Raw genomic sequence first — 54760 nt, 5'->3', positions numbered from 1 at the left:
GGGAGGTTTCAACGGTAGTCATTTTCCTACCCACATTTTCCTGTCGTGCGGCCCACTTTAGTTTTGGATCTACCTCGGTTTTCTCTTCATACACTAGAATGATCTTAAAAGACGGATGGACGGGATTGATTTCTCAAAAACATCACGGTGGGCCCTATATAGCTTCTGACACCAAGAATTCCTGCCACGTGGTGTAGCAGGCAATACGCGCCGGTCGTTATATGATACTCGTGCAGTGGACGACGATTGATACACAGGCACTCAGAAATTGTACACGTTCATATATTGACTCAAATATCTAAGTCGAAGTCCGTAAGTCGATTGTTTGAAAGATCCTAATCTCTGATTCGTGGACAATTTTTTGTTGAAATAGGACCATTGGATGGTTTTTATTTCTAACCGTCCATTATTTTCCTCCGACGGTTGAGATGATCATTGCTTTTTATTTTTTATTATTCCTGAATTCATAATTTTAAACAGGCCCTGAGCATAATTTCTGGTGACCGATGCATCTAAAGTGGAACCATTATTTAGATAATTTAATTTTACTTTTATGCCACGTGTTCAGCTTCCAAGTAAAATCTAAGTGCCTGCGTATCATCCATCACATTCTTCCAGAGTATCAAAATTACCACTGTGAATGCTACCTTTTATCCAGCGTCTTTTATGAAGAGTCCAAAACTTACTTTCCCAACTTATACCTTGCACGTACGGACAGAGCATTTCAGGACGAAAATACCGCTGCTGTTCCAAGCAATGCATGTACGGACAGGGGTATTTTCGTCCTCAAATGCTCTGTCCGTACCTACAAGGTCTAAGTTGGGAAGGTGACTTTTTCACTGTTCATAAAAGACGCTGGATAAAAGGTGACATTTACAGTGATAATTTTCCCGCTTTTTGCTTTGAGAAATTTTTTATGCTCTGGCAGAGCATGATAAATGATACACAGGCAATTTAGAAATTGCACACGTGTAATAAAAATGATCTAAATTAAACTGTCCAAATTATGGATCCTAATTATATATATATAAGGATCCAAAAACTTTAGCTATTTGATCATCTGATCATGCAAAAGGAGGACATTAATTGATGGTCCTATTTAAAGGAACAAGTGTACACAAATTAGACATTAGGATTGTTGAATAATTTTTTCTAATTATTGTTGGTAAAATTGAGATCCATAATTTCATCGGCTTGAATGGATTTATTATGTGCCACGTGTACAATTTGTGAGTGCCTGCGTATCAAGAACCATAAGGTAGCGGAGTTTCATATAACTCGCTTTTGCTTTTTGGGGGTGGAGGGTGATGGTTGGTACAGAGGCACTCGGAATTTATACATGCGTCATGTGTTAACTCAAACCAAACGTTCCAAGATGTGGGATCCATTGTAGATGAGTAGGGACCCTACTTCTGATTCGTGTAACGTATGTTTGATGAATTAGGACCCTTTGGGGATGACTTCATTTCAACCGTTCACTAGGTGCACACTAATCGGATAGCTAGGTTTAAAAATTAGTGTAAATTTCATCTGGTCGTCCATCTAAATTCTTATTGTTCAGTTTCTGGTAAGCTTATTCCACTTGTAAATATTTTAATTGCTTTAGTATCATCTATCACCTCAACCAGGGCACGGTCAATTTTAATGCTTTTGTATCATCTATCACCTCAACCAGGGCACGGTCAATTTTAATGAGTTCGCGGTCAATTTCATAGGTTCTGGGTCAATTTCATCTGGTTCTCGATTAGTTTACTTGAGTTATTTCATCAAGTTCTCAATCAATTTCAGTAAAGTTTTGGTGAATTTATATAAGTTCTCGGTTAATTTTAATGACTTCTCAGTGAATTTCAGAATTTGCTCGAGTTCTTGATCAATTTAGTTGAGTTCTCTCAAGCTCTCAATCAATTTTTGTGAGAGTTCTCGGTGAATTTCAATGAGTTCTCGATTAATTTGCTCGAGTTCTCGGTCAATATAGCCGAGTTCTCTCGAGTTCGTCAATTTCAACGTCTTCTCGATCAATTTCACCGTCTTCTCGATCAATTTCAACGAGTTCTCGATGAATTTCTACGAGATCTCGGTGAATTTCAACGACTTCTTGGTGAATTTCAGCAAATTATCGGTCAATTTCACCAAGTTCCCGGTTAATTTTAGCAAGTTATTGGTCATCTCATGAATTTTTTTTTATTTTTTTTGGTTGCTTGCTAAAGAGTTTGAGCACATATTTTAATGTAATCAAAACTTAAGTTCAATGTCATCGAATTGGGTTCGATGTTATCATAAAAATTGTGATTTTCTTTGGTTGCTTATTAGAGAGTTTGGATATATCGTCGATGTCATCGAACCTATTTTTGATGTTATTGTAAGTTAAGTTCAATGTCATCATTAAAATTTTGATTTTCTTTGATTACTTGTTGGAGAGTTTGAGCACATTTTCGATGTCATCGAATATAGATTTGATGACATCGAATTGGGTTTGATGTCATCGAGAAAATATTAATTTTCTTTGGTTGCTTGTTGTAGAGTTTAAGCACATCTTCGATGTCATTGAGAAAATATTGATTTTCTTTAGTTGCTTGCTGGAGAGTTTGAACACATCTTCGATGTCATCGAGAAGATCCTAATTTTCCTTGTTTAGTTGTTTGACTATTTTATACTCAAGCTCGATGTCATCAACCTGACTTTGATGTCATCGAAGGTAGTTCGATGCCATCGAACATAGCTTTTTTTAATGTTTAACTTTTAACTCAAACATCAATTCTCTTAACTTTTTAGCATATTTAAATAAGATTTTTCCTATTTGATGTTGGTTAAGTATGAGTTATGTTAGAAATGTTTTGGTATAGGGTTTAGCGAGGTGATGTGGTTTTCTTACCCTGCTGATTTGACCGAGAACTCTATGAAATTGATCAAAAACTCAATGAATTTAACCATTAACTTCATGAAATTGACCGAGAATTTGGTAAAATTGACAGAGAATTAACTGAATTTGACCGAGAACTTGGGAAAATTGAATAGCAACTCGCTGAAATTAGCTGAGAACTTCATGAAATTGACTGAGAGCTCACTGAAATTGACCGAGAACTCGATGACTCGATGAAATTGACTAATAACTCGCTGAAATTGACTAAGAACTTGATTAAATTGACCGAGAAACCAGTGAAATGATAAAATCTCAGGAAGAAATAAGAAGAGATGAGGAGATTTTAGGTAAATGGGTTTTTGAAGATAGGAGAAAATTTTAGAAAATGAGTTTTTGATGAAAAGATATTCTGGTAACAAGACAGAGAAGAATTTAGAAAATGGATTCGTAGCTGTAGGGGTTTTTTCATTAAAAAAAAAAAACCCCCTAAAGTGTAGAACTAAAAAGTAAAATATTGGAAAATTAAAAATGCTAGTAAATTAAAAGTGAAATTTATAATTTTTAAAAAACTTAGATGCTCTGGTAGAGTGCTTTGGTTGACAATCAGGCACTTGAAAACCATACATGTGGCCTAAGTTACTCAATATAGAACGTCCATACTTAGACTTGGAACTTTAATCGCTTGTACAATTTCAGAGTACCTGCCTATTGGGAGCGAATTAGCGGCCACCGAGGTGACATATTAGTGGGTGTTACCCCTACCATGTGGCGCCCACCTTGATGAATATTATGTATATGCACCCCCTGGATCCATTTTTCCAGCTCATTTTAGGACTTGATCCTAAGACTTAAGAAGATCAAAATCTGGAATCTATACCAAGACCTCACTGTTGAAACTAGGTATCTTTCACCCGGTCTACCACTTTGAGCTGTGGATCATGGTGTACTCTCAAGTGGACTTTACCATTGGAATCAGTGGTGAATGACCATTAAAAACTTTCCGTGGACAACAATTTTAGATCAAGCCGATCTTCGTATTTTCACTCCACCCATGTCCGGTTGACCTTATTAACCGGTTGGATGGCAAATAAGCATTATGGTGGGCCCTAAGAAGTTATTGATGGTAGGTATAGAATCACCACTGTTTCCTATGGTGTGGTCTACCTGAGATCTAAATCTTCCTAATTTTGGAGACCACATGGCTGAAAAAACGGATGGACGGTATGGATATCTACAAAATCATCAAGGTGGGCCCCATGGTAAGGATAGCACCCACTAAGGCATTACCCACGGTAACATCAAATCCACTTAGTACATGTGTTCTGCACCTGAGGTCGTAGAGTTCTTAATTGAAGTGAATGCTGTCTGAAGATCCGTACCAGACAGTGGTGGAAATTTTCATTCGGAATCATATGGTACAGTGCAGTGTACGTGATGTCTTTATTAGAGGAACCTTTTGCACTTTCTTAAGGGTATTGTCTTTATTTTCTATTATTGCTTTGCTTTCACACGAAGTCTTATTGGACATGTGTACTTCATGTGTACTTCATGTGTATTTAAGGTTTCTAGTCTGATTGGATTTAGGATAAGTGAGAGTCGTTAACAATGTAATGAGATTGGGAATTACCAGCTAATGATTTTATTATTGTAAAATCAAACACTAATAATTAGTCAAATATAAATGCTTTCTGGGTATGGATAAAGATGTAGATAAAGTACTTTTTAGTAATTATACTTTTCAATTACAATATCGTAGAGATCTTAAATCCAATCAGACAAATTAGAATATATATATATATACACACACACACTATTAGCTCCCGTGAGGTCGATGTGTGGGCCCCACCATGATGCGTGTTGACCATCATCACCGTGCATTTGATGGGTCCCCTTTAAATTATGGGATATCCCAAAATTCAGCCGTATACGGAACTTAGGTGGGCCATACCATCTAAAATCATGTGAAGACACCGTTAAAACATATAAAAGCACTTGGTGGGGCCCACCTGAAATTTGCATGCATCTGAAACTTGGTCTGAACCCTCATGCAAGTGGGACACACATAATGGATGGGCTGGATTTGCAAACCACATCTCGGTGGGCCCAAAAAATGATTATGAATGTTTTAATGGTGCACGGCCCCTCTCCACTTCTGCATGTGGTGTGGCCCACACAAGTCATGGATTGACTTGATTTTTAAGACCTAGGCCCACAATGGAATGGTGCATCTGATTGATGGGGTAGATGTTCGAAACGCATCACGGTGGGGCCCACACAACTTCACCTCATGGGATGGATTCGTGAGGTTGAGCGCATAGTACCTTTTCCTATATATATGTGTGTGTGTGTGTGTTTGATATTTTGATATTAAAGGTTGTTGGTTTCAATATAATTATTTGTATTTTTTTGAATTTAATATTTATTTACTATAATGATAAATGTCAATTGTAATTAATGTATGATGCTGACATTTGCACTTTAAAAAAAAAATAAAATCTTAACTCATAAAATGAGAACGGCCATGTGGGCGCCACCATAATGTATGTGTTATATCTACTGTGTGCGTTCTTATTTATTTTTTTTTCAAATCATTATAAGGTATGAGCTAAAAAATGAGGCAAATCCAATGCTTAAGTGGACCACTTCATAGGAAGTAGTGGGAATAATGATGTCGCCATTGAACCCACTTTTTTTTTTTTTGGTGTGATCCACTTGAGCTTTAGATTTGCCCCATTTTAGGCTTATATGCTAAAATGATTTGAAAAAAATGAATGAACGCCGTCGATACGACTCATACATTATGGTAGAGCCTTAAGAGTTTTGATGACAAAATTACATTGAGTTTTACTAGAGTAATACCTTACTTTTCAAACATAGAATTAATGTAATTATGATGCTTCTACTATATAATTATATGTACTTACATTGAAACAAGTAAATCAAAGTACTAGAAAAATGTCATCTTTATGATGTTAGAGCAATTCCTCGCTTTTCAAACATGGAACCTGATCCGTTTATCTTGCTTATTACTATCGTATATACTTAACATCATGTCGTCGAGATCATCACGATATGACCTTACTCCTGTATACTTAGACATGTACACGCATATGTACATTCTGAGCTTCTATTTCTTAGCATGCGTGATCAATCATTAATACAACTGTCAAAGAGACTTTCCATAAACCGATTAATCTATTCAACCATTTGATTTCAATCTGTACCCCTACATCATCATTAAATAGTCAAAGAGTTCATTTAAGCCGTTCACATTTTATCTTCTTCTTTTTTCTTTTTCTTTTTCTAACCCTTAAATCATAATTCTAATACACTTAAAGAGTGTTTTACATCATTAAAGTCCAATTCCAATAGTTATATTCGCATCATTTATCATCTTTAGTTTTCTATAATGTATGTGTATATACCATATACTACTCTAGAAAACCTATTTTCGAAAAGTCTAATCGTGATAGAAATTTAGACAATGCATAATCAACTCGATTAAATCATGTATCTTTAATTTCAGGACCTAACTTTATTGTTAGGTATGAATTTCTTGTTAAGTTGCTCATTTGTAATAATTATATACATCATGATCATGGTATGCTTTAAATTAAATTTAGGTTGCATTATGAGCGCCTGAGAAGTAATTTGATTGCATTCATCATTTAATACATGACAAACTGTAATTTGATTTGGATATTTGAAATTAGATTGTGAGTTGAATGACATATCAAGTGAGCATGTAAAGGTTGCTCATTTATGTGCATATCAGGATTGCAACTTCGTTGGACCAATTAGGTGAGCACGTAAGGATTGCAAAAGGCACCTACTGTCTAGAGCTGTGTGAGATCTAGTCACTCCATTGATCGGTGGACATGTCAGGATTGTTGCATCTCCATATCGATTAGGGATCATGTAAGGATGGTAAAAGATATCTAATACCAGAGTCTGTGAGATCTTGAAAGTTACATGTCTTGCCGAACTCGTTGGGTGAGCATGTTAGGATTGCAAAATGTAGCTAACATCTAGAGTCATGCACGGTTATGGAAATGTGAATTTAAGGACGAGCCTTATTGAACAAATTAGGTGAGCATGTCAGAATTGCGAAAGGCATCTAACATCTAAAACCATATGAGTTCATAAAAAACTTGTATTTTGAATTTAATTATGATGGAATATGCAGTGTATGCAGTATTACATTCGTAACTTTATATCTTCATAGATCATTTATGACATTTTAGCGTGAGTTACATCCGTGACGTTATTATGTTGATATTCGTTCGGTTGATACTTCTTTTGGAATTTAACTGTGATAGATATGATCTCTTTACGCTTCTGGTTCACCAAATTTTTTAACATCTTACAAATTTTTAGGAAAAAATAGGAGAAGAAGATGAAAAAATACTTAAATAACTATTTTATTTCTTTGGATATTTTCAAAATTTGAGATTTTTCTCATGATATTATCAGAAAATCTCACATTTTTTAAAAAATATTAAAAAAATACGTATTACAAATCAACTAGTTTTAAAAATCTAAATATAATTATTCCGAGATGCTCTCCTACGAGTAAACCAGGGGTCAGCTCAGGTGGGCCCCACTGTGATTTATGTGAAATCCACTTGTGCGTCACCCCATGTCAGGCCCAACTAAAATTCGGGCAGATCCGTGATTAACGTAGGCCGCACCAATGGAAACAATTGGGAGGGGTATGCCTGCCCTTGATTCTATGCATGGGGCCCAGTGAAATCAATAGTCGGCATCCATGCCTCCTTCTCTTGGAGTGGCCCACATGAATCTCGGAGCAGCCTAATTTTTTTGCCCGAGCCCCGACGTAAGGCGAACTATCAAATGGTTGACATGGATTTTTATAGTCAGAAAATAATTCAGTTAGGAAATAATCAAACAATGGCTTCGTAAGTAGAGGGACTGAATTTCGGAAGTGACAATTGGGAAATTCTAAGGGCTACTTCCTCATTGTGGATACTACTAAGGGACATTCTCCGGAGCTCCTAGTTGCATCGGTTCACTTGGAACGTCCAATGGACCAATCTCAACCGTTCATCAAGTTCATAGCACATTTCATGGGCTACCGTAAAAGAAGCATGCTGATCGGATGATCTAATCCATCATAAATTTGGATTTATTCTGCAGCCATCCATTTTCCAAGCCATGGATGAGATAGTTTGCATTGCCTACGAAAGCCATTTTGTAGAATCACAAGCAATCAATGACACCTAACAAATAGATGGTTCAAATTATTGATTGGACCTAGTTGTGTAAATGATCTTGACCGTCCATGTTTACGTCCATTGATCAAATGGCTAATATTTGTTAGATTAGTGTGATGTTTTCACAGTAGCCCATGAAATGTGTGTTGTATCTAGCGAATAGTCTAGATCAAAGGATGACTACGTGTGCAAATGCAATTAGGAGCCCTGTAACTTACAGAACTCTGAGAGAACAGGACCCTCTCTCTCTCTCTCTCTCTCTCTCTCTCTACACACACAAAAAAAATTCTAGCAAGGTAATAAGGTTTCTTAAGCCACGTGCATGTGAAGAGGGACCATTGCCACATCACGTGTTAAAGTCGGATGTGATGATCTAATCCATTCATCGGGTGGCCCGACCAAGTAAATGCTCTTATTTCACCTGAACCCAACTAGAACCCTAGATTTAAAGACCCGATGGGTACCCAACAGGTACCAGAACCTGATTAGATCCTGGTCTGGGTCTTCCAGAACGAGGCCTGGACCTGAAAGGAATCAGACCCGACAACACCCAAACCAGGTTAGCCAAGTACGGGTACTATATAACCCAACCCATTGCCAGCCCTAACCAAAGGTTCTCTGGCAGTTCTCCAACCATAACCTCTTCCGAATCTCTAGTCCCAAACTTCAGCTCTATATGATTAAAATCGGAAGACTGTTAATTAAACTAGCTGCAACAGACACATTACCGAAAAGCTACATTCAAGTAAATTGCCCAACAGGAGCTCATTAAAATGAACTTCAAGTTCCGCAGGTGGTGTAAAGGGATTCACAAGATTATGTCGTCACTGCGTTCAAACCAACACATTATGGAAATTCAACAAACTTCGACTAGCAGTCATCAACAATAACATGAAGAATCATTATCATTGTTGTTATTACAGCAGAACGGATCAGTGAATGGATTGTGATTAATTAGTTAAATTGAAGAAACTACCCATTCATGAAATATAAATCATTTTATTTATTTAGTATGAGATGCCAATTTTCCTGTCAACAGATCAACAGGAAATTAATTGCAGATTTATTTTACTAATATAAGCACTTTGAAAAGTAGGAGGTATGCTTTGGCTTTTGCTAGCCAAAAGACTATTTATACGGGGTTTCTGAACAAATCACTATCTCCACCAAATGAGTTTTGCCTAGAACATGGACTCAGCGATCTTTTTACATGGATGGAGAAGGATATGCTATATGAGAAGCCCGGATTTCTTTCATTCACATCAGGGTAAAGTCAATCAAACTCCAGGAGACAAAACTTACACATGCAATGCACAAAAAGAATCCAATGACAAGATGCCCCCTCAGCTTTCAAAAATTGAATACCTTCTGATTCTTTTCTTGCTTTTGCTAATCACTGAGAATACACCTTGCCGAGCATCAACAAACAGTCCGGCCATAGCAAATTGAAGCAATGTAGAGATTTTTGGACCATTTTTCCTGCAGAAATCGATCATTAATTTAAGGAAAGACAGTTTATTTAATTGTAGTATGATAAAATTCATCCAAATAGAAAATAGAAAAACAAACACTATCAGGTTCTGCTAAAAGTATGAAAAATGAGATAGAACTTGCTAGTCTGTGGGGGGAAAAAAATCCAAAGGCACACATTGTATGACCATTGCCAAAAAAAAACTGTAGGAGTTCATACAAGGAGAACGTGACAAACTAAGATATCTCAATAATAGGGGCTGAGTCACCACATGTCTCGAAGTATAATTAGTGTTTGATGATATCTTCGTTGTAATCATCATCTAAGCCTTATCCCAACTAATTGGGGTCAGCTACATGAATCTCTTTCTGCCACTCCACTCTATTGAGGATCATATCCTCAGTTATATCATAAATCATCAACTCCTCTTACTACCTCTGCCTGTGTCCTTTTGAGCCTTCCCTTATACCCTGTTTAGAGCCTTCAACTTGAACCAGCTCACTTGTAAGTTGTAACAGGTGCAGTTCTTGGTATCCGTTGCACATGGCCAAACAATTTATATCTATTTCCCCTCATCTTATACCTATTGATGCTATTCTAAGCTCCCTTGAATGCATTCATTTGTAATTCTATCCTTCATTGTCTGCGCATGGCTGGTCTTATAAGTTATAACTATCCTATAAAATTTCCCCTTCAGTTTCATTGGCATGTGGCAATCACATAAACCTCTAGAGGCACATCTCCACTTCATCCACCCAACTCTAATTCTATGAGCAACATTCTTCTCAATCTCTTTGCTCTGCTGAATTATCAATCCATGATATTGAAAATGGTCAATTAGGGTACTTCATTTTTAATTGATTCCTTGTTACCAATCCTATTCTCGCTAAGATTGCATTCCATAATACTCTATTTTAGTCCTACCAATTTTAAAACCTTTATATGCTAAAACATCCCTCCATGGTTCTAGCCAGTGTTCAAAAAATCGGTATCGCACTATGTATCGCACCCTTGGGATACAGATACATATTGGTTATCGCACGGGATATATCGTTTGTATCGCATAATTTATCGCACTTTTTGGGAAACATTGGGAAATTGATTGAATTTTTCAATGAAACTTCAGGGATTGTTAATAAATACGTTAATATACAAATTTAAATCATAACATCTCAAAAAAGAAGAGCATATAATAGGTTTACTTTGTATAAGGTTATAAGTTATGCATTGTCTGACTGAACTAATGCAACCATATTCAAATTAAATGCATAACATTTAAAAATAGTGGTTATTGACTATTAAAAACCTTTTGTGGGCCACAAATTTTTTAGATCAAACTGATATTTGTTTTTTCCCTTTCATCCAAATCTGTATGAACTTATCAACAGCTTGGATGGTTAATAACCATTACAGTGGACCTTAGGAAGTTTTTAATGGTAGGAGATCATTGACCACTGTTTCTTATAGTATGGTCCACTTGAAACTTGTATATGCTTCATTTTCTTATAGATGGACGGCGTGGATATGCAATACATACATCAAGGTGGGCCCCAAAGAGTTTGGTCAGCTTCCCCAGCTCCATGCCCACCAGGCAATCCCCTTTCTATAATAGTGGCCAACCATCCCATTGGTGGGCCCCTGGCCGTGGGGCCACCTTGATGTAATACGGTGTATCTACAGCGTCTATTCATTTTGGCAAATCATTTTGGAGCATGGGCCAAAAAATGAGGTAGATTCAAATATGAGGCGGACCACACCACACGAAACAGTGGTCATTCAATGGCCACCATTAAAAACTTTTTGGGGCACAAAAGTTTCAATCAAGCTGATATTTGGTTCTCTCCGTCCAGATCTTATGTGATAAATCAGCAGGCCCTAATAAGTGTTTGGATGGCAAATAAATGTTATTGTGGACCAAAGAAGTTTTTAATGTTAAGCGTTAAATTACCACTATTTTTAGTGTGGTCCACCTGAAATGTGGATCTAACTCAATTTTCGGCTCATGCCCTAAACTGATCATCCAAAATAGATGAACGGTGCGGATAAAACACACGACATCATAGTAGGGCCCACCAAAAATGTCAACTCCCGATTGCGAATGGTTGCACGGAAGTAACACGTAAAGGGGAGGAGCGGATTAGCTCTTACCCGGGTAACACCCCAGTGGATGTTACTCTAACCGTGTGGGGCCTACCTCTATGTATTTTTTTGTATATCTATGTCGTTCATCTGTTTTTCCATCTCATTTTACGGTGTGATCCCAAAGCTTAAGAAGATCCAAATCTCAAGTGGACCATACCACTAGCAACAAAGATGAATGAACATTAAAAACTTTTTTTGGGGCACAAAAGTTTAGGATCAAGATGATCATTTATTTTCCCTTCATCCCAATCTTCTTGACATAATCAACAGGTTGGATTGCAAATAAACATTATGAAAACCCTACGATGGGCCATTTGGAATTTATAATGGTGAGACACTCAATCACCACTGTTTCATGTGGTGTGGTCCACCTGAGATCTAGATCATCTTAATTTTTGGGACCCCATCCTAAAATGGGCTGGAAAAATGGATGAACGGTGTAGATATCAACTAAATCATCAAGATAAACTTGGACCCCATGTAAGGATAATAGCCCGTTTTATCCTAATAGTGCAAGAGACGTACGGACTTGTCAAGGTATCTATGGGGCCCACCATGTTGTATATGTTTTATCCATTCCATCCATCCATTTTCACAGGTCATTTTAGGGTGTGATCTAAAAAATGAGGCAAATTAAAGACTTAAATGGACCACACCACAGGAAGCATTGGAGATTGAATGCATACCATTGAAAAAAAATTTGTAGCGAAAACAAGTTTTGGATCAAACTGATATTTAATTTTTACCTTTATCCTGGTTTATTTGACCTTATGAACAGGTTGGATGGCAAATAAACATCACGGTGGGCCCTAGGAAGTTTTCAACAGTACCCGTTCAATCTCCACTGATTCCTGTGGTGTGGTCCACTTGACCTTTGATATGTCTCATTTTTGGAATCATGTCCTAAAATGATCTTCCATAATGGATGGATGGATTGGATAAAACATATACATCACAATGGGCCCCACAAAGCCCCTGACAGGACCGTCCGTCTCTAACAAGACCTGGTGAGCGTAATACCCAATTCGTGTCACTGTAAAATGGCTTTCGAAGCCATTTTTTAAACCACGAGGGTTCCGTAACCCTAAAATCTCTCACCCAAAATCCAAATCTCCAGAATTTTTGGAGATTTGTTGCCGAAATCGTCTCTGCAATTTCAATAGATCATTTATTCGAAGAAAAAAAAGGGGGGGATTCGAGATTTTTTTGCAAGGTGCACCGCTATCGATCACAGCCCACCAAATTCTACTTCAGATAATGCAATCCGCTTCTACGGGTACCAAAATCTCCTCTCTTATGTGGATTGAAAGCTTTTCTCCTTTTTTATTTTATTTTTTCGATTTTTTCGGGTAATTACGCATCAAAAAATGATAAAATCCTCCAATAAAACACGAGAAAGATGATAATATCGGCAATATCGCAAAATATCGTGTGATATCATGCAATATATCGCACGATACAAATAATTTTGGAAATTTTTGGTATCTCCAAAGGGTTTCATGTCAACGGTGGCCGGCAACGATAATATCGGCCGATAGTATCGATATTTGAAACACTGGTTCTAGCTTTATGTTTACCCCCTACATCATCTCATCAATTAAATATGCCATCTGCAAACAACATACACAATGGGATCACTTTTTGTAAATGCCTCATTAGCTCATCCATAACCAGTGCAAAAAGATGAAAGATCAATATCAATTCCTAGTGTAGGCCTACAGTAATTGGAAACTCGCTTTTCTCTCCACTAGTGGTTCTCACATTTGTTACTACTTCCTCATACATATCCTTAATCATATCAATTTTTAATTGATTCCTTGTTACCAATCCTATTCTTGCTAAAATTGTATTCCATGATACTCTGTTTTAGTCCAACCAATTTTAAAACCTTTAGATTCTAAAACATCCCTCCATGGTTCTAGCTTTATGTTTACCATCTCATCAATTAAAGTATGTCATCTACAAACAACATACACAATGGGATCAGTTTTTGTAAATGCCTCGTTAGCTCATCCATAACCAGTGCAAAACGTTGCAAGATCAATATCAATTCCTGGTGTAGGCCTACAGTAATTGGAAACTCACTTTTCTCTCCACTAGTGGTTCTCACATTTGTTACTGCTTCCTCGTACATATCCTTAATCATATCAATTTATAGACTCCCTTCTTTGTCAATACCCCACTGATCTCTCTCTCTAGGGACCCCATTGTATGCTTTCTCTAAGTCAATATAGACCATGTAGAGATCTTTGCTCCTCTCCCTATATTCCTCCATCAGCAGTCTAACTGAAGTTATGGGCCTTGATAGTGGAATGGCGGAAGACGATTCATGTAGCTGACCCAATTAGTTGGGATAGGGCTCAGATGATGACGATGATGAGAAGTCAAAGCAGGAAAATAGCCTCAATGGTTGAAATTCCTGGCATGAACCCAAACCGATTTTCTTCAATCAGTCTCTTCCTTAGTACGACTCATATGTTTACTCCTACGATAGTTAGTGAAGCTTTGTATATATATCCTTTAACCTTACAAATGCACCACTGTACTGTACTTTTCCTCCACTCATCTGGCATTGTTTCGATCTTACAGTCATGTTGAACAACAGTCAACCAAAATAAACCTGTCCCTAGTGCAGTTCCAAACCTCTACTGGTATACCATCTGGACTGAGGGCATTTCCCGTCTTAATCTTCCCCAAAGCCTCTTTCACTTCAGATGTTATAATCCTACAAAAGTATCAATGATCTCCAACCTCATTTGAGTTTATGATTCCTTCTATTCCTAAGCTGAGTGGTCACCATTTAACAAGCTCTGGAAACAGCTTCTCCACCTTTCATTGATCTCGTTGTCCTCAAACAATACCCTCCAGTCATCGCTCTTAACGCATCTAACATTATCTAAGTCCCTAACCCTCTTCTCTCTCATTTTTTGCCAGTTCGAAGAGATCTTCCTCACCTTCTCGTCCCCAACTGCCGTAAAGATCATCATATGGATTAAGTTAATATATCTTAACAAAAGAAGATATAGTTGTAAAAAATTGAGCGTTACTTGTCACTAGTAAAAAAAAATTAAATGCTAGGTGACATACCATTTTATACTTATAATGTCAAAAGCTAGGTACGGCTTTACATAAGACCACTATGAAACTCGAGGGATAATTTTATAAGAATGACCAGCCGTTCTTCATCAGGTGGATTGTGAGGCAGTTAGAAATTAAAATGAGAAAATGATGTGATAATCTTTATACCATTTTATACTTTTACATGTCAATAGATAGGTATGGCTTTAGATAAGACCACTATGAAACTTGAGGGATAATTTTATAAGAATGACCAGCCATTCTTTATCAGGCGGATTGTGAGGCAGTCAGAAACTAACATGAGAAAATGATGTATTGTAGTGATGAGAGTGTAGATGGATGTATAGGAAAACTAAGAAGGATAAAGGTAATCAGAGCATCCTACAAGTAGTCCCAATAAGAGATACATTGATGGAGAGCAAATTGAGATGATTGGTGATGTGCAAAGGAGACCGAATACAACTCAGGCGAGGAGGGTGACCCTGATTAGGTTTAAATGACTTGAAAAGAGGATGAGAAAAAGACCTAAAGGACCTGGATTTTAGGTGGCAACAAGGGACATGAATGCTTGTTCTCTGACTAACAAGGATAGGGCCTTAAGTAGGAATGATTGACAAAACAGGATATGTGAAGCCGACTCGAAATAGCTAGGACAAGGCTATGACGATGATAATGACACCTCCAGGCCAAGCACATGTGCAGCTACCTAAGATAATGTGATTTTTAATAGTTAACTCACCTATCCTTGCCCAGCCTCCTCAAGACGCACCCAGCCTCTCAGGCCATCGTATCCTTGCCCGCGTCTTTGCCACGTGTCCAGCCATTCCAGCACCCCACTCAACTCGATTGACCAGCTTCCTCAGGCATTTTGGCTTCACTCCTCAGTCAGATTTACGTCCTCACCTGTTTCACCCTCATCTTCCCATATCCCCTCTAGAAAACCATCTCACTTAACCACAGCTTCTCCCATCCCTTCTCATTCCCTTTCAAAAACTCCCATCCTCTATCCTCTCCCCTTGGGTGGATTGGGTTATGGTTCCTCTTCACCATCCTATTTCTCCTAACTCTTTTATAATGGATATTCCTCCCATTCAGGTTAGGGAGTCTTGATGGCCTCCCCTACTCAGCTCATTAGCCATACCCCCAAGTGGGAGATCAATATTGGCATTCTCCAAAAGGTAAAGGAAGGACTAATGGACCTTGGAATTTCGGTAGGTCTATCTTCTGGGGATAAGGAGGAAGATTACATTGCTTTGATGCAGTTCATTGAGGAACGTGAAGCCAGAGCTATAGAGGAAGTGAGAAAGACCTCTAGATCTCCCAGGGAACTGAGAGAACTGACCAGTCTAGAATCCTCTGTGAACTATGGTGGTGGTTCAAAGCCCGCGAACAGCAAAATTTGGCTGAAGGGGTAAGTCCATTGATCAATGAAGATAATTTCTTGGAACATCAGAGGCTTGGGTAGCAGCTCAAAGCATGCTCAGATAAAAGATTTTCTTCAGAAATTCGAAGTTAACATCATTGCCCTTCAGGAAACAAATCTCTCAGTGGTAAGTCAAGCTATCCTCAATTCTATTTGGAGCCTCATCATAAAGAGTGGTTCACCTTGGACACCGTGGGAACCTCGAGGGGGGATTCTATTTGCCTAGGACTCTTGTTCTTGGACCCTAGAAGACTGCTTGAAAGGTACCTTTTCGGCCTTCGTGGTCCTCAGAAATCCCTCTGTATTTAAATAGATTTTCTCCACCATCTATGGTCTCTGCTCTTCTTCTTCAAGACACCTACTCTAGGATGACTTGAACACCATTAGATCTAAATGGGACCTCCCTCGGTGCATCGGAGGAGACTTTAATGTTACTCGTTTCTCTTTTGAAACGTCTAATGGTTCTCGTATATCCAACAGTATGAGACTATATTCAGATTGGGTTGGCAGGAACAATTTAATTGATCTTCCTCTCCTAGATGTTAAAATTACTTGGTCCAATGGTCAATCTCCCCCAATCCTCTCTCGCCTTGATAGATTCCTGGTCTCTTCGGACTAGCTGGATTCCTTCCCATTGGTCACCAAGTGAGGCCTCCCCGCCCAATCTCTGACCACTACCCCATCCTTCGTGATCTCGTATATCTGGAAGTATGAGACTATTTTCATATTAGGTTGGCAGTAACAATTTAATTGATCTTCTTCTCCTAGATGTTAAATTTACTTGATCTAATGGTCAATCTCCACCGATCCTCTCTCACCTTTATTATTTTACAAAGCCTCTGAGACTATAGTCTTAGTTTGAGAATGGTTATTAGATGCTTTGAAGCCATTTCCGGGCTCAAGATTAATCTCTGTAAAAGTGAGATGCTGGGCAAAAACATTATTAATGATTCTCTTTCTTCGCTTACAGTTATCTTTGGCTGCAAAATTGGATCCTTTCCCTTTGAATACTTAGGCCTTCCTCTCTGTATTGGCAAGCCTACTAAACACCTTTGGGATGCTGTTATAGAAAGAATGGAAAGAAAGCTTGCCCCTTGGAAGAGCAAATAACTCTCCTTGGGAAAGCGCCTTACTCTTATCCAATTGTCCCTTTCAAACCTCCCATCCTACTTCCTGTCTGTATTCCGATGCCCAAAATCCATTATCAGAAAGATAGAAAAAAAATTAAAAAAAATCAGAAGAGACATTCTCTGGAATGGTAGCTCTCCTCATCACAAATTTTATTGCCTTAGCTGGTCTGAGGTCTATAGACCTTATACCGAGGGAGGGGCTAAGATCAGAGTCCTTTCAAATGTCAATTCCGCCCTGCTGGGGAAATGGCTTTGGCGCTTTAGATCTGAGAGGGGATGTAGGTGGAGGTAAGCTATTGCAGATAAATATGGTGTCGAGGAAGGTGATTGGTTCACTAAATTCTCCTCCCTCTAGAAGGCTTTTAGCATCTGGAAAACCATTTCAGGTGTCAAGGAGTTCTTCATTGAGGGAGTCTCTTACTGCTTGTGAAGTGGCAGTAAGATCAGATTCTAGTTGGATAGTTGGATTTCGGTTAGACCTCTAGCTGATGCCTTTCCCAATCTGGCCAACATCTCCACCTCTATATCTGATTGTTTCTCTCCTATTGGTAAACGAGCCCGGTGTCCCCCTTGCAAAAGAAATCTCACTGAAGCTAAAACTGAAGCCTTAGTCATTCTCCTTCACCTCTTGCAAGGGATTCAACCCTCTATAGATTCTGATGACAGCCTTTCTTGGTCCCTCTCCTTCTCCGAGACTTTTACAACCAAGACCTTCTACACTCCCAGGTGGAGGGAAGCTATTGCAGCTAAATATTGTATTGAGGAAGATGGTTGGTTCACTTAATTCTCTTCCCTCTGTAAGGCTTCTAGCATGTGGAAAGCTATTTTAGGTGTCAAGGAGTCGTTCATTGAGGGAGTCTCTTACAGCTTGGGAAGTGGTAGTAAGATCAGACTCTGGTTAGACAATTGGATTTTGGATAGACTTCTAGCTAATGCCTCTCCCAATCTGGCCAACATCTCCATCTCTATGGCTGATTGTTTCTCTCATGTTGGCATAGGAGTCTGGTGTCCCCATTACAGAAGAAATCTCACTGAAGCTAAAATTGAAGCCTTAGTCATTCTCCTTCACCTCTTGCAAGTGATTCAACCCTTTCTAGATTCTGATGACAACCTCTCCTAAGGGATACGAAGACAATCCCTCGTATTTTTCTCCATTGCCCTTTCTCGTCAGCCATCTGGACAGATATTTGTTCAAAATTCTCCATGATTTGAGTGATGTCAGGGTGCATCTCTAGCTTCTTGCATGCTTGGCACAACCCCGGTCTCGACAAGGACTCTTCTGCTTTGCGGAGGCCTTGGATGGCCTCCTAGTGGGCAATCTAGCGAAAAAGGAATCTTCATTGCTTCCAAAACTCCTCCAATTTGGTTCTTGTTGCTGCTGCTCATATTGTCGATGATGTGCGTGAATGGTCCATCAATCTTTCTCTCAAAGACAGATCCACCCTTACTGTAATCCTAGGCTAATGCCATTTCATTTTGGTTTGCCAGCCTTGATGGCTATCTGTTTTGAGTGGTATAGCTTTTTTCTACGTTTCATCTTCTTTTCCTTTTCTGTTTTTGCTCTTTGCATTGCCTTTCTCATGCTCCTTGTGTTCTGTGTTTTGTTATGTTCTCTTTCAATAATATTCATCCTTCTACAAAAATAAAAAATAAAAATTCAACTCACCAGTGGACATGCAAAAGTGAAGAAACAACTACATATGGGAATATAGATGTGCACATGCCTTGTTTGTGTCTATGCAGGCAGCATGCCCATGATGTTCATGTACACGTGCATGGGTGTTTGTGTGGGCATTCATTTATTGGTATGCTAAGTTACCTATGCCAGGGTACAAATTGTAAACTGCCCTTGATTAAACTAGAAACCCTTCCTATTTGCCAAAACCATGGGTTGCCTTTTTTATATCAAATGATCTATATATCCTTATTAACCAGATAGATTATGGTTATAAAAGAACAGACATTAAATATAGAACCATATCTTTTGTCCTTAGACACCAAAGTTTCTATGATCCCACACAAAAGGACCAAACACATCTGTATTTAATTATTATCAAAACCATCTAATTTATTAAGACCACATGATGAGTATGGTAAATAGCATAAAAGGGAAATTCAGAAGCCACTTTTGGTGAGGTGAACAATACATCAGCAATACTTCAAATGACTAAAATGAAGTGTGCTTTTTAAGCCCCAAATAATCTATTCTTCACGTGTTATTAGAAGCAACCAAGTAGGAACATCCAAATGGAAGCAAGTTTTCTAATGGGTTTTGAGCAGTGATCTTACCATTTAGCACTTTCCTTGGTGACTATTTCCTCTCCTTGAGAAGGGAAAAAGAGAAGTGAAGTCGCAACCAATTTTGAAGACCATTTTGAACATTTTTACTATTTATGTGTTATGGAGGACAGATGAATTAGAGTCACTGCTCGAGAAATGCGTACCTTTACATGGGTGCTTGGAAAAGCAGTGGTACGGAGAGTTTCCTGTGTTTCATCCATCATTTTACGTTTTGGTAAGCTTAATATGAAGGCAGCTTGGTCTGGAGTGGCAGCAGTGGAGGTTATCCTGTAACCGTTTTCCCATCGCCGGTGTATTCCTTCACTTGGATAAAGAAAATCTAGCTCCACAACCTGTAATATAAACAACAAAATCAAAATGGAATTTACCTCTTAAAGAAAGTGGTCACAAATCATTACTATTTAGTCTAACAAATTTATCGATACATTTTTTGTGAGCCATCAACCAATGGGAATGCTTTCACAATTATTTAAAAGGAAAAAAAAAAAAAACCACTAACAAAGACTTCACATCACAAAGAACAAACACAATTAAAAAGAAGGAATTTAAACAGATTTGAAAAAGGTATTTGCAAGTTGCTCAAAAGGAAAGGTTAAGGTTCATTTTCATACCGACAAGAAAGATAATTCATTGCTTTAATACAGATCATCATAATCATAGCCTTGTCCATGCTATTTGGAATCAGCTTCTTTAACAGCTCAAGTTAGCTTTAAAATCCTATTTCACCAATCATTCATGTCTAAGGCTTAATCATTGCTTAGGGAACAAGCTTTCATATCCCTTCTCACCACCTTGGTCGAAATCCCTTCAGGTTCTCTACTCCTCACTGGAAACAACTATGGTCTCCGTTGCACATGGTCAAACCATCTCAATTTGCTTTCCATCATTCAATCTCTTGTTGGCTAGCTGGCGTATCAACACCTGCTAGCCACTACAATACGAACCTATGATGGCAAAATCTTTTTTCTTTGGGAAAAAAAATCCAAAAAATTATTGTTAAAATTCTAAAAAATGTGTGAGGATGTCAAACATGTATTATTTTTTTTTGTTCTAGAAATGTAGTTGATGGTGCAACAAGCCATTCTTTGGTAAGAATGTTCTCTGTCGAGTAGTGTCTACTTGATCCGTGAAACTCGACCAAATGGGCCCTAATCGAACACAAGTCAAGCATGATTCATTGGATTAGGGCCTAGCATATAAGAAAAACAAATTGAAGAAGGATATTTTTATTTTTTATTTTTGAAAAAAAGAAAGGTGATAGTTTACCCCTTAGTTCTGATATTTCTGAAAATGGGCTGCTACGATTCTAATGCAGGGGCATTTTCACATGGGGCTCGAGTGGGGTCCCATGTGGGATGCAGGGGCACACTCGGGGTGGGCAGGGGCACACTCGGGAGGTCTCATGTTCGATACTCCTCACCGGGGGTGATTAATGCGCATTTCACATCAGGCTTGAGTGGGGTAGCCTGTGGGATGCGGGGACACACTCGAGGCGGGTGGCCCTTGTGAGGCAGTACCCATGTGATTTAGGGCCCACAAGGGGGGGTTCGGCTGAGGTCTTAACCCATGAGATGTGGGGCTTGGGCTATGAGATAAAAGGATTAATTCGACATACTCTAACAGTTTGAACCTTTAGAGCAAGCGGTTAATTGTCTTGCATCAAATTAGTATCAGAGCGATAGATCTTATGTTCAAGACTCCTCACCAGGGGTGATTAATGCAAGGGCATTTTCACACCGGGCTCGAGTGGGGTCGCCTGTGGGATGCAGGGGTACACTCGGGGTGGACGGGGCTCACACGGGGGGTCTCGTGTTCGAAACTCCTCACTGGGGGTGATTAATGCGCATTTCACATTGGGCTCGAGTGGGGTAGCCTGTGAGATAGTGGGACACACTCGGGGTGGGCGGCCCGTGTGAGGCGGTACCCATGTGATTTGGGGCCCACGAGGGAGGTTCGGCCGAGGTCCTAATCCATGAGATGTGGGGCCTGGGCTATGAGATAAGGGGATTAATTCGCCATTCTCTAACAGTTCGAGCTTTTATAGCAAGTGGTTAATTGTTCTGCATCAACTTTAGTTCATCAAATCCCACTCAAATTGTGTTTTGATTCTCAAAATAGTCCTACAAATAGTTTAAACCTCGTTTCTAAAATTCCTTCGTGGTTGAAATGTATATAGAAGTGGAAAAAGAAGAAAAAATTTTGAAAATCAAAATTTTCAAAAATGTGCCCTTGTGTGCGTATCAGCTTGCAACGGTGTATACATAATACATCCCATAACGGTGCCGATATAGGGCGTATCAACCAGTATCAGCCCATAACAGACTTATTCACCCCATTATTGCATAATATGGGGGTGACCATTTCCTTTACATAATGGCCTTAATACCATGCCTGTTAGGAATACTACAAGGCTGATTCGGATGACCTCATTCTTAAATCTATCATTCCTAGCTTTCCGACACATCTATCACAACCTCCTCATTATGCAACACTCAATCCCTGCTCATGTTGCCTCCTAATTGGCCAATACTCAACTCCAACACTAATTTTAAGCCTCTATATTCTAGAATCATCCACCGAAACTCCAATTTAGCATTTCTTCTCTCTAGTTAACTGTGAACAAAGTAATTAAAGAGACCTCATCCTATCCTAGATGATATTAATATTTCCACAGAAAATGCAGAAAGGTAAGTGTGTAATGCCGGCCCCTGATCAAGACCTATACACCTAAAAATTAATCTATTCTACCATAAGCAACACTTGCATTTGTGTCTTTAATGATGTGTGAATATATTCCTAGGAACCCTTTCATCTTCATCACCCATTGCATTACCTCCCAAAGCACTCTACCATATGCATTATCTAGATCTACAAAAACCGTGTAGATTCCTCCTCATTCTATACTTTTCCATAAACAAATAGAAAATAGTTTTGATCATTTATCTCCTTGTTATGAAGCCAAACTAATATTGTGACATCATTATTTCTTGTTATTAGAGTCCCTTGATATACATTGATACACCATCCTCTAACGGCTCGAGCTTTTAGAGCAAGTGGTTATTTGACATGGTATCAAGACTTGAGCTGTTAGATGATGGTGTATCAATGTATATCAAGGGATTTTAACAATTCCCCGCACGTGCAGGGTGGAGCTCCGCACGGGAACATACTGGGCAAGGGTGGATGGACAATTACAATATAAACAGGCCAGGTTTGATTTCCCGATCCCTAGGTCTAACTTGATTTTCCTAGCCCTCCCATGGGAGAATACATTACGGAGGCATATTTATTGCTCCCGGGATTCGGACACTTAACCCTCTGCTCTGATACCATGTTTAATAACCACTTGCTCTAAAAGCTCGAGCCGTTAGAGGATGGTGTATCAATGTATATCAAGAGACTTTAACACTTCCTTGCACGTGCAGATTGGAGCTCCACACAAGAACATACTGGGCAAGGGTGAAGGACACTCACACCATAAACAGGCCAGGAAACCATAAATAGGTCGGGCTTGATTTCCCGGTCCCTAGGCCAGACTTTATTTTCTTGGGCCCCCTTAAGAGAATATATTACGGAGGCATATTTGTTGCTCCCGGGATTCAAATGCTTGACCTTCTACTCTAATAGCATGTCAAATAACCACATGCTCTAAAAGCTCAAGTCGTTAAAGGATGGTGTATTAATGTATATCAAGGGACTTTACCACTCGTCTTAGTCTTAGTTCCACCAGCCACTCCCTCAGCTTCTTAGTGTGACTCACAACTTTGATCCCCCGCTAGTTGGTGCAACAATGTGCATCACCTTTGTTCTTGTGAAAAGGTATCGTGATGCTTCTCCAACACTCATGTGGAATTTTCTACCTTTAAAATTTTGTTGGAAGGAATCGTTAACCAGACCAACTTGTTGCTGCTTAGAATCTTCCACACCTCTATTTAAATCATTTGTCCCCACAAGCTTACCCTTTTTTTTCATCCTTGCTAATGCTACCCACTGTTCAGATTATCGGTATCCCAAACTGGATGAGTACTCCCATATCCTCTTTCAATTTGCTCCGTCAAATCCAGGATTTGATTGAAATAAATGCAGGAGGATTTATGAAATCACCTCAGGAAAGAAATCCCATAAAACATTTAGCAAAATTCGAATTTTTTTCTTTGATTTTTGCAAAAAAAAAAATCAAATTTTAAGGATTTTCCAGGGATTTACACTATTCAACGCTAATATCATTGATATCCCCAATGCATATGAAATTTATAAAAGGAATAATCCCATGTTATTTCCAAATATCACCAATATTATAAAAAATATTAGCAATTGGAATTTTTTTATTATCAAGTGGAATTTTTATTATCAATGACTCGGCAACATTGATAATATCAGCAATACTATCGACAGTATCACCCATAATTGGAACAATGATGCTACCCTCACTTCCTTTACCCAAATGCTATGATAATAAGCATGCCCTCCCAACTTCATAAGACCTAAGGATCCTCCCAGCTACATCACTATGACAAAATTTCAGTTGACTCGATAACGAGAACTTGCAGGATGACTACGAATTGGGCTCGTCTAGATTCTAGAGTCAAGGGCTATCAGCTTCCATGATTGTTAATAACTGGCAAGTGATTTCCCTAGGTAGTTAGATCAATCATTATGTGCCAATAGCTCTTTGGAAGCCTCTTCCTAAAGTGTTTCAAAATAAATTTTGATGGATGCTTGCTATGTAATCCTAGATTGGCTGGAATGAGGGATAATGTGTGGGATCACTATGGAGCTACATTGATGGATTTCTTGACCCCTATTGGTAATGCTGCCTCTTCTATTGCAGAAGCCTTGGCTATGCTTTAAGCTATGAAATTAGCAGCCAAGTTTAATTTCTTCCTGGTTATTGTCAAATGTGACTCAAAATGGCAAGAGGATCGCTGACATCATTAAGGCTGCTTTTGATCTATGCCACCAATGGGACATCTCTTTCGCTCTCATTTCCAAGAGGCCAATGTGGAGGCCAATCATCTCGCGAAGTTGAGAGTGGGCTGTATTAATCTATTTTTTGTCGATAGGCGACATTGTGGTATGAGTGGTGGTGATTAGTTGGTTGCTTACTCTCACCTTTTTTGTTGTAATTTCTAGGGGTTGGGTTTTCAATGTTCATTGTCTGGCCCTTTTGGTGGCTCATATCTCTTCTTTTTCCTCCTTTTTTTGTGCATTTGGTTCTTTTCTTAATAAAATTCATTGCCCTTAAAAAAAAAAAAACAAAAACAAAAGCACTTTTGAGAGCAACTTCACCATCTCCCCCCCAATTTCATCATCTTTCATTACGACCATCTATCCTCACTCTTGACACATTTACTCTGGTTTTCATTTCTACTTTTCCTGTGTTTCAATTTTGCTAAGGAAGCAGATTCCATACTGAGTAACTCAGCAGTAAATTCTGTGGTGCCCACTGTGGATGTATGTATCTTATCCACACCATCCATCCGTTTTTTCTAAATCGTTGTAGGGTATGAGCCCAAAATTGAAGCATATCCAAAGCTCAAGTGGACCACACCACAGGAAACAGTGGGGATAATGATGTCCACTGTTGAAACCTTCCCAGGGCCCGCAATGATGTTTATTTGTCATCCAACCTGTTCATAAGGTCACATAGACATGGAAGAAGGGAAAACACAAATATCAGCTTGATCCAAAACTTCTGTGGCCCCCAAGATGTTTTTCAACAATAGGTGTTCAATTCACACTGTTTCCTATGGTGTGGTCCACTTGAGCTTTGGATATGCTTCAATTTTGATCTCCTGCCCTAAAATGATATGGTAAAACGAATGGACGGCATGGATAAGAGACACATCACAGTGGGCCCCACCGAGTTTACTCAGTATGCAATCGGCTTCCCTTTTTATATACCTGTGCAACATAAAACAGTTTCCATGGTATGTCTACTTCTTCCTAGTATAAGACAAAAGCAGATGTGGAAATCATTTTGCATTTCCACGCTTTCTGCCAAAAATGTGAATATCAATTTCTTTGCCAACAAACATGTTAAATTTAGATTTCCAAGGTTGCGAGAGAAAGTGCTTGCGATTTGACCATAGACCCATTAATACTTTCATGGTAAACTACACTCCAATCTACACATACATCATGGTATGCCCCATCGAGTAAGTAAACTACACTCCAAACTACACATACATCACGGTAGACCCCATGTGAGTTTGCTCAGTACACAATCCGCTACCCTTTTTATATACCTGTGCAAAATAAAACAATTTCCATGATATATCTACTTCTTCCCAGTACAGGATAAAAGTAGACATGGAAATCATTTTGCATTTCCGTGCTTTCCACCTAAAAATGTGAATGTCAATTTCTTTAAAAACAAACTTGTTAGATTTGGATTTCCAAGTTGCGAGAGAAAGCGCTTGCCATTTGACCATAGACACTTTAATAATTTCATGGTAAACTACTGTCCAAACCAAATGACAGAATTGCTTTCATTGACCTAAAGAGAATATCTCTGTATTCTTGTATCTTATCATTGACTGACCTCAGTCTGTTTTCTGATACTTACAAATAATCTTTTGTTTGGCTCAACATCAAAACAGCTCCTCTATCAAAAAGGATACATCAAAAGCAGAAGAAGAAGAAGAAGAAGAAGAAATACTGTGATCACATTGAAAAATGAAAATTCATGGACATTTTGATCATTGATAGAAACATAGCCATTCTTCAACATGCTGAAATCTGGTACCTTGGTCATTTATGATAAGAATAGAGAATGATTTTAAGATTTTGGAAATGATTCTATAAAATCTTGGATAACAATGCTGAAAGTGAGATGAACTACATCAAATCCTCCATCAGGTCAATGGATATGGTCATACCTGGTCAGAATACCCAGAGTTTCTTGACATTACCACACCCCACCGATTGCCTGCCGTAGTCATGGACGTAACGTGGAAACCTTCTTTCCATTTCTTATTTATCCACTTGAAAGGAAATGATTCACTCACCTTGTAGGACTGTTGTGTGTAAGGTGTCCCTACAGCATTTACAGTACCACCCGTGAGTAGACCACATGAAACCATGGCTTACTAAGAATCAAAAGAAAATACTTTGAGGTTAGAGTTCCAAGAGCTTAAATAAATTAAAGTTTGAATATCCAAATAAATACATTCTCATAAGCCATAAGGAATGAGTAAAACATGTCCATATAAGCTTATAGCAGCATATCTAAAAGTCTATGATAACAATAAAAGAGTAAAATACAGAGTCTATCTTCTAAGACACCTGCAAACTCAACATGCTAAGATTTTTAAACAATGATAAAGGGGGAAAAAAAGGGTGACAATTATTCCAACAAGAATCAATGCTGGATGCTCGATAACTGAATTAGCAATGAAGGATGAGCCAATATATCATTAATATAATGACAGAAATTTAAAAACTCGAAACCCAATACAATTAAATACATGCATGAATCAAAGTCAACTCAAAAGTTCATCAAGTATTCAATTGAGTCAATTTAGTACTTCAGTTTTCCTACTATGAAAGTTTGAAATGTCAAATCATAAATCGCCTGGACAAGAATTGGAAGTTTCTTTTTTAATATTTAACAAATATTGAAGAAGGGAATTAAGAAAGTGGATAGAAAGAAACAACGACCAATGGCCACAACCCCCCTTCTTAGCTAAGGAAGCAACCTCATTTGTTTCTTTAGATACCATTTTTCTTTGCCTTTTTATTTTTATTTTTTTTGAAAGGTAATTGTATACAATTTTTCTTCTAGTTTCTTTAAATATGAAGAACCAAAATTTTATTAAGACAAAAGGGCAAAAGCAATAGAATCCATCAAGGCAATAGATAAACCTAGCTCAATGGACTCCTTCCTTCGCAAGAGTATTAGCAAAACAATTAGGGGTGGCAATGGACCAGGCTAGGGGCCATGCCAGGATTAGCCCTAACCTAGCCCTAGTCCACTGAGCCCTGCCCCTAATAGGGTAAAAAAAGCCCCGGCCCTGGCCGTAGCCCTATACGACCTGGCTGATACTAATCCATCCTCGCTGCATAGTGTTGAATCTGTCATTTTTTGTGGAAGCCTCATCTCCAATAGATCCAACGCTCGATTCTCTGGTGGAAGCCCAGTGGTGATCGTCTTGCTTTGGACAGTCTTCTGATCACTGGATCTTGCGCCCACTATGAAACTGCTACCCATTCAACCCTATTGCTGCTTCTACCTCTGTCTCTACTCTGTTCCTCCCTCTCTGCTGATGATTCATTACTCCTGCTGCCATGAAAACTTGTTGCTACCCCCTCCATCATCACCTGTTCCAATTCCTCCATTACTAGATTTATGGGAGAGTGGATGAAAACTGAAAACCCATTTCATTGAACCAATAGGGTTTCAAAGGAAGAAAAGGGGCGGAGCGTGACGAGATTTCATGGTATCAGAACCTCCTGACATGTTTTTTTCCTTTTTTATCCTTGTGTGTTTTGAGAGTCCAGCATCCATACCTCTTCTTAGACCATGTATGATGATGGAGGAATAGATTTGCACACATTATCATTGTCCAAGGTCCAATCCCCTTTTTCCATTCTTCATCATTGTCGCATCTATACCTTCAGCATTTTCAGCATGTTCCTAACAGCGTCATCAACTCCATCAACACTCCAAATCTACTGCTTCAGCTACCCCTCTTCTCTTTTTCTTTTTCTTTTTGGTTTCGGTGTCTCGTGCATACAAATTCATGTAAATCTCTCCTTTGTCTTTGTATTCCCTAAAAGCACATATTTAGTGCAACTTCAGAGCCCTATGTGAGCACCAACTATTGATGTCTTGAGCTTCTAGTTAGAACTAGTGCCATCATGAATTTGTTGTTAGGACATTCTAGAGCAACCGGAAGAGTCATGGCCACTGGAAGAGCCATTAGATCCTCAGCAGCCACCTCCCAGGAGTTATAGAAGTAGTCCACCTCTCCTGCAGCTCCCAGACTCATCGACAAGTTGGGCATTACTGATATACATGCTCCAGCTTTAGGGGGAGTGTTAGAGTACATGTCTCTATGTGTACATGCAGAGCACCATATTGTTGGTGTACAGTCTCGTGTGTTCATGATGAACACCATATTGATGTACATCTCTTAACTATTATCCTTCAGTTATCTTTTAGATATCCTTTGGTTATTTAATTTGTTTTGGTGATTCTCTCCTTGTAAACAAAAGATTATATTTTTAATCAAGAGATTATAAATAAAGATTCTAGAGGAGAAGAAAAAAAAGACATTCTCTCATCTTCTTTTCCCTTTCTACAAATGTCATGAAAATATTAACGAAATAACGTAGCTAGAGTGTAAGTTGGCAAGTGCAGATATAATAGCTTGAGAGACAGATTGACGCAATGAAATAGTTTAACATAAGTAGCTGGAAACTGTAAAGGGCCAATACAAATTTCATAATAAATGAAACAAATAATCAAACAGAAAAGAAAACATTTATCATGCGGGAGTTGTATTCATGATCTCAAGGCTAGACTCAGAAAATGTAAATAAAAATGATTCCAAATCAATCAGGTCATATAACTAAGTGTAGTCATGACCTGGAAATTTTAGTGTTACATAAATTATTACCATAATTCTTGAATATTTCTCAAAATGATAATGGAGTTCTATAAAGACAGTAAGAACAGAAGAAAATCCAGGAAACGAAAGTTTTCAATATGATAAAAGCTATGCAATGAAATGACATTAAGAAATTAATATTTTCAATGTGTACACAAGCCAGATGAAAATGTAAAGATTGAAGAAACAGTGCAAATTTAACTCCAACCAACCTTTGGACATAACAACCAACGAACTCCCATTGGCTGCACCAGCTATTGCACTGATGTAGTAATTCTTTTCCCATTGTTCCATAATCCAGTCCTATTGATGAAAGTGATCAGTTGATGAAGTTGAAAATAAATTGCTCATAAAAATGATAATAGCCACATTCGAAACAACTAACCTTATGTAAGAAGACAGCTGACAGTTCATAAACCTGAGAAGAGAAACCTGTTCCTGCATCCATGATGAGGGCCCAAAGATTTGTAGAAGAAGCCACACAACTGATGTGTAAACCATCTTCATTTCCCTTATCTACATGTTGGGAAAGCCTTAAATCTGCTACATTATAATGGTATCTGCAAGCATGATGAAATAGATTTAGTTAATCATTGGTAAAACAAAGTTATTATCAATCAACATGGCATGGGCAAAACAGGAAGACATGTTTAATGGCCTCTATAACTCAATTTCCAAACTTCGTAGCATGGATTTGAGGACAATCACATTCAATTTAACCATCCAGAATTACCGAACGTAAAACTTGAAGGAAAAAGTTCTTAGGAGCTTTTCTTTTCTTTCTTTCATTCTTTTTTATTCCTTTTTTTCTTTTTGGAAAGCCAACCAACTTTATTCACAAAAGATCAAGGTGCTTGAGATATTGAACCTAATTCAACATTGTTCATGGTTTTCAAATTTCGAGATATGCATGTGTGAATGCATTGCAGACAGACAGACAGATAGATCAATAGATGCGTTAAGTACACCAATAAATTGACAAGTATAGGGAATGATTTTACTGCAAATAGTGCACAGCAAGCTTCTGTACATGAATATCACCTGCTTCCAAAAGACTGGGAGATAAGTGTGCACTGTGATATTGGAGCACATTTTGTGTACACAATTTTTCTCATACATAAGTACTACTATTTATACATATAGAAAGACATCCATGTCCATTGTGCATTATGTGAGTCATCGACAATGCGAAGCCCCACAAAGGTACCAGAGAAAAGTGATATACTGGCTTTTATAAGGGATTCTTCTCAAAGTATCGTTGATATCGATAATATCTCCATTATTATCGAACATATCTGCAATATTTAGAAATGTTCATACTTCCAGCAATTTTATTATTACTAACCTAGCGATACTGATAATATGGATAATATTGCCAATATTTCGAACATTGATGGTTGTTACAGACCAAAAAAAAAAATGTAATGGCCCTGTAATGGACCGTAATGGGTCATTTTTCGTAACGGCCATTATGTAATCGTTTTGGATACCATGGAATTGAGGGGCATACCTAGTTCCAGTGTTCGAAGTATCGGTATCGCTACAAGTTTCGTTAGCTGGGGATATGGAAACATTATCGATATCCCGATAATATCGTTGATAACCGGAAATGCAAAAAAACACAGGAAAATTGGTAGAATTTTCAATGAAGCTTCAGGAGATGTTAAAATACACATATTTGCATATTTAGGAATAAAAATTTGCAAAAAGAACGTATATTGTATACATAATAAGTTTCCATTTAATGGAGGCTTAAAAGCATGTGTCGTCGTAAGAAACAGTCTAACCATCCCATATAACCACCCAATCATCCATCCAAAAATCCATTAGTATTGCAGAATATTGACAACTCACGATATTTTGCCAGGAAATTATCAACAATTGAAAAGTAAACAAAATATTGTGGTCTTAATATCGCCCATCTTGCAATAACAATAATATTTATATATCATCAATATTAGCAATGACAAATTGAAAATTGCATGCAACAATGTGCCCATAAAATTTTTGAAATAGAAATTGTTTTAATAAACAAACGTTATGTGATATCTCTACATTGACGATATTATTGAAATATCGCCGATACACTTGTGATACAAGCGTCACGATGTTACCTAGAATTTATACAGTAAAAAATATTGGCAATACATTGGCGATATCGATACATTGGCAATACAAGCGATGCCTAGAATTTACAGAATTAAAAATATTGTCAATATCGATATGTTGGCAATACTTAGTACATTGTTGATGCCTAGAATTACTAATACTACTGGTGTCATAGGTATAATTACCAGTGTTATTGGTATTGCCAAGCTAGAGATAACGATAATATCGGAGATATTTTGATAATATTGGAGATAATTTAAACAACTAGTTCTAGAACATCTGATGGAGGGTGGTCATGTAGTGATGGGGGATTACTATTCTTCTTCTATCAAATGTAACTCTTTAAGATCCCCAATTACTATGAAAGAGTTGGGCCATGAGGGGGAGAGATGAGGTGAGAACCACCATAAGAAGTAGGGAGAGAAGGGTCAAAAACTGGAAGGGGCAAACAATCAAAAGATGAGGACTTTTCCAAAATTGGATAAACAAAAGATTTCCCTTTAGATGAATAAAACAATGTCTTTAAAGGTGTTGTACGAAATGCCTTGTATTCTATTCAACAGAGCTTTGTCAGTCTAACCAACAGAGTGCGGGTTTTCTCAAGAGCAGAGCATGTTCTATCGGTCCGATCGACAAGGGTCTATCAGTCTGACCGACGGACGTGGGCTCTGTTATGCAGTTTTGCGAAAATCAAGGTATTTAAGCCTAATTACAATTAAGGCTTGGTAAGACAAGTGTTTTCTCTCAGAGGGCAAGGGTTTTGCAAGGTGAAAGGGTTTTCTACACTTGTAAGGGCTTAGGAAGGGATTTTCTCAAGCGGTAGGGTTTTTTCTATGGTGCGCATTACAAGGGGAGATCAAGCTGCTTTTATAATCGAAGGAGAGTGGTGTAACTCTAAAGTTTTGATTATAGTGGAGATCTCTATCGCTTTATGCCATGGTTTTTTCCCGTCAAGTTTCCACGTTTAAATAATAATAATAATAATAATAATAATTATTATTATTATTATTATTATTATTATTATATCTAAAAAAAATCATGCATTTGTGTTTTCCTTTGATTGGTTGTTTCTATTTGATTTTTCTATCTTCGTTGAACGTGCTTCCGGAAAACATGGGATTAATAGTGGTATTAGATTATTGGATCCGAGTATCTAATATCTAAGGATAATCCGAGTTTGTTGTGGCTCAGAATTACAACAGAAGGCTACATCAATAGATACAAACCGATAGCTAGAGATGTCAAGAGAGTAACACTTGCATCCATTTTGGCTACATGGGTAACCTAAGAAGATACATTTAATAACTTTGCAATCTACGTTATCTCTTGGAACACCAAGAACATAAACAAAACAAACACAATCAAATACTCCAGGAGTAGCAAAGAGAGGTTGATCTGGTTGTATAACTTGAATTGGGTGCCTTTCCTCCTAAGATTCCAGTCGGCATTTTGTTGATTAAGCAAGCAACATTTAAATTGATTAAGCAAGCAACATTTAAATTAGCCACATCCCAGAAACCCTTTGAGACATTCATTTCATGGAGAGGGGAACAAACTACTTACAAAAGATGTTGATTTCTTTCGCTCAACCATGCCATTTTGTTGTGCGGTATATTGGCAAATAGTTTAAGACTCAATAACCTGGCCCATTAGGTAAGTCTAAATATCAGAGGCAAGGCAATATACTTCCTCCTTTGCCCGAACACAAGACTAAGATTTTTCTATCAAATTGAATGATAACCATCCTGTGAAATATTTTAGAGATAGAAAAAACTTCATCTCTAGATAGATCCATGTTGCACGAGAAGGATCATTAATGAAAGGTACAAATTATTTTACACGAATGTAGATAGAACCAGGGATTGAGTCAACCAATCATTGCTAGCTTAGGGCCATATATATAATAACATGCAACCTAAGCTAGCTCCAGTAGTCCACGGAAGCACCCAATATGAGGATCAAGAGTGGCTGAACTAGCTGTAAAACTTGAATTGGTGTCTTTCCTCCTAAAGATTCTAGTCGGCATTTTATGGATTAGGTAAGTGACATTTAAAATAGCATCACCCCATAAACCCTTTAAGACATTCATTTCATGGAAAAGGGCACAAGGTACTTCCAAAAGATGTTGATTTCTTTCGCTCAGCTACCCCGTTTTGTTGTGGAGTATATGGGCAAGTAGTTTAAGACTCAATAACATGATTCAGTAGTTACGTTTGAATATTTGAGGCAATATATTTCCCCCTTTGCACAAATGCAAGACTATGATTTTTGTGTCAAACTGAGTGATAATCATCTTACGAAAGATTTTAGAGATAGAGAAAACTTCATCTCTAGATTTCATAAGATAGATTCATGTTGCATGAGAACGATCATTAATGAAAGATACATATTATTTTACACGAATGCAGACACAACCGAGGATTGACCCAAACAATCATTGTTAGCTCAAGGCCATACATATAACAACATACAACCTAGGCTAGCTCCAATAATCCACAGAAGCACCCCATACAAGAATCATCTTCTCCAATGTCCAGCATCTCTTCAAGGAACGGCGTGCCAACACCTCTATATTCACCATCCCCTTCTCCTACTTGAACCAAAGCTAAATAGAGGGTTTCTGACACATATGGCGATACATTTGAGACTGTCACAACCTCCTCGATTCAGATCTCTACCCTCTCTTATCTGAACCCTTTTTTTCCTTCCTATTTATCTGTGCGTGAGAGACCTCCCTTCTATCCAGGGTTTGAGCATCGATCTTCACCACCTCCCCACACAAGACTTTACTACCCTTAGGATCTCTCTTCCGCCCATAACTCTAAGGAAATATCTTTTTATGGTGACCCAATCCTCCATCAGACCCAACAAGGACCAGTTGCACCATCTTCAAATCAAACTAATTGGTCCCTTGACAAAGCTTCCCTTGATGCTAGGAATCGTCTGATATCAATGTGGCCAGAGATCTAGATCCACAACTTGTGGTGGTTGAGTTTGAAAGTTCGAAACTCACTCTCCAACACACTTCATCTATCCTTCAAGTATGATGAGATATCTAATTCTGAGATAGATCCATTCTCCACAACACAAACTAGGATCTTGATTAAAGCTTTCTGTGATTCCACCAGCACTTACGGAGATACCATCACTATGCCTTGGTCATCCTCAACCTTGACTCTGATACACTTCTCAAAGTAGTCTACCTTTCAGATGTGGAGGCTCGGACCTTCACTGACTATGGGCAGTCCATCTGCCTCCCTAAGCTTACCAGATCTTTGTATGGGCACCCATAATGTGACTGAAGACTCAGAGTTGTTCTGATGATCAGAGCCAGCATATTCTCGCCCATCCCATTTAGGAACTCTTTTGTTTGCTATGATTCCTTTCCTTTTCCAATCACTTCTGGCCCGTACCTCACAAAATCAACCAGCAACCCTTTTACCTGGCAACCACCCTGTTTTCTCTCCTTATTGCTTGTAACTAAATTTTTCTTTAAACATCAAATAAATTAAGCACGATCATATAAAAAGAACAGTGAGGTCTTCCCACAATCTTCATGAACCAAAATCAGGTAAAGTCACCCGTTTGATCATAAGCTTATCAGTAATGGGATGCATCTTCCTCCGATATGCAGCCTACAGCAAAATGTATGCCCTAAAACATCAAAGTCCATCATATGATACTCTGATATCTCTATGAATTGGCTGATAAATCACAAACACTTAAGGGTGTATCAAATCAAAAATAGAGAGAAGTGCTAATAGTTGGCGCGAGAAGCTTGTGTAAGTGAGACGAAGCATTATCAGCATAAGCCATGCATGCACCTCTGTTAGGCTTTCTTCAGTTTGTATGCTTCAGTGTAGTATCAATTTGATGTTTCTCACATTACATCCACTAAGAAGAACAGCATTACTACTTAATATCAAAGCATCCATTCACTTAATTTTTTTTTTAGAGATAACTGCAAATATATAGAAGAGAAAGAAACTTACAAAAAGAAAAAGAAAAGAAAAAAAAAAGGGAAAAAACGCAAAAGAAGCGAACTGCTGAGATAGCAGAATGCTCCTAGACACCAAGAAAAGACAAATCAACCCTCTTTAAACCCTTTACAGTAACAGCCCATTCGATGACCAGCTTTTTAGCCTTAGAACCTACTATCCTACCCAGCCATTCACTTAATTAACCTTCGTAACTCCAGAAAGAATCAAAGAATTGATGTGCTGAAAGAGAATCGATCACCTACAGCCAGCTGTACCGTGCAACCCCATTTTCCCACCAGTGTGTCACTTGTTACAACATCTGAGCCATGCAAACAGTGACCCACCATGAAGATCACTGAATGCAATAATCATCCCAGTCCTCTCATCAGGCAGACCACGCTGTCACACAATGGACAGCCAACAATCAGACTAACAACATACAGGCATGGTCTACTTAATCAGTGGATCAGCCTGATTCTTGAGACTTGATTTTCATGGCGGAGCCACCTTTAGCACAGGTCTGACATACACGTGACATGTTTGAAAGAAGTGTGGGCTACAAGCTAAGTTGCATGAGGCTAACTGTAGGTGCTCTTCTCACGTTGATATACCATGTCATATGATAAATCAACAAAAACCATAGGGGTTAAGAAGATATGGAACTGACTCTACTGAGAGTTCATTGGTATGGCCAAGAGCTATCCATTAGTGACAGTGACACAATGGGGTATCGACAATCTAAAGAAAGTCTCAATGTCTTTGTCAAGACAAATTAAAGGATTCAGCTTAATGAAGACCGAAAAAATTAGGGGGATGATGTTACCACCTAACAGCAATCATGACTCATGAAAGAAAAACGAGTACAATTAAAATAGATTAAAAATAGTATTGCACATTGTAGGATGAACTGATTGATTTACCTCTGCTTCATGGGCCGGCGTGCATTGTAAACGGAAATCCACTGGGTTGCTGGACTTCCTAACCGGATTTTCTTCTTAGGTTGCTCATCTTCCTCCAGATTTACAAGCAACCTTCCTCGTTTTTGTCCAACCTAATCATGCAAAACAATATATGCAAATGTTATGATCCTTAAAGATAATAAAAAAATTCATGATCAAAAGGCGACAAATTGATATGTAGGATACACATTCATGTACAAGATAGTGCCTCTGGAGTATTATGTGATCAAAGTGTACCACTCAAAGTGAAAGGGAAATTTTATAAGGATAGCTATAAGACAAGCCGTGCTTTATGGGACAAAATGTTGGGCAGTTAAGAAACAACATGTTAATAGGATTAATGTAGCTGAAATGAGGATGCTGACATAGATGAGTGGCAAGATGAGGAATGATAGAATTAGAAATGAATGAATTCGAGCGAACTTAGGAGTAGCACCAATAGTTAATAAGATGAGGGAAAGTAGATGATAAGGCTTAGACAATGACGATAATGATGATTCACGTACAAGAAAGTAAAGAATCCCGGTTATCATCCCTAACATTCTTCTAGAAACTCAAACCAACCTTCAAAGCCCCGTCGATTCTGATCGGTCTCAAGGGTGTGCATGGCTCGATCAGGCTTTCAAAGAGGGAAATGAGCTTGGAATAATTTGGCTCTTCATCAAATTTCATATTTGTCACAATCTCAAGAAACTGTTTGAATGGAGGCGGGCAGAAACAACAGAGCAACTCTGGAGAAGTAGCCATTTTTTTCTTACAGACAAGAAAACTCTTGTTGTCTCCCTGCATTTTCAGACAAAAGAAGAAATGAATCCAGAAGAAACTAAAGCAGAATATGGAAAACAACAAAAGTGCACAAGCAGCCTATTAAAATAACAGCACCTGATAGCCTTGCCAGGGCAACCTTCCTCTGATAAGAAATATCAATGTGTAAGCCAATGACTCAAGATCATCCCTTCTACTTCCTGTCCGACCTAAATGTGCATGAACACTTGCATATCTTATTGTTCCCCTGCCAAAGAAAGGTATTACAACCCACCGACAAGAATATAAATACAACGAAAATTTACAAAGCCACATACCTGAAGATGTCGGGCCTTTGGTCATAGTCAACATGCTGACCTGATGTCGAGTCCTTCCATCTAGATGCTGAACCGCACACATATTAATGGCACTAGCAACACTAACCATGGAATTGGAATTTACTCCAAAATGATTTTATATGATCAATCAGAAGACAAAGAAAGACCTTATCAAAGACTTCCAAGTAAAGCACATTGCTTCTAACTTAACAGGCTATCTCTATTTTATAGTTACTATGTGAACATCAGGTACAAATAAAATGGATGAGACTTCAAAAGTGAAAACAACATACCCAAGCCAAGATCAATAAGAAATAGCTTCTTCTCATCAGCAGTTCCAGGTTGACCAAGTAAAAAATTCTCCGGCTTCACATCTCCATGCACAAACCTAAACAAGAAAAGAGAAACTGTATATAGGTACAATTCCATGGAAGTTAATGAAAAGCTGAACATTATCCAAGAAAAGAGAAAATATTAGAGGTACCCTTTCAAGTGAAGCTTCTCAAGAATCGATATAGACTCCACAGCAATGCAAGCCGCCATACTTGGTGACATCCTGTTCAGGTATTAGTCAATCTAACTGACATAGTGCACTAAAAGAAATAAAGGAAATAAGACATGTTTGTTTCTTACGCCTGGCCTACAGAATTCCAGACATCCCAAAGACTGGGCCCAAGCATGTCCATGACCTGAAACAATCATTTCAATTTATTCAGCGAAGGTAAGTTCAGGAAACCTCAACATAAAGATTTCAATCTTTGTAACAAACCCCACCAAGATGTAGTAATCTCCTTGCCGACCTTTGTGATGAACCCATGGTAATCCATAACATCCATTGAGAGTACTTGGTTATCACAAAGCAAAACATCAGAGATGCATATTAAGATAGTCATTCATTATGCAAGAGATTGATACAGAAAAAAAAATAAAAATTGGTCATTAGAGATAAATGTGTTTACTTGTAGACTTGCCACTCGTAAGGAGGACCATAATTGCAACCTTTACTGCTACGGTGCTCAAATTTCAGTGCCACCTAAAACAGAACAAAGTTAAAGACAACCTTGTGCATGACAAGCAGTTTCAGAAAAGTTCAAACATGGATAGGAGTCTTACCTCCAAGGCATCTGGTCCAGTTCGCTCTGTGCCACCACTTACCCTTCTGCCAACATAAACCTGACCGAAACCACCTTTACCCAGCTTCCTCTCTATTTTATATACAGGGGAATTACCTACTTGCACCTGCAAAAGAAAAGGGGAAACCAACATCATTGGAGAACTGTGTAAGGAGCCATTCATAGCATGAAACATGACTTAGATGCGGTTAGAAAAAAAGAAAATGTTTGGACTTACAAGGTTGTTGAGTCCAAACATTGAAGAAAATATCAGGAATAGCTACATCAGATAAATAGAAAGAAAGAAATCTTTGTGTAGAGAAAATAGTTTATCGTACTCAACCAAAACATCACATTTGAGTGATGGCACAGAAAAGGGACTGTTTTGAAGATTTTCCAAATCAAGGGGTCCTCTCTGATTCCATTTCCTTAACATCCTGCCATGTTTGCAGTTGCACTTCTCCTATATGACTTCCATCAGAAAAACAATATGTAGCAACAATACGAGTTTCAGGTTCTTACTAGAAGGAATCTTCTATCTATAAGTCAATTGCACTAGTTCCGTTGTTATTTCCGACAAGGAAGGAATCTCAGCTTTTAAAATTTTATCTAGCTGTCCCAATTCATATCCTGGAACTCAATATTTATTGGACAATCAACATCCATTAGTAAGCCTTAATTGCATTTGGAGCACCAAGCTAACAAGGTAATTTTCCCCCACAAAAGGCAATAAGAACAAAAGAAAGTTTCTAAAATTGCTTCATCTCTCTCAGGGAAAATCACAGTTAGAACACTAGTTTCCAGCTACAAGAAGTTAAAAGACAGACAACCTTTCCATGCTGATAGAACGACTCAGAAGCTATGCTCCAAAAATAAACAAAACCAAACAAAAAGATCACTGAACTCATTCCATAACAATTAACGAAAACCACACTAAATTCATCATCAGGAAAAAGATGTGACAATGAACCTACCATGTCACTGAAAATGACAAAAAATCCATGTCAATTTGGATCTCATCCGCTAATTGGTAGCAAGTGTTGATGTCCCAACTTTTTTCCAAAAGGGCAGGATGCTTCTCCACTCAAATCAATATCAACTACATTTCAGGTCCAACCTGAAATGTTTCCGCTATTAATTTGGTCTATTAAAAAAGAGGGGGGGTGAGAAAACAGTCTAGTTCCTGAAATCCTCACACTCCAAACAAACACTGAAATACTTTATCCACTTGCATTTGGACCACATCCCAACACAGCCAAAATCAACAATTCGAAAAACATAAAAAAAACTATCACAAGCATACCTTGTCAGGAACAGGAGCCACGCCCGCTTCTTCTTCAGCCCCCATCAATTTATCAGCACTCCCTCCCTCCATCACCAATTCCTTGCCAGCGACAGCCTCCGTCCGGATCAGACCCTGGTCTTGGGCCCCACCAAGGGCAGCTTCAGGCAGGACCCCACAAGGCTGCTCTAGGTCCAAGTCTATCAGCCTAATCCCCCTCCCTCTAGCACTCGGCCTAGCCGGACTAGCAGAAGGCCCTTTCGCTATGGCCACAGCATTGGCACCCTTTCCTCTTCCAGCCCCACCTCTCCTTCCAGTCCGGTTCTGAGTAGGCAGAACCCAATTCTCCGCTTGATCAAACGGGTGCTGTTGCGGCGAAGGCTGCTGAAGATCATCAAGACGCTTAGATTTCAACCGAGCTTGCCGGGCCCCACTACGCAACTCTGGCATCCTCTCCCCATGCAATTCACGCCCGCATTAAATTCCCCAAAATCCCTTCCGATTTCCTGGTCCCGAACAAAAAAGGCAGCTGAGCATCAAAAATCAGATCACATGAAAAGAAAAAAAAAATTGGCAACAAAAAGCAACAAATCTCTTAAAAAGAGGCCTTTTTTAAATCAAGTTCGAATTGTGAAGAAATTTTTTTTTAAAATCTTCATCATCAACCAAAGACGGGAGAAATTAAGTGCCGTTTTTTCCATTCCTCCGGCAGGAAAAAGACAGAAACTCTTCGAAACTTACTTTTCATACACCATAGCCTTTTGAAAGGAATCGAATGTAGAGAGAGCAAAAAAAACGATTCTCTCTCTTTCAGAGCAAAGAAAAATTCTCCCTTTTTCTTTACTATCAATCAATTACACCATAAGCAACTACGATCGATGAATTGCGATATCACTTTCTGCATTCCAAGATGACGAAATCGAGACCGAAAGCATACTAAAAAACGATCGATCTAGAACGAATCGTCTGAATCCGTAATCTGATCATCAAACCATACTTACGGATCATTACATGAGGATGTCCAAGACTGAGACGATCGGACCGTGGAAAACGGAGCGATTGAGTTCTGATCAGATCCACGGTCATCTATCAGCAGCGATCGGATGCAGATCTTCGCCAGAGCTGATGCTTTACTCCAACATTGCGATGAAGAGAGAGAGGTAGAGAGAGAGAGAGAAAGAGACGACTGGAAGATGAAATCTGTGATGAAGATGAATGCAGGATATATCTGAAAATTAGGGTTTTATTGAAGAAATCGAGAGAGAGAGAGAGAGAGAGAGATGAATGGAGAGAAGAAAGATGAGAGGGAAATCTGGATGTGTTTTGTGTCGTCTTTGCTTCTCTGTCCGAAATCTTCTGTCTATATAGTTTATTCAGAAAATAAATGGGAATGTTATTTGATACTCTGGCTGTGTTCGATGGTTGATACACTGGCACTTTGAAATTGGATAATTGGAAAATACTAATTCAAAAAATACGTCCAAGTTGCTAGAATAATAATAGATAGGTCATCATCCAAATTTCGGTTGATTTGAATGATTATATTCTCTGATCAAGAGGCATTTTAATTTTTCAATGCAAACCGTTGAATATTTCATCGCCACTATATATCAAATGCCCATCGATCAGATATCTAGAAAGCCAGATAAGTGTATTTTGTTTTTTTCCAATATCTAGTTTACCTTTTAAATACTATTTTGCGGTTCAGATTTATTCAAGAATATTCTACGCGTGCAATTAATTAGTGCCTTTGTATCGACTATCACGCTCTGGCTGAGTATCAAATTCTTTTCTCAAAATACAAACAGAGATAATGCAAGGGTACTCGCGTGAGTACTCGCGGCCATATCTGCAGTCGTGGCACACGTGTTAAAATCCAGACCCTCAATTAGAATGGCCTCGTGGTCTATGTTTTATGAATAGGATATACAATCGATATGATGATAAGGTGGGGAAAGAGTACCCGTTGAATGTGGATAGTTGAAAAATATTGAACGGTTGTCAACATTCAACTAACATTTGTGGCCCAAATCTTAGAAGAACGGTCACAAATCATACATTTGCATCTAGATATGATGTTGCCACCTGATTGACGGATTGGATCTCGAATAGGTTATCCGAGATGGCACGTGTGTCCGCGATTAGGATTCTAGTCATACTCACCTGTAAGCCTCGGCATTTATTTGTGAGAGTGCATGCAGATGTGGCGTTTGTAAATGCGTTGAGGTTACAAATGATTTTTCTGGCTTCTTGGTTTGTATATATTTACGAAATTGCCACCACGAATTTTATTTGAATGGGCTTGATTTATCGATGCAACGCTCGAGCATGGTTTTGAGACTCGGACGAGTCTGATGTAACTCGTCCGAGTCAACTTAGACTCGGCCAGACCCAATCGAGTTCGGTGACCGAGTCACCACTGATTCCTGCAAGACAGGCCGATTCAGCCCTGACTCGAGCGAGTCGTGACTCAACTCAGCGCGAAACGACTCGTGTCGAGTCGCAGAGTCTTTAGCCTGTGCGTTCGAGTCACTCGCCTCCCACGTGAAAACGACTAATTTGCGTGCGAAATCTGATCCACTCGCCAAACCAACCCAAACAGTTTATAGAACGCGCACTTCCAACAACCCGTGTTACTGGAGCCACGCTAACCAAAAGCTGAAGCTATGTGTGGTCCACTGTGATGTCTGTATTATATCCACTCCGTCCATTCCGTGTGCCAGCTCATGTGATGACTTGAGCTCAAAAATCAGCGAGATTCGTTACTCAAGTGGGCCACACCACAAGAAACAGTAGAGATTGAACACCGACCACTGAAACCTTCTCGAGACCCACGGAAGTTTTATCATGCCGATATTTGAGTTTTCGCTTCATCCCAGTGAGAATCACCTTATAAACGGGTAGGATGGGAGATAAACATTACGGTGGGCCACAGGTAGGTTTCAAGGGTGGGATTTCCATCTCTATCATTTCCTTGGTGTGGCCCACCTCGGATCTGCCTGTTCGGGTCCCAACATGAGCTGGAGAAACTAATGGCCGGAATGGATGTCGGACGGATGGCCCCATCAGCTTTTGATTAGACGTACTCCTGGGTAGGGCCCACCTTGAAAAGTAGCCTCGTCTGATCAGTGATTTCCCAAGCCACCCGCGTGTACAAGGGATCCCATCTACATTCCACCACATTAGCTGGCGCCGCAGACAGGAACAGTATCGAGCCGTCCACCATGTGGGCCCAACCTTGAATATGTCCATTCCCAAAAATCAGGCTGATCCACTCATAAGGTGGGCCACAATGTTACACTTTTTCATCAGCCGTAAGTTCTTTTCGTAAATTATGACAGTGTGACCCACCTGATTAGTGGACCGACCTGATTTTTGGACCAAAGCATCTGGATAGTGGGACCCACGACAATGGATTGGATCTCGTACCCACGTGCCGTGCTGGCACGAGCAACATTGCATACGCGTGTGGGTGTTGCAAAGCTTATATGATCATCACGTGACTCGCACATGTACAAGAAAAAATGAACGGTGGGAAGCAGCTGAACGATGTTTCAAGCTTCGAGTCAATGTATGGCCCACCTGATGATGTCAGATGTCGGTTTTGGATGCATGGGATCCACATGGTTAGGATCGCCTGTTCAACCATGATCCAAGACACGTGTGGCTCGTGTTTACCAGTAGGGCGCGCGTGCACCCTAAAGGGAGTGCAGGAACCAGCTCAACTGCTCAAGGACTCTGACGTGCAGCATCCCTGGCTGACAATCGTCAACGCTTCACATGATACACTAGAAGAGTATAATCATTCATGCTCATGCATTTAGCCACTCTACAGTTAGCATAAATAAATCCAATCCAAACCGTTAAAACCATTGGAGCCGTCATGGATATGTGATATCCGAAATCAGATGATCCTGACTCATGAAAAAAAAAATTATCTGCTCTATTCAACAACCAAATATACATTAATGGGATTTTGAATTGTGTCTGATTACACTAAGTTTGCTATGTATCCCTCTCCAGATAGGCCCATGACTTGGATGGTCCAAATTCATGTATACATATGCGACGTGTACATTGGTTTTCGTTCATAGATTGGATCCATGGTACTCTCTCTCATCTCCTCACCGTGTAGATGATAATCAGTGATATGTTTATCCCCAGGTCAATTATAAATATTTGGAAATAAAAAGAAGATTGTGATGTCTCTGGCCATCAATTTAAGGTATTTTTCTCATTTAATTTATTTAAAACAAGTAATACTTTGTCTGCTCTTTCCATGTAACCAGCCCCTGGAAGCCATCTAATAAAAGATTATGTGAGGCTTAGCAGAATGCATGTGTTACATTTGTATATAAAATGTGTGGGCTCATATGTAAGTCTAAAAAAATTAAGTAAATTTAAAACTTGAGTAGACCGTGAGACTAGGAAAAGTAGAGATGAGACGCATATATTATATGGATCACTCCTGTAGTCCATATTCTCTTTTTCTGTTTATTGCACCCTTGTAATGTATGCGGAATTGCAAATGATCATGCTATGGATCGAGATCTAATAACTGAATTAATGATGTACATAATTGAGACATCATTCTTGTAGGTTAATTGACATAGTCTTCCACACCTTACACTCTTAGGGAAGCATCGCGATAGGATGGAAAGCTTCTGACATATGTAGGATTTGGGACCCCACCCTATTTATATGAGTTAGAGGGTTGGGTAGTTTGAAACCAATCAAGATTCCTTTCCTTACAAGCACCATGCAAATTTGTTAATCCTAATTCAACTAGAATATTGTGTGTGTGACACAGTTACAGTGCACCATCCCTTACACAATTTTAGATGAATCACAACTAAGTGGGGTCTACTGGTACTCTCAATCACACTATCTAACCATTGGGGCAATCCAAACCGTTGATCAATAAGGCCCACCTTATAGAATTCTTACATTCTCCCACTTAAGTCATGTTGATCAATGTTCAAGATTAATTTTGAAAACATTAAAAGTATTAAAGAAAACAACCGAATGGTTAACCAATATAATTATTGGATAATACGGGCAACGCTATTACAATTTAATCTATTAAGACTACTAGTATCGAATCGCGATAGCCATCACGACATTTTATCTTGACAAAGTAATGCTAAACACGATTACAAATACTATCAGTCTCAACGATATAGATTGGGAACTATGATGTGTGGTATAAGGATTACCACATAGTGTGATGTCATGTGTTTATCTTTAAGAGGTCTTTGAGCTTTCAAATGTCTCCAACGAGAAATGACTTTAATTTTGCATGCTCATAAAAAAATTGTACATATATCGGGCATGACGATCCATTGAGGTGTGTGGATCCTTGATTATGGGGCTCACCATGACGTTTTGCCTTTTTCACATCCCGAAAATTAATACCCAAGTACAGAAACCCCAGTCTCGAATTCCGAGGTGTAAGCCGAGTAGAATGCACATGTGACCTTGTTCAAATTTACATTCATTCCACACACGAATAATCAGAATAATGTAATTTACTTAGTGGATTCAGAGCGAGGTGGAGATTAAAAAAAATCAGAAATATAAGACTAACAGTCAAAAATATTATTTTAATAGTGGTGATCGTCCAAAATGAGGATTATATAAGCCACAATTAACATACAACAAAATCAACATATGGAGCACACCCAATCGGGGACTCCAACATATATAAGCACAAAATTAAATAAAAGACAGTCTTTCAGTTTCGTCTGATGTTCCCAAGGAATTACAACGAAAGTGTAAGTCAACCCAAGCCTACCCATCAGAGGCCTCGATAGCACCTGCATCAACAACAATGCTTGATTGGTGTTTTAAAACACTGTCCCTGGTAGGAGTGAGTATCTAACTCAGTGGTTCCATTAATTCTAAGTTACACATATTATCAACCCAATCAGTGCATGTAATAATACAACAAGAAATCAAACAATTCATAAATACTCTTATTAAATGCAAATATGAAGGTATGACATGATGCATGCTCTTTCCAAACAACACTCCCTCGCAAAGCGACTTCCACGTCTATTTCACATACGTCAACACTTCCTCACAAGTGGTCCAACGCCAAATCGCAAGTCTTATCTAATGCAATGCGGTAAATGCATATGTTAATTGAGTAGTTATTAAGTTCCATTTATCTAGCATATCGAGGAAGCTAGGGCACCTTTATTTTATTGTGGTCTCAATCGGATCACAAGGCTCGGAGCGCCCGAAGCGGCTCCTTACCCATGCCCCTTGATCCGTATTCGGGTTTATCACACAAACGACAACTCTCCAATCAATGTGGGGCTAATACTGGCCCGACTGATCACTAAGGACCCAAATAACACAGCCCAGACACACAAGATTAGGCAACTCATCGACGGGCGTAAGGCACCCATAATTGATACAAGAGTCGTCACCTAAATGCAATTGTGGGGCAGTTGCTACATCATTCCAATTTGATGTAATAGGCTCATGGCCTTCTTGAGTGCTCATTGATCACCACGGGGAGGCTCGTCACCCTAGCGTAGGCTAATATTCGAATATGGTGTCCCATAATACCATGCCCAACCCATGAGTCTGGTGGATCGTACCGCTAATTGTTATAAGTAAACTCATTCAACGTGAACAGGGCATCCTAAATTCTATTCAGTGTTGTCATACATCGCAAACATAAGCGAACAAATGACTTGGGGCACTCCGGCTTGGCCGGCATTGGCTGTGAGCATCCCGTGTAGTCCAATTATTGTCGGACATTTGTGTTCGACCTAAGTCGACCAAACAGGTCTAAGGTGGCCGATCTAACTTGGGCCTCCCCTTAGTTTGTGCAGTTAGCCGACTGACCCAACATCATAGGTAATTCCAATATCACTACGGACCTATCAACTCATCATGCGATCATTGTGAAGTTTCATAAGAATCATAGATTCAACAATATAAACACCTAGGCATTTCATTAAACATATGAGTATCAATAGAGTAATGTATTCACTGGAGCATTTAGTCAAACATGTGAGCATCAACAAATTGACACATTTAATTTAGTGTTCAATAAAACATGTGAGCATCATTAGAATAACAAATTTAATCACTTGGGCATTTTATCAAATGTGTGAGCATGCATAAATAAGTAATAACACATATTACAATCGAACACGAAATATGGACATGCTAGTTATTTACAAACCATTCACCAGAATAAATCATTAACTGAGACCCTCAAGGGTTGATAAATAGTAACCTAAATATAATAGTCCGCACCTGAAGAGTGAATTTCTAATCTTTGAGCTCATAGGGTTGGGATTTTAGGAAAAATCACTAATTCCTAATATAAAGCAAGGAAGTATCGTTAATTGCAAGTAAAGTAAGTATAAGTTGCGAAATCGAAGGGTTAAATACAAGTCTTGCCTCTGGTTGCAAGTGACGGTGGATTCGGTGAAGGATTCGATAAGTTCATGGGTTTGATTGATGAGATATTAACCCCCAAACACCAAGATCATTCCTTCTCTCTCACATTCACTCTCTTCCTCATTCTCTTTTCTTCTCTTTCGGTCTTCCATTTTTTCTTTTTTCTCATAATGCATGAAATTAGTATGGGAGGAAAGGAGGCCCCAAATGTACTATTTTATAGCACTAGATGTAAGACCCGTATCCTAATTCGTACCGTTCCGCTGGCTTCCGCGGTCCTTCCGGTCGAATTCTGGCAACCTTCGCACCGTATCTGATGTTTGCGCGTGATCTTAAACCGGGTCTCGCATACCGAAGTCGGCTCGAACTAAAACTTGTATCATAGCGATCGTGTCGTCGCCGCGGTTCCAACGCCGCGACTTACGCACACAACCGATACCCAGGGTAGAAGATGTAGGCTCACGTTTAATTCGAAGAAAATGCCGCGCATACGAATTCCGAGAGAATCTCTACAACCTATCTTATCAATCAATCAATCAATCTCATCAATCAAGTACACATCACACATTAAGTCAAGTATAAGTAACCCATACCCTATCCCTACCTCTCTCTTACACAAGCTACCTAAAGTCAACCCTCACATCACTTCATCCATCACTCAACCCAACACTCCATCACCTCTTGTCATTCCCATCACCTCACACACTCTCTCATTTCTCAATCTCCCAAGCAACCCAAACTCCATACGTCCAAGCCCTCTCCCTCTCAAATGCCAAGTGTGGCCCACTTTCCCTACTCTCTTATCTACCATCTCAACCGTTAATCCATCATCTACCACCATCAAAAGTGAAGGCAAGGAGCATAGAAGGCTAAGGAAGCAAGGAGGAGGCCTAGAGGTAGGTGATTTACTGTTGATTTTCAATTTGATGGCCCACTTGTGGTGGACCCACTTGATGTATGTGTTTGTGATTAAAGAGGTGCCCATAGTGGCGGGGTCCCTCCACTCCACCGATCTCTCTCTATCTCTCTCTCTCTATCCTCCCCTAAAATGAAGTGGGCCCCACCGAATCGTGATTAATCTACTCCATCCATCAAATGGAGTGGCCCACCACATTTCAGGTGAGGTTCACTGTTGGGACAGTGGGAAGTCCCACATGATGGGTTGAATGGCATATTATATATTATATTTATATTATATATATTAATATAATAAAATGTATATATGCATGCATGGTGGGCCACGTCCATGTGGGACCCGCCATGAGGCCTGTGTTGATTGTAAACCGTCCAGCGTCCAAAGACGCTGGACGTGGCCAGGTTGAAATTGAAAAAAAAAAGGGGGGGCAAAGGTGCACTGACGTGCAACCACTAAACCAGCTTAGTTCAAAACCTTTAACTGTACCTCTTATGTAGGCCCCACCATAACGTATTGATTTAATCCACGCCGTTCATCCCATTTCTAGGCCCATTTTAGGTGTTGAGCCGAAATTTGGGACCAATCTGATTCTCGGACGGGCCATACCATAGGAAATAGCGGTAATACCGTTAAAACCCACATTGATCCTTCCATTCACCAAAAATGGGCCGCATATTGGACTCATTTGGTCGGTCTTGGACCGTGGAATCCAATGGCTGGAGTGGATCTGCTCGATGTGGGCCCCACCTAGGAAAATCCATAGAAAAACGGATTTATATAATAAAAAAAACAAAAGAGGAAGCAGGCAGCGCTGCTGCCGCGACATGCCAGGGACGCGCAGGCGCTGCCTGCGGCGCTGGCGGACGGACGGTCTGGCCCTCACGGGTCCAGCTGTGGACCCCATCGTGATGCGTTTCGAACATTAACTCCATGCATTTGATAGGTCCCCTTGGACCAGGAGGCCGCCCCAAAAATCAGCTGTATACGGAACTCAAGTGGGCCACACCATTTAAAATCATGTGAAGACATGCCTAAACATATAAAAATACTTGGTGGGGCCTACCTGAAATTTGGATGCGGCTGAAACTTGGTCTGAACCCTCAGCCAAGTGGGACACACATAATGGGTGGGCTGGATTTGTGAACCACATTGCGGTGGGCCCCTGACCGTGACCCTATGAACAGTTTGGGTGGCAAATAAACGTTCCAGTGGGCCCCTGGTCCAGACCCTATCAACAGGTCGGATGCAAATAAATATTATAGTGGGCCCAGTTTCTCCCCTGGTCCATGTGGCCTTGTGAACAGATTGGATGTAAATAAACATTATGGTGGGCCCTGGTCCACGTGACCTTATGCACAGGTTGGATGTAAATAAACATTACAGTGGGCCCAGGTTGGGTGGAAAATAAATATTTCTGTGGGCCCCAGGTCTGAGTGACCTTATCGATGGGTTGGATGGAAAATAAACATTATGGTAGGCCCCACATGGGACCCACTTATGTATGTATTGTAATCCACACCCTCCATTGGTGTGGGCTCCATCATGATGCATGTGTTCTATCCAAACCGTCCAACCATTTTGGAGATAATTTAAGGCCCATTGTTGAGGCCCATCTTGATGTATTGGTGGTCCTTGTCGAGGCTCATCTTGATGTATTGGTGGTCCTTGTTGAGGCCCACCTTGATTTGTATAAGGCCCATATTATGAGGCCCATTGTGATGTATGCAAGGCCCATGTGACTAGGCCCATCTTGATGCATTGCGGCTGGTCGTTGAGGCCCACCTTGATATATATATATGAGACCCATGTATGAGGCCCATTTGATGTACTGGAGGCCCATGGGTCAAGGCCCAATAGGACATACATAAGGTCCATTGTAGTGTAATTCTACCATGGTATATGTGTTGATTTTATAGCAGGCTATACCTTGGGAGCAATGATGGTTTGATGTCCACATTGTAAGGATGATGTTGGTTAAATGTCCGCATTGTCACTCTCCCTAGGGCCCATTAATAGGCCCATACCTGTAATGTGTAGGCCGTCTAGGCCCATCTTCGTTTTGATCAGAGCCCATTACCACATAACATGTTTAGTATAGATTCATGATTCATGATCATATGCATCATATATATGCCTGATGTGAGGATTGACTGATCATTGTGCATGCCTTCGGGTAGATGGTTTATGGACTCCCTGATAGGCGGAGTTGCCCTACATGAGCGCGCGGTATGCGCAGGATTGTTGCATGTCTGATGGTATGATTCATGCACTTGCATTTGTGTGATTATGATCATTGTATGCCCTAGCGACATTAGGGCCAAAGCCTCCACAGACACATCGTGGGTGGTTGGATTGGATACCGAAAATATTATTACTAAGCATTGGGGTGCTATAGATGTCCCTGGGTGAAAATCTCTAAACCCGATGGTACCAGAGGATGACTCCAACGTCGAGACCGAGTGGATATATGAGCGCACGAGGGCCGAATACCAGGAGGCCGCGTCTCCCACTGTGTCGTGGTCGGTTGGAAAGGGGTGTGGCTTACTCGCCCGAGGGTAGGGGGCAATACTAGGCTGAGTTTGACCAGCTCGTGAATGGGTTAGCTATCGACATGCCGGATAGGTATTGGAAGACTATTGGCCAGGCGGATAGTGAGGTTTCTTACGCTCACTTAGACTATGAGGTTAGGAGAGCGGCAGTGCCACTTGGAGTGTATTAAACCCCGGTGATTATTCAGAATGAGAACTGTACTGATATATGATGGGGATTGACATGCTTGAGTTGCATCTCGCATTGCATGGCCGTGTTATGGTCGATAGCATTCATATCTTGCACCGTATAGCTTGGTACGGCTGATTGCATCCATGTACTCATCACCATGATTCCACATTACTCTGACCTTGTATTCTGAGCACGCCTATATTGCGCACACACTTACACCACCCTCTAAGCTTTGTATAAGCTTATGCACGATCGATGCATGCAGGTGATGCTAGGACGCAGTCGTATCCATAGTCTCGCCGCAGTTGGAGCGTGTAGCCGAGCTTCTGGAGTTTTGTTACTTTCACTATATTATATTTCTCTTTCCTACGCATTGTACTAAAAAAAATTTTGATCATAGTAGATTTTGTGATGGTATTCTTGTTGTTATTATTCGTAGGTTATGCTTGTAGTTATGCTCACTACGAATCAGAATGATGATTAGAAATCCTCCTTATAGGATCCCGGGATCAGAACCTGGTAAATGGGTGCCAGGAGCCGAGAATGGGGTTCTAGGGAGGCTGTCGGCGCCAGATTCGGCAATCAGAAATTTTGTGAGCCCGATTTCCGAGTTTGGGGTGTGACACTAGATTTGGTGCAAATGGCCTTAAGGGCTAGGTTTTTACTATGTTAGCTATAGAGGAGGGTGTTTCTACCATTTGGGGGCCACTACGGGGCGTAGGGGTCGACACCCACCATAGAATAGTTGACCCTAGTGATGATTTATGCATACACATAATTGGCCCGCCATTTAGATGCGTCAATCGATGGATATGATCATAAGTCAGTTCGATGGTACTGACCATCGATCAGTCCCACAACTATAGAGATTTGTGTAGAACATTACCGTAGGTTGTTGCCTTAAATTTAGTCACAATATAATGACCTGAAAGCCACAACTTCAACAAAGACCCAACATAGGCAACTAACTTAAGTTTTAGATTGATTTCAGGAATATTCACACATCCCATGCATGTACCTTGCAAGTCCAAGTTGAGTAATTCAAGACACTATCACGGCTCAACATCAGCAATGAACCTCAAGTCCAGTAAGACGGTCGTTATTCTATAGTTTCAAGTATAACGGACAACTAATGTACGATCTGGATCTAATCTGGTAAATCTAGACATTTTCGGGATAAATTAGGCAGCGTAATTTCTTATGAACAATTATTAGGATTTGGATTAGCTAAGTTTATAGTGTAGCCCATTCGCAACTAGCGAAAACGATGATTCGACCCTGATTACCATAATTCAACTAACTAGAAACTACCCGAATTAATAAAATATATTAAAAATATATAATCCAAATTTAACCATGCAGGATGATTTATGACATGATAAGAAGCAATTCCTAATAATACACCGAAAATAAAAACTCTAAGATGTAAAACATATGCGCGGCCCATCAACGATGTGTAATTGCATAAATTTTCAATTTCAATAAATATATTTCGTAAAATATTTTTGACATTTTTAATTATTAGATTATTTTTATTATTTTTTTAATAGTTCATCATCAAGTTTAACTCCACCAAATTTCATTATATTTCAAGTTTTATAAAAATTCTAAAAATTTCAAAAGCACCAGCTGCCTGAATTCAAGATATTTTTATACAATTTCTAAAATGCCCCAAAATTATCCTCCCTTGAATCTTGTTTGTATTTTTTTATTTATTTTTATATGAAAATATACTTATCAAGTTTCAATATGTCTTTTGAATCACCTCAATCAGATTTGTAAAAACAAAAAATTGAAAATTTGAAGTCAGTGCACCGAGACTATCAAAAATATGAAAATGCAGAAAATTGCTGAACAGGGGGTGACGGTGGCACTGCCGCATGCTGTCCATTTTTGGGGGTGGCACCGCTAAGAACTGTCTAAAAACCCATTTTTTTTGTCTTTGCTGTAACAACCCTAAAATTTGGTGCATTAAAAAAATTAAAATAAATATTTAAACAATTTATTTTTAAATAAAAAATAAAAATAAGTCAATAGTTGAGTTGGTAGAGACATTCTTAGTTGAGAGAGAGGCTTAGAGATCGATTCTTGGAGTAATAATATTAATTTTTTTATCAAATGTCATAAAAAATTTCAAATTCAGGATAAGGGAGGAGGTGCTCATCCTATCTTATCGAGAATAAGGGAGATGAGATTTTAAGAAAGCTCAATCAGGTAAGTTTTAATCGTTAGATCTTTTTAATTTTTTATTATGTTATTAATTTCTTATTAATCTATACAGTGGATGGTGTGGATCATCCACACGATCATTGTATAGGTGTGTAGAGTCAATTTTAATAAAGTGATGTTTTTATAATTTTAGATCCGATTAGTAATATTTTAAAAATAAATTGAATGGATGAAATCTGATTGTGTTAAGATAGATCCGTACGGATCATATGATCCCTAAGGCCAAAATATACAAGGGGCCTAATTTTCAGATCATCTGACCATCGGATGAGCCACATTAGTCAGATTTAGATTGTTTAATAAAGAAATCTTAGATTTTTGCGCAAATGTTGGTATCACTTGGCGTAAAAGGTCGAGAAGGGCCATTGGTATATATGTGGTTAGATCCATACCAGAGGCAAAATATGCCAAGACCTTAAGAATCCGGATGATCCAATCATCCGGTGGGCCACCCCGATTAATTATTTGACATTTAATTTTAGAATCTGAAAAAGAAAATCTATGTTTTGATAATTAAATTTAATAAACATATAATTTTAATTATTTGATTATTTAAGATTTGACCACCTAGAATATATATCAAAGGTGGGCCCCACTATGTAAAATAACTAGATGAATAATAATGTTGTTGATATAACTGATATGATTTCTAAATTCAAACCAACCCATTTATCTTGTGGATTCTACACTATCAGACTCAGGTGAGCAACTCAATTTGTCTCATAATTCATTAAAATTAAAATAAATCGTTTGTGATTGTTTGATTGATTGATATACTGATTTGAGTATTCTGTTATGATAATTGTATGTTAAATTCATATGTGAATATTCTGATCAAGACAACTATGCCAAATATGAAAAATATGCATTTACATATCATCCATCATTTATTACATTTACATAATGCATGGTCAATCCTAGGGGTCATCCCTGGAAGAAATGTCGATCCTGATAGAGCGTTACCCGATGCGGGTTATGTCTAAGCCTACCGAAAGGTGGAAGCCTACCCAACGAGTGGATGCGGGTCAACGACTTCCAATTCAAGCAGATGGACAATCATCCTATCTAATGCATTCATACATCACTTGCATCTATATCATTGTACATTCATTTTATATTATTTTATTTGTTATAATTATGAACCATGCTGGGTTATTTCACTAAGCCTAGCCAACTTACCTTTTTATTGATGGAAAAACCGTACAGATGAGCCATTAGTAGATAATGTGGCGCAAGAACCAGAAGGATACACCGTACCTAAACATGATCTATGTGAAGCATGACCATACTTGTCTGAAGATGAAATGGCTGCATTAGACCATTTCTAATTACTTGCTAGTATAGTTTGATTAACATAAAATGCATATCGGTATTGATTTTGAGATTTTAAGAAATTATTTGGATTTATTTCATTGAAATAATGTTAGTATGGAATAAATATAATTGTAGTATGATGATATAATAAATGAATGATTTTTAAGGTTTATTTTATTTTAAGGGTTGTCAAGATTTATATATGCCTAGTTGATTGGTGTTAAGTGTTATGTATGTGTGATTGAGATTATGGTGGAACTTATACTGAATATAATTATTATCTCTGATTAAACTGATTAAGGAATTAAATTAGTACACTTTGTGTACGAGTTACGAACTGAAACTTGGGTCTGAGGGTGTACACTCTGTATCCGGATTTCG

At 39.0% G+C, this 54760-nt stretch overlaps 1 protein-coding gene across 2 annotated transcripts; it reads right to left on the bottom strand.

The window, feature by feature from the left end:
* Nucleotides 1-9140: 9140 nt before the first annotated feature.
* Nucleotides 9141-41132, bottom strand: LOC131249290 (casein kinase 1-like protein HD16). 2 transcript variants are annotated; one of them, XM_058249949.1, is made up of 17 exons: nucleotides 40779-41132; nucleotides 39799-40306; nucleotides 38497-38622; nucleotides 38343-38416; nucleotides 38158-38227; nucleotides 38017-38072; nucleotides 37868-37939; nucleotides 37677-37771; nucleotides 37384-37450; nucleotides 37184-37313; nucleotides 36866-37084; nucleotides 36263-36393; nucleotides 29639-29813; nucleotides 29466-29556; nucleotides 26521-26678; nucleotides 19783-19971; nucleotides 9141-9573 (listed from the first exon to the last, which is right to left on the bottom strand). In XM_058249949.1, the coding sequence occupies exons 2-17, from the start codon at nucleotides 40225-40227 to the stop codon at nucleotides 9514-9516; spliced, it is 2142 nt and encodes a 713-aa protein (XP_058105932.1). In that variant the 5' UTR covers nucleotides 40228-40306; nucleotides 40779-41132; the 3' UTR covers nucleotides 9141-9513. The 2 variants fall into 2 exon arrangements, with proteins under 2 accessions (XP_058105932.1, XP_058105931.1); XM_058249948.1 differs by having other exon boundaries at nucleotides 39799-40283.
* Between the last annotated feature and the right edge of the window lie 13628 nt (nucleotides 41133-54760).

Source organism: Magnolia sinica, chromosome 6 (assembly GCF_029962835.1).
Source record: "Magnolia sinica isolate HGM2019 chromosome 6, MsV1, whole genome shotgun sequence".
NCBI lineage: Eukaryota > Viridiplantae > Streptophyta > Magnoliopsida > Magnoliales > Magnoliaceae > Magnolia > Magnolia sinica.
The sequence above is the reverse complement of the archived record's forward strand: the minus strand, read 5'-3'. Positions and strand labels throughout refer to the sequence as shown.

Excerpts from the sequence above, each read along its gene's own strand:
- LOC131249290 (XM_058249949.1), bottom strand. The coding sequence starts at position 40,227 with ATGCCAGAGTTGCGTAGTGGGGCCCGGCAAGCTCGGTTGAAATCTAAG. Across the intron at positions 37,314-37,383 it reads CAAAGGCCCGACATCTTCAG|GGGAACAATAAGATATGCAA; the intron begins GTATGTGGCTTT and ends TTTCTTTGGCAG. Across the intron at positions 29,814-36,262 it reads CGCCGGCCCATGAAGCAGAG|ATACCATTATAATGTAGCAG; the intron begins GTAAATCAATCA and ends TCATGCTTGCAG.